Raw genomic sequence first — 72089 nt, 5'->3', positions numbered from 1 at the left:
CTCCTTTTGAAAAGTAAACTCATTGTCTCAGTTTTGGGTAGCAGTGCTATTATCTTGACTCCTGTACTGATAGGGAAGAAACTGAACCTCTAGTTTGGAACACTGCGCAAACCCAAGAACTATTTCACTGCATTAACTACTATTAATGCTTCTCGTTATCTGACATAAGGAAAAAAAATGGCCTTAAAGCGGAAATATTCATTTGAAGTTTATCCAACTTTAAGAAGACAAGGGAAGTTTCAGTCTTCTTCCATTTTTGTTAGATTTTCAGTTTTTAATTTCTTATTTCTCTTTTGCTATAGAGGAAAAATGAAATTATCCTATTTTCCATAGCAACACAGAACAGTGGAAAATTGTCTGTGGATACATTGGCGAAGGTTAAATAATAAAATTTTGAGATTAGTGAGAGAGAACTCTGAATAACTTCAGTATCAAAATTGTTTGGCATGACTGATGAAATAGATCACTTCCTATGGCAGCAGGCCTAAAAATGACAAAATGGGGCAGACCCTTACACCCAGGGAGAGGCCAAGGTCCCTGCTGATATCCGCATGTGAAAAGTAACCCCCCACTGGAAAAGAGGACAATGGAACATCTCCATACTTCTGGCTTCAATTTACATTCAGGTTTTTTTTTTTTCTGGTACAATTTCCTGACATCAGTTATATTTATATTTATACTTTTTAATGCATAAATTGCATTATTCTGCTAAATATTTAAGCAACTGTCATAGTACTAGTCACATTTTATGACTCTCAGTAACAGAGAGGAGTAAAACAGCATTTCATTTGCCTTCCATTAATAGTTCCCAATTTTTTTGCTTTAATTTTAGCTTCTCAGCTCTCTGTTCTCTTATTAGTTTTCAGGGAGCATACAGAATTTTAGTATCATTTTAGTTAGTAAATCCAGACACTGATTAGTAAAGCTAGTGCTTTCCTTACATTCATGAAGATTCAGTAGGATTATCAGCAAAATTTTTCCAAAATATGTTTATAGAGACAGCATATTCACAGCTCTATATTTTAAAGGTGTTAAGACATACATTTTACTGGCTGTAAGATTTATCAGAAGAATTTGTCTAGGTGTATATATCATGAAATCATGAATGGTTTGCTGCCTTCTATCTGTCTTCTCACATTCTTTGGATTTTAATGTTTCAGATGGCTTATGGAAGTAGGCTGTCATGAAATAGTTGTAAAAAAAGCAGTTGACACCTAATGAAAATAAATGAAAATGAAAACAAAATGAATCAAAAATTAATACAACAAAAAAATCCATTTTGCCTGCCTCTAATTGCCCAGAAAGCATGAATTAAGGTCTTAATTCTTCCCATACTTAGCTTGCACTTTACTGCCCTGTGAAGGGACACCAAAGAGTGTGGGATGGTGCCTCAGACCCCTGCCTGTGTCTGGTGCCACAAGTGACTGCCCACCCTCACAAATGCAGATGCAGCAGCTTTGCCTCCTCCACCTTCTGCAGATGCAGTCTCAGTTCAGGACACGCCAGGCAGCCCACAGGTGAATGCACCCCGTCATGTGCTGCAGAAGAAGTGTCCTGGCCCAGGGCATCCCCACTGCTCCTAGGAGCAGTCCCCAGTTTGACCTTGGACCAGACTTCTTCATTCACTTTTTTGCACAGCCAGGAAATCAATTTTTATGTTTTTCAGAAACCCCTGGCTTTCATCATTTTACCAAGACTTTGAAAGAAATGGGAAAAAAATTGTAATTGGCCAGATATTGTCAAAAATAAAATGTATTTAACAGTAAGATATACCTTGACAGTTCATATCTTTACCAGCAATACACAGCTGGAACATTTACATGTTGAAGACCTGGATGTAAATTTGATTCTTTACTCAGAGCACCATTCCCAAACTGTGATGGGCTCACAGTAGTCTGAAGAACAATTCACTAGCTCTTAGACAAAATAAAGACCTTCCATTCAGTGCTCTACTCATCTGTTAGGAAATCATCAGGAGAATACACTAATTATCAGATGCCAATAGGTTTCCATTGTGTGAAATAGTCAGGTTTACATAGGACTAACAACAGCACAAACACAGGACAGAATGCAAATGGTTTAGTACTGCAGAAAATTTCAGTATAAATCAGCTATATCATGCTACAGAACAAAAAGTGAAAAGAAAAAAAAAAAAGAGCCTGCAATGCATATTGTAAGCGGTATAAAATAATTTTTATAACCTAGAGATATAGTCAGCATTGGGACTGCATTGACTAGAGTCTAGTTCTGGGCACTGTAAAGGTATGGAGCCATGAAAAAAGCCAGAATAACATGCTGAGAAAGATCAGAGGACAGGAAAACATGATCTCTGAGGAAACACTGACAGAACTGAGTGCTAGAAAAGAAAAAACTGCACAGATCAAGGCCTACAAACTACTGAGATTATAAAATGGATCATCTTGTCTCCTGTTCAGTAGTGGTAGAAGAGGAAGTGATGGACCTTGCTGCAACAAGAAAGCTTTGGATTAGATTGTGGAAAAAAAAAATCCTTTCCAACTGCTAGGAAAAGTTGCCTCACTTGAGTGACCTGGGCTGAGTAAGGGTGTCTTGGAGGGATGTGGCTACAGCTCACCCTGTCCTCCAGGTTCAGGTGGGAATGTGTGTCTTTGCATCTCTCCTAGCTGCAGGTATCCTCATTAAAGAACAAGCTGCAGTCCTTACCTATAGGATAGGAATTATTACACAAAAGCATGGATGATTTGTAAGTGTTGATGTTTGTTTGTTTAGGAAATAACATCAGAGAGTCAAAAATAAATATTTTTTTCATATTTGGGAGTTCTTGGACAGGTTTTGATGCCTGGAATAGAAAGGTTTCATGTTACAGGCCCCTTAACTTCTTGTCCTCTTCTTTTTATTTACTGTTGGCTACTGCACTCTAGAAGCAGACTTCAAGAGTTTGTTCCAGCAGGTCTATTTAGTAATGAGCGAAACAGCACTCAGTTAAGAGTTCAGACAATATATCTCATAATAGGTGGTTTGCATTTTAACTGTCTTTTAATGGAGAAGAAAATGTTTCCCTTTTAACAATTTCAGTTCCATAGTGCATCCACAATTCTACAAGGAGTGTCAAGAAACACAAATGTGAATGTCAAGACCATGTTACCTATTACTATTATTATTAATATGTTAATTATTATTAATATGTTATATTGTTAATATTATTGATGTTAGCTAATATTTGCAGTTAGCGGGTTGACTAATATTTATGACTATCATATAAGGTATAAATTTAACACTGAAAAGATGTAATTTATCTGAAGGATCCTAGAGATTGCTTTCCTCCATGAATCATATCCAAAATCTCTAACATCTGTCACAATATTTAGAAAACATAAAGTTTGTCTTAAGAAAAGAGTCAGCACCTGTCTGGAGAAATCTCTCAACGAAAACACGTGAGCTGTAAATCTTGCACACTTACTGTAGGTAAAAAGTCTTTAAACTGGATTGGGTTTTGAGTTATCACCACATTTGCAGGGTGTATAAAGACAAAATATTTTAAAATATTCAAACAAGTTGTAAATTATTTTCCTTTCGGTTTCTGTTTTTGTTTTTACTGAATTTATACATATGTGGAAGTTTGTTCAAATGAATATATGAATGTTACCTCTACTAATTTCTCAGCCTTTTACTCAGCATAAATTAAATCATATGTCAATAGTTTTTTAACTTTACTGACAGTGAACAATTCAAAGGAAGTAATAATCCATGTTTGAAAGACAAGTAATTTGCCAAGAACATTACTGGGGGTTCAGTGATTTTTGTTTCTGCTAGTTGCTGCTTTTGTCAACACCCCTGTATTTCCATGAGCACTTGTAAGTGCAGACTAATGATATATTTCAAAAAGACTTCATGGATGGAACATAAAAATCATTCTTTCAAATGTCACTGAAATACATATCATTTTAATATTAAAGTTTATACCATAGATCCCAGATACCCGAAGTGACAGAGAAGTCTTATTTTCTCTTAACTATATAGATAACTGATAAGAAACACTGCCAGTCAAAGAGTCAAGAGCTTTACAACCTCAGACTTTCTATTGTTTCAATTTTTCAGTTGGCAGAAATATGTTTTCTAGCTTATAAACCTCTTCTACTTGATATTTATTAACAGAAGTACTCCTAGTATATTAAAAAGCTATAAATGATATTATTAGCAAGGAGGAATTTTGCCAAGAAGCCCATGCATTCTGTCTGGCTAATACATTGAACGTTAATTCACTGGCAGTGCCTGGTACTCTACCTACTTGATACTCTGTATGTATGGTAATAAAATAATACTCAACAGCAACCAACACGCGGATATATATTACATGCTATTTCTCAAATATTCCCTATGTGAAGAAGGTCAGATCAGTCCCTTTGCAAGGAAAGATAAAGTATTAGATACTGGATCTGGGAAATGGTAATTGGGTTCTTACCATTAGTGGAGAAAAACACAGACTGGATAAAGTCCATATTACTGAAATTAATGGTCCTTCTAAATGTGTTCTAGAGAAGTAAAATACAATTTTTTAATAAAGTGTATGTGACCCAACACTTTTCTTTTTTGATACATGAAATATCTGGTTACTCTTCCCATAATGTTTTATTCATACGTGATTTCACAGTAGTTTGAATTTTCTATTACAATTCCCAGAATACATACTTGTTTCCAGGTATCTCCTTTTAGAAGTGCTGAATTCCCACATCTCCCACTGAGCAAACACAACTGAGTTGATGCACAAAATTGAACTAGTTATTTATGGTCATATCCAACATCCCCTGAAATTATGAAGAGAAATAATTCCCTTGTGCGCAGTAAGTTGAAAGAGCTTTCTGAGTCCTTTAACTTTAGGCACCCACTCAAACAAGTTTGTCAATAGAATCTTCAAAATACAAACAGCAGAATTTTATAAAAAAGTTTAGGTTTGGAGGAAAATATTTATTTTATTATATATTTATATAATATATATTTATTTTTGATCATTGACACTTATTTTGGAAAATGTTTTTCTAAGCCTTTTCTACATAATGACTGTTGATAAAGAACACTGGTAAAAAAACCTATTCATTACAACATTTCTTATTCAGAATATCTCACAGAATTTTCCTTCCAGACTATTTGTCAGGTTAAAAAATCTTATTTTTCAGTATTCTACTCTAAGTCAAAAGAGGTGTACCTGGACGGTAATAAAAACATTGTTGAGCCAATGCACTTTAATAATATTATTCGAACTTTATTTATATCTCAGTATATTAATGCAGACAGTTTTCTCATGACCTTTCATGTAATCTATTTACACTGTGTCTATCTGAACAATATGTGACTGAGAATGGTATTTATTTTATTTTTACATCATACTGGGAAGCGTTCATTGCCCTATTTTAAATAAGCATTTAGAACTTCCTGTTTCTTGTGAAAAAAAATCTTTTAAATTATGTGCAAACTGAAAGGTTTTGAAGGAAAAAAGCCTTACTTACTGAATAACTTGCTCCAAAGAGCTGCATTATTTTTTAAAATTAAGCAAATAAAAATCTGCTAAATAAAGGAAAGAAATATTTGATTAACAACCGTTATGAAAAAAACACCAAACCACATAGTGGATATCTAGGGAACAAATTTGCTTATCTATGAATGCCCATGTTCCTTGTACTTCCCTCTGAGCCCATCCTAGATAAGTTACACAAGCTTTCCAACATGCCTGTGACTGCCTTTACGCTTCTGCCCATATCATATTCTGCATAACCCTAAAACTATACTAGAGTAGTAGGACTATACCAGCTGAAATATTCAGGTAAAGCCCTGTCTTGAAATAGTCAGTGAGATGCCAGGTAGCTGTCAGTGGCCTCTATGTGACACATAAGCTTGAAGGGAGTTTGGTGCTTAATGGTATTACTCTAGCATCCAATCCACTCTACCTGTCATTTAGAAATTTTAAAAAAGCCCACTTTTTAAATCAAGAAACTTTCAAGATAGAATTTGCCTTATAGCAATACAGGTTCCTTTTTCTAGAAGTGCCTGGAGAAATTTCTCATCGAGAAAGTAGAAGGAAGTATAACCCTGTGTAATTGCTCAAGATCACATATTTCTTGTCTCGCTAGTGAATAATGGGAAAAGATGTCAGAAAAATATATGTGCTAGGAGAGGAAAACTTTAAGTGATTCAGTGTGGCAAGCATTAGGCGTAGCTTGATTTTTATTCCTTCACCATCTAGCACTCTCTTGCCCTTCTTTCTGTCTTATGTTTCTGATTTCCCCCTTTATATTATTTAGTACGTATATTTATTCACATTCAATCTCATGTGAGTGACATTTTTTTTTTTCACAAGTGATACTCATTCCCAGATACCACTTACTAGTTATAGCAGTATCTGTTGGAGCTTACATTTTTCATATATTCAAGGGATACACATGTTTGCATACTGGAATGTCTTACATTTAGTGGCATTTAATACAAAATATAGTGAATATAACTACATTGTCCTTTCAGTATCCACCCTCCAAGAATGGCTTTCACAAGAAAATACCTAGTCTGCAAACCCACTCTTCAGCACCAGAAAAACTCTGCTGTCTCTATATGACTCTGTAGTCCTCTGGAACTGCAATTTTTAAGTTGCCTGGCTATTCTGCCATGTCTACAAAACACACAATTGTGTGTACCAGTGTTAATATGCCCCTTCAGTTACTGATTCAGTAAGCGTGAAAGGGATTGCTCTAAAATTTGCATTCACATTTTTATTTTACCAATGAAGAAGAAAACTTGGGCTCAAAAGCATTACAAATTTACTCCATAATTTCTAACTTCAGACACATTAAAAGATTGGAATCTTTTGTTTGGACCAAATTAAACAAACCACAAGACTTCTCTGAAACAATATTTATTTTCCATGAAATATTTACTAATGATCTCTGCAAAGGGAAAATGTACTCAATCAGTCCAATTTAAATGACTGCTGTAAACCAGTTACAGAAGGTTGAACAAAGCTTTATATTAAATTTTAATCAGCAATATTTACACTAGAAAAAAACTGAATAAATACTAGTTTGCAATTCCTCAAAGAAAACAATAATTTCAGTGTACGACATTTTTTTGTACAGTCTCAGAAAGATTTGCTACTCTAGATATTTGTGGTAGATGTCCAGTTTCGTTTGTTTTCTATTAAATGCGGAACAGTGTTTAGAAATAACATCCAGATTATATGTATATTTTTGTTGCTTATCTCTTACTTTGCCTCCAAGGCACAATGGCATTTGGTTCCAATCTGGTCAAAGCTGCTTTTGCTGGGTTCTGCTTGTGATAACTGATATGTGCATGCATCTGAACACAAAATTAAAAAAAGAGCAACTGAAATATGTTACTATCCCTAGTTATAGAATAATTTTCAGAGTTTTGGCACTGATATTCACTGTCAACCCTGAATAGGGTATTTAGACATTGGCCTTTCAATGGCTGAACTCATGTTTGTTGATTCAGACAATCCTGAGGTCTACAGAAAATCCAGGATTTCAGGGCAGTCACTTTTTACACTGCTTTAACCAGAAGATGATATATCAACTCTTTCTTCTTACTTGAGAATAAGTTGTCACCATTTTCTTTTTTAGAGAAGCTGTTCTTTTTGATTTGTGAGGTATTTTGTTGGAGTCTTAAGTAGGAGCATTATCGACTGGGTGTTGATCTTGTTTCATTACTGTAAGTCAGGTAGTTTAAGACTGTGAGGGAAGGACAGATGGTCAAATAACCCACCTCACAATTCTTTAAAATGCAATTATAAATCCACTAACATGTAGAAAACTTTGGCAAGCTCAAGAATACTTTTCACAGAAAGTCAGTGTTTTTGTTCTTCCACAAAAGGGGAAACAAAGGATATGATAAAGTCATCTGATATAATTTGTAATTTTCACATAGTAGGTGGTATAGTGCCTTTCCATTGGATATGAAGGTGGAGGTTGGCTCTTTTTTCATACATTTTAAGGACATGTAAGGGAACAGTGACAAAGATCCATTCAAAAGAAGGGCTGTTCATCAAAAAAATAGGTTTTCCTTTCAATTTGTTAAGGCTAAAAATTGGAAGAGATTTAATCACTTTCAAGGAAAAGGTAACTCGATTAAGACCCAATCCTTTTGAAAATTCTTTGCTGTCAATGAACATCTCCACAAAGACAAAAACACAAGACTTTCTAGTATAGCTGTCAAGACACAGAGGATGATTTTTCCACTCTTCTAGGCTCTGGTGAAACTCATATAAAGTGTTTGGTACCCCATTTTAAGATTTAATTAAAAGAATCTGTGGGAAAATAAATGAATCATGAGAGCACTGGGAAAACAGAAGTAACAAGAGAAATGGTTAGAGGATTAGGAGTTGCTTGAAGAAGTCAGGAAGGAAATTCTGATGCTCTTCAACTATGCAGAAGATTATGATGAAGACAACTGATGAATTGTCCCACAAAAAGTAGAACAAAGAGTAATTGGCTTAATTTGCAGCAGAGATTCGTATTTGATATAGGGAAAGCTTCAATAACCATTAGCAGGGCTGAGTAACAGGATCCAGTGCTGGGGAGTGGAGCCCTCCTAATTTGCTTGGACACAGGGAACAGAAGCAGCCATGGAGGTAGAATCAGCCTCTCTGAAAGGTGCTTTAGTTAATGCAACCTTACAGTAGGAAGACTGACTAAATGGTCTCCTTTGTTCTCCCCCCTACATTGCTATTGTTGGTGTGATTTTCATGCTGCACTTTTTCACAAGCTTGCAGTGAAATACCACTACTGAGAGAATGTGTACTGTACTATAAAGTGCTTGCTAGGTTATCAACCCAAAAGCATATCAGCATCAAAAGAGTGTTTGACACACTTGTGTCTACAATATAATTTTTACACAACCAGAACCCTTGATAAACCTTGTTAAGGTAAATAGGAATAAAATAAATATATTTTTGTAGAAATGGTTGAAATCTCTAGAGAATGATATTCTTTCAACAGAATTTTTACATGGAACAGGATGTAGAAAAATGCTTTTTAGTGGTGATGTAGTTTTCCATTTTTGTTTGATTGTGTTGGCTGCTGTAAAAAAAATACGCTAAACCAATTTAGTTTCCTGTTAAATACTTTTAGACTTTTTCCTGCACACTGTCATCCTATCTGATGACTTTGGGTCCTTTTTCTCTTCAATGAGCTAGATTATAAAGACTAGCAAGAGGATATTCTGAAAAAATAATTTAATTCTTAAGCTTGTAAATAAGAATACATGTGGTTATAAAGCAATTGATCAAGGTAACAGAGAATATCCTTGTATCCAGTTACTGCCTATATTGACTACAATGTTCTCCAAAAGCAAAAAGACTGGAAGAATTAAGAAACTGGTGCACAGTTTTCTGTGCCTTATGTGATCGTGAGTTGATGGGTCTTGAACTACCTCTTGGACTTCCACAAAACTAACACAGAAATCAAAACCAAATCTAAAGATTTAAACCAAAATCAAGCTCTTACACTTAAAATAAGCCTGAGAATTCTGGGCAAAGGGCACACTGTAGGTCAGAGATTGGTAAATACCGTTGCATTATGTCGCATCAGTGGCTTCTGTTCACCAGATTTATACAAACAAAATGTAACTAGGGAAATAGAGGGCAAAGTACTCACGATGTCTAGGAATGTCATACTTAATAAAGTCACATTTTGTACTAATTAGCTGTATAATTGCCAGCTGCCCTGACTCAAGAGTTTATAGTTATAGTAATCATAAGGTCAGTACAATATTTTTTATAGTCTTGCTTAGAAGACAGCTCAATGTTTATCTCTCCTGAGTATCAAACTGCAATTTGGTCTCCTTTAGGGTACAAAATCACAAATTTCTAAATACACATCACTTTTTAACTGGACAAGATGAAAATACAGACTTAAACTTTTTTTTGGCTGAAAAATGGGAATATGCAAAAAGCAAAATTCACATATTTTTCAGAACGGGCCGAGAAATTCTCAAACTGGTGAGGAAACTAAATGCAAGCTACATTAAATATTGGACAAATTTTGTTGTGAAGCAGTAATTTGACTCTGTTTTTCCTTGATGAAAGATATTTAACATTATTTTTAAAAACTTCAGACCTGGAACACAAGAATGTAAACATTCATTTTCAACAGCCACTGATCTTTTATTATAAACAGGTCATATTATGGTTTCATTCTTTAAAGTTAAAGTATCTTGAGGTGTAATTTTATAAGAGAAGCCATAAAAAATAATCTCAGACAGGCTGAACTTTATTTCGAGATTCAGAGAATATTTCTAAATCTACAAAACCAATTTTGCTGTCTGCAGTGTATTTGGCAGTTACATTTCATACATTGTCTACTTTTCTAGTGCCATCAGTTTTGTGCTCCTTTAATCTCAAATATACCTTAATAGATTATCAATTCATTATTTGAAAAAAAATATACATGAAGAAGCTGTTTGCTTTGGAAAATAGTACCAAACTGTCTAAATGAACACAAAATCTGTTAGGGATTTGCAGGAAAGGAGGGGTAATTTCCACAGGTGGTTGAAGCTCCTTAACTCAATACTAAATTCATGTAAAATGTCTGGCCAGTAAAGTTTGTGGAGAGGAATCAGAACATACTGAGAAATGAGGCTATGTAAAGTGGTGGCAAGAGATGAAGTACAGAGTTGCCCCCCCAAGTGTTGTGTTTTGTTGTCATTATAGTTGAATACTTGAACTCATCAGAATGGTCAGGACATTTTGTCTCTCAGACCAGCAATACCGTCTCCCACATGTCCTGGTATTGCTTATAACAGAGTATAAGAGATTCTGGTGACTTCAGGTGACTTCAAGTTTACTGCTTAAAGGTCAAAATAAACATGTATTAAATCAATCTTAAACCTGACTAACTCTAACTTGCCTCTCCATGCCTCCTGTAATCCATAATCCAGGTGTTTATTCTTCTGGAGCTGGGGGGATGCAACATTTTTGGGACCTGGAAGGAGAAGTGGGGTTGCAAAATGGAGGTTTTGTAAATCATATACTTTTTCATCTTGATTGTGCAATTGGCAAATAGATTATAATTATTAGATAGGCTTTTCAGACTAGACAGAAGTTGTCCTTTAGGCTAAAATATAACCTGAATTATAGCCACAGTTGGATAGGTGGAAAAAAAGCCCCACAGTAAAATATATTTTCAAAACCTGTTTTTCTCTCTTCTCTCCTATGATCTGAAAAGTAATTCTTTATTTTTGTGACTTAATTCCATTGGTCCTTTTGCCAAATGTTTCTTAATTTAAATTGACATAAAAATAGCAGTGAAGGCAGCGAATGGGTTACATACAGTGTGAACTCCTCCTCAGAGAGCTGAATTTTCTAATTGCGATTGAAAGATAGGTAATTCCTCTTGCAGAGCTGATTCAAAGAATTTGGAGGAGACACAGGATGACTGTTCCAACCTGTCCAAGACTCAAGACCAATTTGCAGTGGTTTTGGTTTTATAAATGAAGAACGGTCTCCGAATACATTTTTGCTTCCAAGCATATGTGTGGCTTCTTCAGAGAAAAGCTTTCCATCTTTATAAAATGCTGATATATTAACTTTGAAAAATACTACTTATTTTTTTCATGTAATTCAAAATCACTCCATCCTTAAGTATAGCTGGTAGATTAAAACTAGCACAATATACTGAGATTTTCAAAAGTGATCAGATGATGTGGATGTCTCATTGTTTTCTGTGTCCATATTCCAGTATATTATGCAATACCCAATTTTCAGAAACTTCTCTTTGAAAGCCTTTTATAAAATCACATCTATTAGAGATATTTTGAAAAAAAAATTAGTCACTTTTTAAAATCTTGGCTTAGATCTCTAGGGGTTTGTGTTCCTAATATATTATGATAGATGAAAATGAGTCAAGAAATTCAGTAGTTAAATTTTAAAAAGGGATAATTCACAAGATATTGCAATTTCAATAAGACAATATGATTTATGTCTCCTTTGTGTGTGTCCCAGAATTCTCATAAATTCATCTATTATGTACACAGATATAAACTAAACCCCTCAAACCCTAAAACTGCAACAAATAAATACAAAAAAAAATATTAATAATCAAAATATAGATTAAATTTTATTCAGATAAAACTCAGTGGACATGTGTTCTCCTCTAAATTAAAATACAGCTGATCTTTTTGGAACAGAAGGTTGCTCCAGGAACATGATATGGAATTGAAAAACATATTGTAAAGAAGGAAATAACACAACGAATAATGTAGAAAAAGGATAGTCTTCATTTTTTTCTGATCGATTACCAGTAGAATAAACATTCCACTGCAATTCAATAGCTGATGGATTGCTGGCACATTAAAAATCTTTACATGTAAAATTAAATTTTGGGGTTTTTTTTAGAAAACTTCACTATATTTTATCCAGCATGACTACAGCTTACTAAATATAAGAAGTCATGGACAGAACAATGCTTTGAAAAGCTTATTTATAAGAATAACAGTCGAATATGCTTTTAAAAGCCCATATTTGGTTAATGGCAAATTCAAGTGAATGACTTGTCATATGCTTAATGAAGCGTAATGGATGTTTTGAGGCCTGTTCCATGAACAGCTCTGTAACCTGGAAGCATTTGATGGCTCATGACCTTAATTCCAAGTGATCTTGGAAGTGGAAGAAATCTGATTCTATATCAATAGGAAAAGATTTTAAAAATATTCAAGACTTTTTTTTCTTTATATTATGAATGATGATAGTGTGAAAAAAGAATTGTAAAGCTTCCTATTGCCCTTTTTTATGGACTCCTATTTTGACTTTCTTGAAGACGATTGTATTCTAAATTTCCATGTCTTCAAATAGGGTAAAATTTGGGTACAGTGTATAGTCTCCTCACGATAACTTCTCCATCCTGAATGCTAGATATCGTCTATGCTGTTTGGACTCTGGTCCCACATAAGTATTTTTTCTTTATTATGTTTTTATGTTGTTTCAAATGCAGTAAATTATTTAAAAGGTTCAAGACTTACAGAAAGCATATCCTTTTCATTTGAAGCCCGGAGGGCACACCCTGATTAGACAGGGTTTGTTTTGATGTAATTCACCACCATCCACCTTAAGATTCTCAACAGTGCCTCTCTACAGTGAGGTCAGACAATCCAAACAAAGCTGGTAAGTTTTTTGATGTCTTTGCTTATATCTTCAGTGTCAGTGTTTCATGTGTTTAGCTGAAGCTAAAAATTATTTATTTCCTTAGCAGACCGCCAACATGCAAAAATGAGCATTTTAATAGAGATACATAGACACAAACCTACTGCAAAGGTCCTTTTTTTTCTATTTCACTTCTTTTTCAAGGACTTTCCTTGGTAATTTTGTCAATAGCTCCCCCTGAAAAAGATTACTCTCTGTGATGACTAAACTGGAAATCAAGCATGACCTGGCTATTCACATGGTTTTCATAATCTGGGAATAGGCTGTTTGGAGCTGCACAGGATGTGTCTCATTTTGAATGCTGGTTCATAACCCCTGACTAACAGAGGACATGCAAGAAGCGCAGTTCCAACATTTCCATGAATTACTGTCATCGTTTTCGAGAGCATTGTGTAATCCATCTGGGATGATGAGGCTTGTCCAGAGCATAATCTAAGGGCCGTCAAAATGAGAGCTAAAGTTGGGATTTTTCATCTGAACCCTGAGAAATGGTTGGACTCCAACTCAAGATACTGCAAAATATAAAGAAAGGCCAAAAGCTGATGAAATAGCTGCTCACTGAAATTTTCTCTTCTTCCCTAAACTAATCCTCTACTCTCCTTTCATGGCCTGTATTCCAAGACTGACACTCTTTACCTGGGGAGTTCTTTTCAACAGGGAGTTGTAGCCTTTTGGTAACTTTGGTGAGGTCCATCTGCCAGCACACTATTTTCTTCATCTAAGAGATTTTCTAAAGGGCAGGAGAATGTTGATACTTGCACAGAAGCCAGGAAGTACTGAAATACAGCAAATGGAGCACCTGAGTACTAATACAAATGTATATCAGTATGTATGATAGCAAATGTTTCTGCATACATTTTCTTCACCATTAATTAAAGGTGAAGAGGTAGACAAAGTGAAGTTCTGGGGTCTTTGGTCAATGATCACTTTTACTTTTCACTTTGTTTCTAAGACAACTAGGAGCTGGGAGGACTTATACAAAGTTTAGTTTCACCTGTTTGCTGCATTTTTGAGAGCAAGAGTTTACAGTGATCTTAAAATGTGTATCGACACTGCAACAGTGTGAGGTTTCCTCCTCAGGTGTGGAAGTTCAGATTCTTAAGTTAAGGTTAAGTTCTGAAACCTTAGTAATTAGTAAGGTTATATTAAAATGTACTTTGGCTCAGCAGCTGCTGGATATACATGGGGAAAATAATTTGATTTAGGAGAGAATAGAAATGCCAGTATCAAGTAGAAGAATGGACTGGCCTTTCTGAAGAAGAGATCAAAGTAAAGGACCTAATCACCTTTTGGATGTTTCAGCTGAGAGCAATTTGAACTTTTTTTCTTGTGTGACCTGTAGATTGCGCAGAGTCCCTTCAGAAGGCAGCAGGGAGATGAGTGAGGGGTACACAAGTACGTGCTCTTGCAGAGTGGGAAATGGAGAGAGGGGAAGACAGACAGTGATGGAAGAGACCATTTCTTCGAAGACAGGAATCTCTCTATTGAAGTTTAGTTGCATTTTGTTCAAACAGTTATACAAGAATTGCATTCAAAGCCACAGAAAAATAATGCTACTGGTAGCATGTGTCCAGTATCTGGTACTTTGGTCCTTTTGATCTGCAGAAAGATCAAGAAGTTCGGGACTATCATTTCTGAGGTCACAGAACACTGAAGGAAGCTTTGATACTCAGAATACCCAGAAATTACATTTCTGCCTCTTCAGCTACCTTGTCAGGCTGTGCTTGAGTCAATATTTACCTGGATCAATGTTTACTAAGCTTAGGTCAATGTTTGCTTTCATTTTTAGAAAAGGAACTCCATTGCTTTAGTAAGGAACAGTTTCCGATAGACTATTTGATGAAATTATTATGCATAGTACAGAAAGGAGAGGAGATCAGTATTGTATTTGGAATGTAGAGGATGCCATGCTGGAGAGCTAGTAAAGCCCTGGGGCGAGATATAAAGATAGAGCAAGCGAAGAGGGGCCCTGAGACACAACCAAACAGGGTTTCTAGTTTCATCACTTTTGGATGGGGATTGGCACTTACCTAGCTGGTTCATGAAGACTTTGAGGCAGATTTGTGTGCCCATTTTCCTTACCACAACAACCACAACAATGCTAACTAATCTTTGATCATCAAAGCTGGAATCTATTAGAAGGCAGCCCAAGAAAAAAAACTTTTTTTTTTTAAATGTAAACTTAGAATGAGGAAGAACCTGAACCTCTGGACCACCATGTTCCTTCAGGAGAGATCCTGTCCTCCTGCTTCGGATTTATTCCAGTAATATTCTGGATTGCAATAAAAGCTACCCTTTTTTTTCCCAGGCTCCCTAAAAAAAGTCTTCCTTTCCACCCCCAGGAATGGATTGTGTCAGGTCCCCATTTTTCTGAAGAGTCTGCAACCCATGCTGGCAGCACTGGGTGCCTGCTGGACATGCCTCTTGCCCAGCCTGGTGCTCCAGGAGCTCTTTCCCTATGGTATGTTTGCTTCTTACAGGGCAGCTGTTCATCTCCTTCCTGCAGAGACTTCTACTGGACCCACACAGAGAAGTCCACAGCAGGCAGGCAGGCTTCCTGTCTTCTCTTCCACCACTGCCCTTTCAAAGGTCCACAAAATAAGCTGTGAGCAAATGAAGCAGATGCTATCCATTAAAATTTAATAAAAAGAAAGTTATATAAATAACATTAACATGCAGTTGTCTGTAACTTTCTGGGAATCAGGATTTGAAGCAGCGTGTAACTGTATAAGCTTGTTAAATTGGAGTAATAAAATCATATAGATACCAAGATTGTTCTAAATATGACTTTTTCTACTTAGTGATCTGTAGTCAAAGCAGGTCGGACTAGGCTGGAGAGCTTACCAATGTTTGACCCTATATATGGTCGTGGGCCTTGAAATAACAATACTGAATTAATATTTTTGTTGTGTTGTTGATTTTCCAAGTTGTTTATCTTCTGAGTGACATATTAATAGATGGGTGCAAAACATGGGGTAAAAGGAATACTTGTATCAGAAAGGATCCGACATTGCCATAAAAGCACACAAATAACTCAAAACAATTAATATGGTACAGCACCAATATTCAGTATGGCATATGCCCTCCCTTTCAGTTGCTCAGTCCGTCACGTACTCCACTATTTGTTTCAGGAGGTCTCAGATGCCTAACACATACCCATTTTACCTCTGGGTACCAACAGGCAAAATAAGTGTTTTCATAATTCCTGAAGTTGGTAACTTCTTTTCCCCTCTGTTCTTCTTGGAATGGACTTCATTACAGAAAAAGGAGGAAAATTCTTTCTCTCTGTGTAGCAGTTCCTCTGCTAGGCCAACTGGGAGTCCCCAGCCCACCCTTCATGCACTCTGTCCTCCACTAATTCCCACCTCGATCTTTGTATTTTTGTTTGATTCTCCCTAATGCCTAGGACAAAAAAGAAGGAGAGGTGGCTGTCTATCCCCTCCTGTGCCTCCAAAGAGATGATCAGGCTATTAATTTATAACACCTTTCAACCCCATAACAGCTAAGAAGACAAATGTATCATGATTTTTTCTGGGAAAGGATATGAATGGGTTTTGTGAAGCAAACTGACAACAAGTTTACCCTGACTTCTTCCTCATCAAATCTTGCTTTGAAATGTTTTTAAACACCAGATGCAGCTGGTGACCAAGGTTCAAATAACTGACATTACTAAGATGCAGCCAAGATTTCAGCAAGCCTCATGGCGACAGTTCTGGACAAAGATAAGGGTTTGTTGTAAGTATGAAAGCTTGGAACAGCACTAATGACATGTAGAAAAATGTCACAACAAAAATCATTAGCAGTCTTGAATCCAGTGGAGAGATGGGAGAAAGAAGTTAGCTCAAGGACTAGGGGTAAATAAATGATCCATAACTTTTAAAGTGAACTATATAAAGAAGTTGTAATGTAAGATATCTGATTACATCTTTGTGCTACACTGACCCAAACCAGCAGTCAATTCATCTACCATGTTATCTTCCACCAGAGAAGAACAATTATAAAACCTGCTTTAATGGCTCTTAATTAAAACTAAAAAAGAATAGCTGAAGTTTCAAGAGTTTATTGTGTTTCTAGAAATTCATACTTCTTTTAAACAACATTTTACATGTTGCAGGCTTTAATTTCAGATTTGCACCTGGTCTGAGCCTAGGGGCAGAAATAAAAGGATACAAGTCAAAACAGAGACACAAACCTCCAGTATTTAGACAGGGCAGCTAACAGCACAGGGAAGATACACATGTTCACAATCTGTTTGGATTACTAAATAAATAGTAATTATTGTATTTGCTCTCCTTTCAGTTTGCTAGACTTCTAAAATTGCAGAGGAATAGAAAAACTGCATTTTAGCCTCCACTGATATTTGCATCAAAACAGAAATTACTGAAATAACATATAACTGAGGAATGAGTCAGATACATTTTTCCTTTCATCCTTTATAAAAGCTTCACTGTCTCTCAAAAAAACCCAAAACTATCCCTCAAAAAACTGACAACACAAAAAGCCACCCCAAAACCCCAGTTAAAGCTAATTTCCCCTTTGCTGTCCTGGTGAGAAAGCAGTAAAAATCCCTGAAGTTTGTATAAAGCAGTTTTAACCACAAATGTTAGAATTGTTCTACTAAAGAAAACATGGTTTTCATATGTGTCAAAAACATGCTGTAGTTTGAAGAAATACATAAAAACTCTATTATTAGACAGGATAAGAGTATATTACACTATATACTACTTGGTTTGACGATGATTATAACATAAGCAAAGGCAGGTTGATATCTGTTTAAATAGTTTTACCTAAAGCTACTCCTTTTTCCGATATTAATCTCAACCTAGACTAAATCCAAGATTAATTTTATATCATTTCCTTGAATTAAAAATAGTATAAACAAGAGGAACAGCCAAACATTTTTCTCAGTAATGAGTCAGAAGAAAAAACACAGTTAAAACCAATAAAACTTTCTTAAATTTGTGACTTAGGGACATAACTAAAATAAGTAAGATAAATTACAGCTAAGTGTCTGTCTTATACTATATAAGTAGTTTGGGATTCAAAACAGACAAAAAAAGAAATAAAGCAAATAAGAAAGAAAAGGAAGGAAAAGAAAGCAAAAGAGCTGATAAAGTTTCTGGCTACAATACAGGAGACATATCATTACCATATGATCTAATGTGGGTGTCAGCCTGGATTGTGTTCATTGAGAGAAACCTTATTTTTTAACTGTGCTATGGAATAGAAGCAGGAGGGTTTTCCACCAAGTGACAGTCACTGAGCTGAACTTACCCCCTCCTCCTTTCCACACCTGCAAAGCCTTTTGCCTGGGTTGAATATTTAGTTTAATTACATCTCAGCTTTGAGAGCTCCTGTTGCAAATCCCTGGATTAAAGGTACGGTTTTCAGTAATTCTCCTGAACTATGCTGTACTAATAAAATTTCAGGCAACTCTACGGCAAGAACTAGTTGAATTTTAAGAGAAGAAAGGAAAAAATCCTACTAAATGTTTAGCAAAGTTAAGTTTTGTATCCAGCACTTTTGTTTCTGGGGAACATGAGAATGCATTCTCCAGGACTGTGCACATTTCCTTCTGTTTATTTAACTGTTCTGTCTCTTGTTTTGATTTGTTTAAGCACCGCTATAGTCCTTTCTTTTTCCTTACTGTAAACTTTTGCAGCATATATTCTGTGTTTGCAATCCAGTACTTATAATCGGTGATGGAGTGAGTGTAAAAAATATGTGAGTTCTTGCATTTCTGCTTTAAATTCCACTCAGTGATTTCTTTCTTACTCGGATTTCTTCATATATATTTGAAACATTAATGAATATAGTTTCAATTTCAGAGAAAAAGATATGTAGTAGTTAGTTAAAAGGGCTCAGTATATGCCTTTGTAATGGTGGAAAGTGCTACATTGCAGTGTACAAACAAAAGAGTCATATTTATAGAAGGTTCCTAAGAATATAATAGTAGAAAAGAAAATTACTGTAGTTGAAACTCTTTTTAACAGAGTTTTAATGTCTTTAAAACTTCCAGCTTCTATGCTTGCAATCTAGACTTTATTACATAAAATGGGTAAAACATATAATATAGGAGATTTCTTTTAAAACTGCACATACTGTTTAACTTGTCTTTTGTTGCCTTTTGAGAGATTTGTGATAGTAGAGTAAGTATTTTAAACTTAATATTAAAGTAAACTGACAAGAAGACCACCAATACAGTGGTGACGTGAACTGATGAAGCATATTTCCAGTGGTATTTTAAACTGAAATGTGGCCAAGTGTATGGTATAGTTTCCTCTGTTTGTGGAAAAGTCTTCCTCATTGTAAACACATAATTAAAGCCAATTTAAACAGTTATATCCTGCAGACATAAGTATTGTGTGAGAGACCTTTAAGAATCCAGATTTTTTTCCCTTCTCTCTCATTTTTTGTATCAAAATGTAAACATTTCTTACTAGTAATGTTTTCTATATATTTTTCTAACTGCTTATGTTTGTTTACACATGCAAACAATAGGAACAGATATGAGTGCCTGCAGTAGGAACATGTATATGAATAAGGAAATGCATATACATATCTATTTCTAATTCCAGATTAATATGTTGTTTGAGTCTGCTACTTTCTCTGCTATGTACTCAGATTCCATCCTTATATCCTTTGCTGTCCTACAGGTTTTGTTTATAAACATCTCTTACTGATTTTAGTGCAGTTTTTGCAAAACAGGGACCAAAGGAAAAGGCCTTCTATGGGGTTTAATTCAGATAAGTGAAGTCATCAATACCAATGTGAACAAGAAGTGTAAAGACACTTCCAAAGTGCCTTTGAATTGTTTTTGTTTTGTTTTGGGGTTTTTTTGGTAGGGATAGTAATTTAACTCGAAGATAAGTTACTGACTGAATTCTTGGGATGGATGGTGCTTCAGCAGTGACTGGGGGGGGTGCTTGGGGTGGGGGGAGGGGAGGCAGAGTAGAAGCAGTTTTAAATATATAAAAATATTTTAAATATATACAAATATGACAAAAAGGCTGAGGTATCTCTTTAAAAAGTATTAACTGCCAGTGCCATACTAGAGTTTGTGAGCAGTACTCCCAATGTTTATTGATGTTAATGAACTTTCTGAAAAATAATCTGAACAAGCCTAATGTTTTATTGACCATTTACATAAGACAGCTTATGATGATGAATGGTATTGTTCTAGCAAATTTGTCTTCCTGTTTCAGACTATTAATAAAATTAATTATTTTACTGTCACGTGTACATCATAATGATTATTTCAAAAATCATGTTTTAGATTAAACCATGGCAATAACTCACCAACAGGTATTGACACCATCTGGCTGTGACATCCTTACTTTTCTGTGTGTACCCTGCATGTGCTATAGAGGTGTTGCTGGGGAAAGGACACAGCCCCAGTGTCAGTGGGGCGCCAGGGCAGGAGGAAGCACAAGAGGATGTCCTGCCCCTGCTACATGGCATAAGTTTGTACAGCACTGAGTGGTGCTAACAGGACATGCTAAGATGCTCTGACCCTCTGTTTGACACTGGGGTTTGCGATAGCCCTCAGTGCAGGCAGTAGCTAATACGTCTGCTTCAGGAACAGAAAGTATTGGTTGATAGGGACCTGAGAAATGCTATACCATGCCCCTAACTGTTAGATAACGTCTGCTAGAAAAGAATTGTTCCCAACTAGTGCCCAGACAGGGCATTTCAGAAGTTATTGACTTGAAGAAGCAAGTGGACATTTTTGCTTTAATTGCAAAGAGGAACATCTGTATTAAGGACTAAGCCATCCATTTTAAGAAAAGTCTCCTAAATAAATGACAAATTTGTCTTTCTGCCATTTGGCAACTTGAAGCCAGGTTTCAAAAATTTTTTTTTTTTTTGTAGATTTGTAGAAGATAAGATTCATTATACAAAATAAATAATGAAATAAAATAATTTTCAGAAAATTAGCTGATCTACACAGCCTTGATATAAAACCTGCGAAAAGCTGTCTCGTGATTTCTCGTTAGTCCACAGGAACACAGGTAGCACTATGTATAGTGTGTTGAAGTGCATTTAGGCCTAGGTCCCGAGAATGTGTGCTTAAGCAATTTTACTTGTTAATATCTATAGCCATACATACTTGCGTAAATTTGCTCCTGAGCATGAAAGTCTGCAGAATGAGACCCTGAAGTCTCATTGGAAAGTATGCTGACAATGCTACAAGATGCTTATGCAGTTCAAAGCAGAGGATTTTCAGGTTGCATTATTTATATCATAAAATCCCCTGGCCAAAAATATGGAAAGAAAGCCAAGACTATCTAATATAACACAACATTGTATTCCATTTTATTGTGCTGCTTAAACTGGGGAAGAAATATAGGTAATTTAAACAACTAAAGATCTTCCCCTTTCCATCCTTTCACTAGATCCTACCCATTCTCAATCAGTTTTACAAGGCTGTAGTTTAAAACACACAGCAAACTGGCACTTAAAAAAAAAAAAATATTTCACAGGACATGAAATACTGCACTACAGTGAGCTTAGGAACCTCAGGTTCATCCCCAGGGAACAAATTCATTGGTTTGAAACGAATGCTAATGAAATCAAATGGACTGTTACGTTGGCAGAAAACAGACACATGGAAAATGTGGCTTATTGTGTTGACTGTTTTGCATAACAAAGTTGACAGTGCTGCCTGTTCCTAATAAATATTACTCTAAATATGCAAACAGATGTGTTTATAGTTGCCTTTAAACTGTTCAGTCAAAAAAGAAAAAGCCTATTGACAAGCGGTTACCAGACTCCTATCACATAACTGCCCTATTTTCACAATTCAGTTTTCATTTATTCAAAGGAACAGTTATGCAATTGGTGGATATGCTGGACCTCCTTCAGGACTGTGCAGCTATGGGAAACTGCTACTTTTTGTTGTAAAACTCCTGCTTTGATTCTTAGGTTCTGCCCAGAGTCAATGAACTAAGCCATGAGGCTGGCTCTTCTCTTCGTCCTACTGCTGCCAGTATGCTTGGCCAAGCCATTCCACCAGCTGGGCCTTTTTGACTTTATGCTGGAGGATGAAGGGTCAGCTGATATGCCTCCAACGGACGACCCTGTCATATCTGGATTTGGACCAGTGTGCCCCTTCCGCTGCCAGTGCCATCTTCGCGTGGTGCAGTGCTCTGACCTAGGTAAGCCCAATAGTATCTTTGTAGGGCGTATACTTACATTCTAGCTATGGGTTTGCAGGTGAGATTGTGAGGCTGCTACGCCCTGGCACACCATAACTGGTTTTTTTTTGTCAAAGAAATATGCTACAATTACTGTTAACTAGAATGTATTACATGAAGTAGGCCATAAAGCCCTGACATGATAAACTTTTGTTGTGACCAAGAAGAATGTTTGATTTTTTTAATGTAAATTTTGTGCATGTAGATTCTGTTCTTTGAGAGGCCACAGATTTCTGTTGCACAGAAAATAACTTTTCCAGGCCATTCCTTCAAATGCATATTAAACAAATTTGGTGAGGTCAGATGTGGGGATGGAAACATTTTAAAAATTTCTAAATTGCAGAGTCCATGCTCCGACACCCTTAATCATACTGTCTAGTACCTCAGCATAGAAATCATCCCATTTCCATTGGAATACATGAGAATGGAATAACCAGCCCTGAATAATATGTGATGGAACCAGAGCTTTGGAAGAAAGAGCTTGGAAACACTCCAAAACAATGAACACGTGTTGGAGCTCCTTAGTAAATAACTTAGACACTGTTCAAGCTGAAACTATGAGAACCTTTCTCACAAGCTCCCCTTACTCCCTCACGTACAAGGGCTTGTCTGCACAGTCAGACCAGCAGGATGTGAATCTATGCCTGCCATTACTGTATTTGACTTTCCCATGCAGAAATCTCAAGTAATGAAGTTGACTTCAGTGAGACTGCTCTTGGTTTGAGCCAGCATTATTCAATCTAAATCAGTGTGCAGTGCAGAAAACCAAATAAAGTTGGATTCTCTCACAAGAAAATTAGGCAGTTTATTCAGTGGAGAGAAAAATAACTTCTCTTATGATTTTAAAGAGTTTATTTTAAAAAAAGTCTCCTCTATGCTGTTTAAATGTGTAGCTATGTGTTTCTATTTTCCTATTTCATAGCATTAGCTGTGATACTGTAAATCATGGCACACACCCACCAATTAGGACTTGGGTCTCATTGTGGTGGGTGTTGTATAACTACAGAAAGGAGGGGGAAACATTAGTTACATCCCTAGAAACTTCTGTGAATTTATTAAAGCAAGCCACATAATTATGCAATAGATATGTTTGGCAAAGACCCAGTGAACAATGCAAGCCAAGTTGCACAAATGAGCACGAACTAACCTAGCCATGCATTCATAAAGCTTTCACAGTACTGTCCCTGTTGAAAGATAATTTCTTTTTTACCATTTAGGTACCAGATAGCAGCAAACATGGGGTGGGGAGTGAGGAGGAGGTTGCCCCACATACCATGAAGGTCTTAAGTTTTATTGATGTTACACTAGCTAATGCTGATGGAATTTAAGTTATTTTGGGAACTTGTCCCCGGACTGCTTCATTTCTGCAGAATGCAAAGAGCTCTCACTTGGTAAAAAGGTAGAGATATTCACATAGGGACCCTTTGTTGCTGTACTTGCTCCTGTATTCTCCTTCACACACACGGTTTCCAAAGGGATACACTACAGTCCACTGCCTACAGATGATTCTGGGTTGAATCCCATAGTAACAAGAAGGCTCAGAAATACAGCAATTAAGGCCCCAGGTCTGTGTTTTCCAGATAATTTTGAGAAGGGTGATAAGAAAGATATATATATTGAGCTTGATTTAAACCCATATGCTGCAGATACTGCAATGAAAAAGATTATACTTTTGAGACATCTGGGCTCAAAACATCCAGCTCCAGGGCATGAAGGAAGAGAGATCTCCCTGGGCTAAAGTATGCAGCCCTGAAAAACAAGCAGCATTTCCCTGGCAGAGCTCAAGGAAGCAATAATAATTCGGTTCCCTAGCCTCGTCACTAAATTTCATCGATCTTTGTCACATGTGGCTACAACAGCCCCTGATGGGCCATGGCCAAGGTAGGAGGCTCACCAAGACAAAGGTCCAATGGCCGTGCATGTGAGCAAGGACAGGATAGCTGTGTGTGCTGCCTGCTTGCAGGCAAATCCAGTCTCCACTCTGCTTTCCTCTAGCCTTGAATCTGTTTCTGCGTGGCTCAGGCTCATACATGATCACATTTACCTAATGACATGACAAAAGTCAGGAGTTGGCCCCAAAATCTCAATTTTGTTGCAAACCGAGGAGTTCATGCCAGGTTGACCAAACACGCTCATGGGCTGTGGGATGAAGGGTCCTTGGGGTGCAGCAATCAGCAAGGCGATGTGCACATGAGAGCCATGAAATGAGCAATGACAGTTCTACCTCCCTGAAAACCACTGTTCCTGGCCTGCCTCTCCCTTCAGCTTTGGGTGTTTCCAACCCGACCAAATTAGCTACTTCCATCCCCCAAAATTATCAAATTTAGTCATCTAGGCTTGGACACTGATTGAAGGAAAACTACAGACAATAACAAGACTCCTCCTAGGGATATATTAAGAGCTTACTAAATTAAGTCCCACAAAAGAAAGTTGAAATCTGGATGAGGGTCCTTTCTACCACTCACTCTGGCATGGAAGGAGGGCTCTTTGCAGCTGCAAGCCTCTGGCTGTAGCGGGCATGTCAGATCAAGGTGGTTGGAGGACCCTGACGTGAGCTATTAATGGAGAGGTCTCCTCTTCCTTTTTGTGCCCAAAGGGACATTTGCTGTTTTTAAACTCTTAATTCATAAGGAAAAAGGCAACGGTCTGCCACAGTGTTATATGAATAAACCACAAGAAAAATATCACATCTATGGTCCAGAGACCAGGTTTGTCCCTTGTCTCATGACCACTGGATGGGAATAATTAAAAGAAAAATATTCAGATTTATTAAAAACAGTGAAAAAAATTCTCACTGTTCCAATTACACTCTTGTCAGCTGAATTTTTGCATTCCTGTACTTTTAAGCTTCAGTCACATCTTCTGAAGCACATACCTCTGAATTAATTTATTTTGCCTCCAAGCCAAGAGCTGAGTTAGCAGGAAGGAGAATGCTGCCTTCTCACACCCTAAAGAAGAATTCTCTCTGAGCTGCAGTTACTGACAGATTGAGAGCAGAACCCCATTTGCCTACCTTTTATGAGATATATTGCCTTTGTGCAACCAGCTCAAGAATCTCATCAAGAAAGACTGCCTCAGTATCTCTATAAAAGCACTACGTTTTCTGAATCTGCCTTCTGTTTCTAAAAAGAAGCCATAGGTTCACTTTTTAATTATACCTCAGTATAAGTCATTGCCATGCTATAGGCAGACTTGCCATAGAAATCATAAGCTTCTCATTTATTAGCACACTTTGCAGGTGGGGAGTAGTCAATATAGCTGGCTAGAGGTAGCTCTTCATGTTTTAAAATAATAAGTACAGGGAAGATGTGCAGTCAGTTGGCTAGGCAAACGTGCCTCATTAATGCCCAAGCAGAGATTAATCGTTCCATTTAAAGTCTCATTTTCCCAGGGGAAGTCTCAAGAAAAGGTTCCTTCCAGAGTGCCCTGGTAGGCAGGAGGATGCACGTGTGATTACTCAGCAGCAGATTGCAGAATGGTCCATAACTGCATTAAGGAGTGGTGTTCAGAGCTTTGTTTCAGTGTCAGATGAGTCTGGCAGCCCCTTAAAAAGTAAGCAGTTCCTGTATTCTGCAGGATATGATGAGATTGACTTCCATGGAGAATTCACAGTACGTAAGAGCTTCCCTCCAGCCCTCTTGCCATGTGCATCCATGGAGGTTTTATGGTCTCCAAAAGGTGTGAGAGATGGATGTTAGTAGTCAAAGTTCAAACAGTATTAAAGCTTAAACTGGAGATTTACTCACAGCTCAGGAATACAGGTTTTCTCCAGCTGTAAAGTAAAGACAGTTATGTTAGAGCCCAGCATGCGTGTTGGTGTGTGTGTATTTGAAAAGCACTTTGAGATCAGTGGGTGAAATGCTCACAAATATGTGAAGCATTATTCCAGTGATCTGGTAATGTGAGGCAGTTTGTCTGAACACATACCGTATCTACACTAACTGATGGTTCTTCTATATCTGAACCATAGTAATATGACAGCAACTAATTTATTTGTTGACAAAAGATGATTTATCTCCTTGTATGAAATCTTCCAGAAACATCTGAGCACCCATTTTCTGATCATGACTCCACCTTGAAACATCATCTGTTATAAAGGAAATTATCTTCTTTGGGACATACCTTGATTTGAACTTCTGTTGTCAACATAAAAACTTTTAAAAGAAAAATAGTATGTACATCATCGGTCATCTGTCTAAGTAATTTTATGACTTTAACCAAACAGACAGGATTACTTACTATTGTGTATATACCTTTAGAATCCTTGCCATTATTTGGATGTTCACCAACCTTTCAACCCACCATTTTTACAGCTAAATGGTTAGCTCAAAATCCTACAGGTTTCTAAAGATGTAATAAGAGAAAGCATGGATTCATAAAGCCTCTGCTTCACAATACCAGGACCTTAAAACTGAAGACTAAATGCTTTTTTGAACAACATTCTTGAGCCAAACGTAAATTATGCTTCCACCAAAAAGAAGTCATTGGGTTTTCCACATGCTAAGTGGGTGAACTGTAATATTCTGACAAGCTGGAGATCATGCAGGAGTGTCTACAGGAAGTATTACAAGTATTTGTAATACAGAAGAGATCTCAGGTGACGTTAGTTGTCAAAGAGTCAACTAGGCTCCTTTCACAGCCACAAGGAGAGTTAGGCAGTTGCTCCATGGGGCAGTTCATCCTCTCTAAGGTGAATGTCAGTGACAGAAGAGATACAGCACTCTTGGACAATTGAAATGCCAGCACAGAGCCTTAATGAACACTTGGGGCTATACAACTTACTTTTAGATTAACAAAGTGTTTTTTGATAAAATTCCAGCATGGAAAAAATAAAGTCAGGTTACCAGTATTCATTTGCAATAAATTTACCCTGGATTATTGGGGCTTTTTTATATATATTCTGCTTAGATATAATTTTATGTGATGTCTTGGAAATTAAAGAATGCATGAATTAAAGCCCTATGCTCAAGTACATCCTGAAAAAACATTAAGTCAAGGACGCAAAAATGAGAAAACACCCTTGAAAAGTTGTTAAGGAAAAAATTTTGTTGGCCTGGATGTAGGCTGCTTTATATTAACAAAAAGTCATTAACTTTTGCCAATGTAACAGTAAAGGGAGGCCTTTTTGCATCACAGCCTGAATTACTGATGTTCCAGTTCCAGTTGATAAACATGATTCTAGGTGAAAATTAGTCCACTCCAAATACATCATCCCTTCTTTATTAGCTGCTTACCCACTCTGTGTGTTTTTGTTTTTCTTTTTTTATTTTTTTTAGACTAGGAAATGCCATTTAAGAAAGCCTAGTGGCAGGAAGGGAAATCCTAAGTGCCAAGTTCAAGTGAATCAAAAAGTAACTGCTTTCAGGTTTCACTGTGACAAGCATTCATTTGTAAAATTTCCCAGTGCTCTAATAAATAGCTAATAGATGGCTCGTAAGCTGTGAGTCAATTATTATAAGTCATAGCAGGCAACTGCAGTGCTTAAAAACATACTAAATAATCACTGCTGACATCTGCTAGTTTTATGGACACTTATAGTATGTTTAGTATGTTCTTAATACCTTTATATGGTATGTTACTTGGTAACGCAGAACTGTTCAAAAAATATCTGTTTACACAACATAAAGCCTGTGCTATTCAACTGTGGCAGGTTCCCCGCCAAGTCTTAAGAAGAGCTAAAAAGTCCAAAGGTTCCTTCCCAGTGCTCACTGAGTTCACTGCCAACAAGGAGGAGACCTAGGAATTTGTGTCCTATGTGAAGCCACCAATGATAGCAGCAAGGATCTGTCAATACTAGTCTCCAGCTGCTCAGGAAAACTCTCCTTGCAGAGACCAATTTACCACTGTATTTAGAAAATATTCTAGTTTTAAACAGATTTTCAAAACATGTCTCTCTAACCCTGATTTTAGAGTGTCACCATTTTTTTTAACTGTGGACTCACTGGTCTGTATTTTGTTTTACTCATATCCTGGATCTGTCATGTGATTAAAAAGAGTGGGCCAAAGAAGATAATCAGGTTACAGAAAAAAAGAGTATTTTTTCTGAATATACTTTTATCTTTTCCTATATTTCAAATCTAAGAACATATACTCCAAAATGGATTGCAGTTTTAAAAAACAACAACTTATTTCTCCTTCTTTACCTACCTGACCTGACAAACAGTGCTGGAAAATGCTGGAATTCTAGGTCTCATCAATTGTGTTATATTTAAGGGCTTATTTCACACAGAGCACTATTGCCTTACTATATCCACTATGAAAGCCAATTAGGTAGATGGAGTAGAACTTGCTTATTTGTTTCTTACAAGCAAAGAGATGGAAATAATGAACACTGACACAAGGGACCTTAGGATCAAGGACCATGCCTTCATGGGTATGGGGGTAGGAGGAGGAGGAGTGGCAGACTGAGTTGGAGTTTTCAGCTTATGGGACTCAAATAGCTCTGTAAAAATGATCCTGTTGTTAGCAGGGTTGTATTTGTTATACAGGCAATTCTAGTGCAGACTTTTTAGACAGTCAATAGGGAATGAAAAAGATGAAAAGCAGTATTTAAAGAATTTTTGTGCTCTCTGCATGCATGCTCACAAGTGAGCATGCAGGAGAGCATCCTGTACCAGCTTAGTGTTTGTTTCCTGGGATCTGTTTGGAGTACTTTGAGTTGCTACAAAATCTGTTTAGGAGATGATGCTTACAGTGTTAATTTCAATAGAAAAAGAAATGCAATAAATACTCACATTTAAAAGAAAAACAAAAAAACCCCAACAAATAAACCAGTGAAAGCAAGAAATCTCCGTTCACCAAATTTCTTGGTAACTTTGGGGATTTAATGGCAAAACACCAAATGCAAAGATTATTTATGGGAATGTGAAAGCATTCAAAACATGTGCAAGTGTAAATGAGGCTACAGCCTAGTTCTGTAATACATCATTGGTACAATAGGAATGTGCAATAGGTCATCCCAGAATCAGTTTCTGCCTGCATTTCCTGTACCATCTGAAATGTGAAAGCCTAGGACAACTCAGTTTCTACACTGGAGTGCAAGTTTTCTCTTCTACCACCCCACGCCAGTGTGGGCCTCAGGAGCCTAAGACTCTCGATGTGTTCCATGTTTTAGGGTGACGTGGAAGGCAAGAGTTAATAGTGGTGCAATGACCAAAACTTTTGCCAAATGTCTTTACCTAAGAGGTGTAGGAACAAAGGTACCAGTAAGTTAGCCAAACAAGACTAAAAATCTATGTTTTCATTCAGCTCTGATGCCATTTCTCTCCATAAGTTCAACTTTTATTTTCACACAATTGGGAAGACTGTACTAATTCTTACCACTGGGAAGTGATAATGGGGAAGTAAAAGTGAATGGTGCTAATGAAGTCTGTATGGTAGCAGAAAACAGAAAGAGACAGATACTAAATACTGAGCAGATACTGAAGAAGAGAAAGCCAGGGGAAGAAGACCAGGAAGACAGAAACAATAGAAAGACTTTCAAGTAAAGAAGGGATAGTATAAACATGGGAAGGAAAATCTTGCTTTTTGAAGGGAAAGTATAACAAAAAGTGTTAGAAAATTACATGTACAGGAAGTTTCAGATACGGGAAGAACTTAAGATAATAGTTGAATGGAAGTCTTACTCTTTTTAGGGTTAGGAGACCTTTTTGTTTGTTTGATTGTTTTCTGTTCTCCATTCTGTTACTCTATGGCAGAGAGTTGACATCCTCTAGACTAGAGGCAATGACTGATACAGTTATAGCTGACCCGGGAGCTCTATCACGACATGACTAATAAAATAAGCAAGTAACAAAGCCAGAATATCTAAGAGTTACAAGGATATATACAACCTCATGCAGTACAAGGAGGGAACTAACAGGTGCGCAGACTTCCAGATTCAGAGGAAATTCTCTCTCTAATTTTATTTAAATGTTAATCATTATGTTCAGACACAGTCAGAGCGTCTCCTTCCATTGTTTGCTTGCATGCAAGTAGGTCGAAAACAATCCTACAATATTTATGAAAAATGGCCACGTTATGTTTAAAGTACTCAAAATAACCAGGAACATATCTCTGCCCTCAGGTCATAATAAAACTAGAGCTCTACGATGACTATGTGGTCAGAACAGGAAGGGATATGTTTACTTAAAACCAGAGAAAATTCCCCCCAAATGACTCCTGATGGCTACTCCATCATGTCAGTGCTAATTCTGGTAAATCCCAAAGTAAAATTGAGGGAGCTATCCTTAAATTGAGAAGTGTTGCCTGATGCTTAAACTGAAAGCCAGGCAAACATCAAACTGTATTACTCCAAAGGAGAATTAAAAATTCAGTATGTTAGATAATACTCAGTTTTCTGAGTCACTAAAATGCTCTTTTCTGACTACTGTAAATACTCATAAGAAATAAATATTTCACCTTAATTCATGAGTACTCATAGATAGTACACGTGCACTGCATCCGCTTTGACTAAAACCATTATGCACATAGTACTGGCAGATTGCATGAATCACACAAGACAGTTGCTGTACTCTGATGGGATATTTTGTGTCTGTAACCATGACAGTGGAAAATGTAAAGCTGGAAATTCTAGGAGTTCAGAAAACTTATTTTTGGTTTTGGTTTTTTTTTTTTACTTAATGTCTTAATCCTTGAAGTTTCCTGATTATTTTAGAGTATTTTTGTGCCTTTTTAAAATGCTTCTATGCTTCTTGAGAAGGCATGTACTTTCCAGACCTTTGAAATTAAAAGTCAGTTAGAAAGAACACAGAAATGGAAGTTGCTTGATTTTTCAGTTTCAAGAAGACATCATTACTCTTAGGTATTAGCTTTTGGAGTAGGAGGCTGAATCTATCTGTACCAAAAATGTGACTAGCTTTGAAAAATAATTCATAACATCTGTAGCCTGCAATATCCGTTATACTTTGAAATATGCATTCACTATGGAGAGTGGGTGGAGATTGAAATGAGCAGTTACAGTAATGCACTCATTTTTAAACTTTTGCTAGGATTTTAATAATTCTTAGTACCATCATAGTGGAGAAATATGCATTTTATCATAATTTTTGAATGTGTTTCTGGTTTCCTATGTTCCATATTCTGTTCTAGGAAAAAATGTTGTAAATGTTTGGAAAAAACTCAGAGTAGCAGCGTGTCAGTAGGTTTGGTTTGTGAGAGGCCACCTCAGCAAGGGGCTGGAGTTCAGTTTCCTGTTTTTTTCCTATGGGAAGGGTCAGAAATACACAAAAATAATAATCTGTGATAAAAAACAAGTCCAAAATGGATCTTAATGCAACATGACAGTTATGGATTGTAGAACAGAAAACAAGTCTGAAAAATGGTTATGAATAACCTTTGAAAATATGTATTTATAGTTTCCTGTATTACAATGGACCCTGGGTTTTTATCTTTTAGGAAAATCACTTGACAGAAATGATTCTCTAATTATTCATCTTTTAATATTTTTTAATTATTACTGTTTATTCTATAGCAAATGAAGGGAAGGTGGAGAAAAAACTTTCAAAGTGTGTGAGAGAGAAGGAGACTGTAAATATTTCTCTGTGAAGACAATTATTTCCTATTTTAAGGATGGTCAGATGCAAGTAATGAATTTACTCTTATTTGAAAATCCCACACAATAAAGAAGAAATTTCCAGTAAATACTGAAGTGAGTAGCCTGAGAAAGTGTCAGTGAATATTTCTAAGTCAAAGCATTCGAAGCTGGGTTAAGCTTCCTCCAGAAAGCAGTTCTTGATTTCTCTTATTTTCCATACTGAGTATCCTGACCCTGTAATCTTGCCATTCACCTCATTCATCCCAGCGTCCACTCAGGGCATTACTAAGGGCATTCACCCCCATGAGGGTTGCTACCCCTCAGTGAGATGCAGCAGATCTGGGTTTGGAGCAGAGGAGAGCACGCAGAGAAGAGAACACAGCAGCACAGGCAGCTGCTGGAGAGGCTGCCTCCACCAGGAGAGCAGCCACTGATATCGTGGTTGGGAATTATATGTAGCTCAGCCCAAATTCTTCATGAGGCAGTAGCTGTTTGAGGAAACTGAAGCAGACTTGAAAAGAGCCCGATTTTATGACCCCTGTGATAACAATAATGAGTGTTGCAATATAATAACACATGTATCTGAGCTACAGCATTCAGATGTCTCACTGCCTTTTGGCCCCTTCTTTCCAAATGGGGGAGGGTTTACTTAGAGGCAAAAGCCTCATCCCTGGTTGTTGTAAAATTGTTAGGTGAAAGAGAAAAACCATGAACAAATACACACACACACAAAAAAAAAACCACCAAAAAAAACAAGCCACAAACTCCATTGCGTTGTTAAAGTTTATAATTGGCACTGTTCACATATTCATTATTTTGACTATGTGGTCTCAGTGTTGCAAAGATGCCATTCTCAGGGAAGTGCCCTCATGTCTGGGCTACAGACTCAGGCACCCATTTGCTTAGTCTCCCTTGCTGGCCCCATAAATCTTACATTCCTTTTCTGCAAAGTCGTATGGCTTCAACAGAAACAAGGCTCCATGCCAAGCTGCAAAGTAACTTATGGCTCTCAGTTCTGAGCAACTGGAGTGGCAGACTTAAAGTCCTTCGTAACAAGGAGGGTTCAAAAGCCACCCGTCTCCTTTTGTGGGTTAAAAAGTTACACGTCTGCTTGATCACAGCTCCTGTAGCTAAGCAGGTTATTCCCTCAGCTGCAAAAGTATAGCAAACCCCCTAACCTCCCTTAGGCTCCACACTATTCCCAAATGCTTCTTACATCTCCTACACCTGTTTGGTTGGCTAAATGGCAGCATATGCTAGTTAGGCTGGTGCAAGGCTACACAGCAGGTGGCTAGGCACCGAATGCTGCCCTCTTGGGGACTGGATAAGGATAGAATTATACCAGCTTTGGCTCTTCTCTGCCTAATTTCTGATCTCATAGAATCTCCAGACCCATCAGTCTTCAATCCTCTCCAGGAGGTGAGGCAATCACAGCCACACAGCCAGACACTGTAATTCACTTAAAAAATCATGAGAAAAATCTACAGCCCACGTGGACAGAATCCAAGAACAAGCCTGATTTCTGCAGTTACCACCTTCCACATCCTTCCACTCAGGAGGGATTGTGGTTCTGTAAAACTCTCCCAACCAAACATTTTCTAGGTGAGCCTTTCAGTGCTTTTAAAAGGGAGTGTAAACTCTTCTTGTTTGCATGAAAGAAATTCATTGATGGTCCAGCTTTGCTGGATTTTGATGAATCCATTTTGATTCTGTTTGTTATTTCAAAAATCTGTGGTGTAGCGACTAGTATAAAAAAAAGTAAAGAAAACTTCTGCCAGAGGTAATAAATGTTCAGCTGATCCTGACTAACAAAAGGAAGTATTTCAGGCTTACTTGCACACTTCCCCCATCCCCCACATTTTGTGGTTTTACAACATGTTCTGCTCTTTCTGTGTTTTCATATGCATGCATTTTTACACACTTGCATGTACACTGTTGGGAAGTTGAGTTCTACAGTTTGATAACATAGAACAGAAGAAAATTTCTACTTATAGAAATCTGCAGAGAATACTACAGATCTGTCCTGTGCTGCAGGAACTGATGGCTTCTGTAAGAAATGGTTTCTCCCAAAGAAATATTTTAGTGCAAATTGAAGAGGTTTTTATGACTAAGGACACATGAATAGGTTTATTAAATCTCTTATATTTCCAGAATCTTTAGGCTCTTAATTTCAGGATCTTGAAATGGCAGAACTATACTAATAAGTAGAATATATACATAAATTTTTATATATATATATATAATTACCAACTTAAGTAATAACTGACTTAAATTTATTTATTTATACTTAATAAATAAAGACATAAGTATATCTGATATAATATACAGTCGGAAGGGCTGAAGAACCTAACTAGAAACTAACCCTTTAATCAGTTATAAGTTAATATTAGAAACTAGAGGCCTGAAATATTTCCAGGGAACTGAATACTGAACTGTGTAATACTGATTATTCATACAAAAAGTCAGACTGCTAAGAGAGATTTTCATATGGCTTTTTATAAAGCAAGACTTAATGTATAAAAGCCGAGAAATGAAATACTTATGTAAATTGTTCTTAAAGTGATTGAGAGGTGACTCAGTTGACATTTGTCTACACCAGTTCCCCTTTCAGTTGGTATTACATAAATATCACTGGAAGGCATTTGTGGGTGGATGTGCAGTCTTACTGTACAGCATGGCTTCAGAAATACATGGGCATCATTTGAGTTTCTCAGAAAAGAGTAATAAGGACAACCCACAGTTCCCCTCTAAACTTTTCGATCTCCCAGAGAGAGGAATCAAAAAATCCTCCTAGGAAATGGTCATTCTATGTCAGGAGCCAAGAAACATTTCGGCTTCTGGTGGGATTACGATTTTCTTGATTTGGTTTAAATTCTGTCATGCTGTTAGTTCAGGCTCTTCATTCATCTGAACTGACTGCCTATTGACCTGTCCTGACCAGAAAAGTTCGAAGATTTGCTCTCCAGGCATGTAATCTTCAGTCTGAGCTACATCAGTACTCCTCCTACCTGTATCTATCTAGATATACATTACCTTCACAGAGTCCTGGCCCTGCAAGCTTAAGCACTGCTCTTGAAGCCAATGTAGATGTGACAAGTGGTGAAACACTTGGATCCAGTCCACACCTCAGACACAGCTTATTCCTGAATTATTTAGTTGCTGATTTTACAAGGCGGTGTCCAGATCTCTTTATGAACTCTTTCTCCAGTGGAAAGCCCCAGTTGATGTAACTTTCATCCAGAGAATGTACTAAACTGCTTGATGACAATGCAATGTCTCTCCAGGACCTGGGGTGCATCCTGTAGTCTTCTGTGCTTTGTTCTTCAAAACTCAGACATAATTTCTATATTTTTGTTTGAAACATTTTTAAAAAGAGCTTCAGGAAGCGCATAATAATATAGATGAGAGAGGTAATAAAACAAGTTCTACACTTAAAGGGATGGCAATTATAATTGCAAGCAAAGCTAATTGTTGTATTGTACATTCTTCTAGTACAAGATTGGAAGCTTCTATAAATTACTTTTCACAAATGGATACCTGGTTATTAAGTTTGTCTTATCTTTATAATATGAAACATTTAAAGTTCGACTTCACTGCTCTGAGAAAATATTAGTTCTACTTTATTTAGTGATAAGACCTCAGCCTTTAAAATTGACATGTGAAGACTGGTATGTACAGTTGGAAATTTAGTTTGAAGTTTAGTCTCTGGCAAATTATCCCTTCGGTGACAATCCAAGATTTCTTACAATGTCCCAAGAACATCACATAAAGAACAGTTGTATAGCTCTCATGTCCCCTCCCATAAGGAGTTATTTACAGGTACCACTCTGCTAAGACAAATGTAGTGACAACCAGAGCATAGTAATATTGTATTGATTACAAATAATTAAGTCTCTTTTTTATTTGTCTGTGAAAAAATGTTATAAAAGTTGCTAGACTGTAAAAGCTTCTTATAAAAAAAAATTATGATCTTGACAAAGTAGTGCTTTTTGGGACAGAAATTTTAGTTGCTGACATCATTCCTGTCCACTGAGGACAGAAACTGTCCAAAGACAATCAACATACAAATTATATGGTATCACATTTTTATAGGGACTCTAGTCCTAAACTTATGAAAGCAATGAGAGTTTCGGAACTGCCTTCAGTAAAATGAAGTCCACGTCTGAATGAAGAAAGGTTGTTATAGTAACATGAAGAACCTTAATCTGTATCATATCTTCAAGTACTGAACATGAGTAAGATGAAAAGAATGACATGTGAACTTTAGCTTTTGTCATTTTATGTATAGTAGAAACCTTTACTAATTCATCCCAGCGTGTATAATAGGGCTTTTAAAAACTTGAGTGCTGGTGTGATTAAAACTCAGCCAGTTTAATCTGTATTATACTCAGTTTTGTTAAAATATCAGATCAAAATATTTTAATAATTTTTCCAGCTAATGTTAGAGAACTTATTGGTGGGAAAACAAATCAGAAAGTGCAGCTAGGTTATTTTTTAAATTCAGAAACCAAACTTTTTAATGGTAGGACCACAGAATACGTTCTATATGAACAAATATTATAAATTCAAAAGTAAGATCAGAAGACATAAACACTTTTCAAATGTTTGGACATCTTTTTGCCCTTATATAGATAACCAAAAAAATAGTCTTGTTTACAGAATTTGCTAAGCAAAGTGCTGAGCACAAAATAGCAGTAGCAGACACCAGTAGGATCTGTTGGAGTCTGAACACTTCAGAAGATTCAGACCAAGAACCTAAAGACAAATTGGAGGCCTGATCTTCATGCAGACATATTTAAGAACATAGCTAAATCTATAATGAATTCTTAGTGTGTCACTAATTGTAGTAAAAAGCTTCAGTACTTATCACTGTGATTTCTCTAAAGTTTATGGTAAAGTTTTATAGCAGAAACTATGGAATAGTGCTTTTTATGTAGGTTAAAAGCTTTAAATGTAGTACCAAACAAATACTACTTTTCATGATTTGCCATAATCTTTCCACATAAGAGCCAACCATTTTTTTACCATGCATATATATTCTGAAATAGATTGAAAGAGAACTTTTGCTTCACTTTGGATTTTAACACGGAAACTTACATTCCTAGTGTATACACATATTTTTTATGAACAATAAACATCACAGAATCATAGAATTTCTGAGTTTGGAGGTCACCTCTTGAGTTTGCCTGGTCCAGTCCTCTGCTAAAGCAAGCTCAGCTATATCAGGTTGCTTACAGCTGTGTCCAGTCAATTTTTAATAACTCCAAGGATAAATATTCCACAATCTTTATGGACAAAGCATACAGTATCTCTAGGCAAACATATCTCATTGTGTTTGCAATGCCATGCTTGAGATTAAAATAAGGTTTAAAAAGATGTTTAAAGAAGTTTAAGAAGATAACATATATAGATATGTATTTCATGTGAGAACAACATCATGCAGTTCACCATCATACTGGGAAGACACTGGCAATACTTGCAGACAGAACTTTCCCAAGAAAGTTCAACTATAGCTTCAGAAATATTTGTTAAAAACTTTACTGGTAAAAGGACTTGTTCTACCCAAAGAAGTGCACTGCTTTAAATGCCCATATAAAGACATTATTAGTATCTATAAGTTTTCTTACCAACCATTCATTTACCATTTCACATTCTGTTTTAAAAAAACTAGGTCTGGTTAGGAAAGAACGTTTTAATTTTGTGGTAAATCAGAATGGCTATAAAAGATTTGCTCTATTCCAAGTCACAGTATGAAAGGAAGGCTGGGTAAAGTAAGTGTTATTTAACACTAAATAATTTCATTTCCATGACTTCATTGGACTTACATATCAGCTATTCAGAAAATAGTCCCAAAGAGAGTCTTTAATTTAAACTGTCTGATGTTCTTTTGGCAGTTGTAGTGAAACCAAGAGATTTGTTCTCCAGAAAGCTTGGACATAGTTTCGGATTGAAGAAAAGGGGGGAGGTGAATTGTTGTTTTTTTTAAGGTGGACTTTACTGTAAGTTATTCAGTTACTCTCAAACAAACAGTATTTTTTCTGGAAATGATTATAATTAACTATCCTGCTTCTTTAAAAAAATGTCTACTACCTTTTAAATAGCAGGAAATGTTCTCTGTCCACAAAAGCTAACACACAGTGGAATTAATAAATACCATACCTCTTTCTGAAAGCAATTTTTATTCGCACAATTCAGAATTAAATATGCTAGAAGTAATTTTCTCAAACTCAATTCTTTTTCTCAAGCTGCAATGCAGATACATTCTCAGAAAAGGGCATAATGAAAATATGAATAAATAAATTCTGATTTCATGTAGGAAAATAAAACTCCTTTTGACTGGCTAGAGACAGGAGTACTTTCAGATAAATCTTCATAAGCTTCTTCAGGAAATGAGTTCTAGAAATGTTGTTTATTTAAAGGCAAATGCTGCTAAGAAAAGTACTGACCCCTATTAAAAGTTTCTTTCAAAGTGAATTGTTTATTCTTTTCACTGTCACTAGGTCTGGAAAAAGTGCCAAGGGACCTTCCTCCTGACACAACTCTCCTGGACTTACAGAATAACAAAATCACTGAAATTAAAGAAGGAGATTTCAAGAACTTGAAGAATCTTCATGTAAGTGTATAAATAAACTAGCATTTGCCAGAAAAAAACCCAAAAACAAACCGAAAAACAGGTTTTTAAGGAAAACTGATTAAATGCTGTGTTCTTCTTCCACCAGCTCAGCCTATTGATTTCCTTTCCCACTCCTCTACTGCAAAATCTCTTTTCCTACCACAGAAATTTTCCAGCTCTTTTCAGCTCTTCACACCTATCTCCTGTCTATTCAGTCTCCTAATCTTCATCACAGCTTCTCTCGCCTATTTATTTATGTTTTCAGTCTCTCTGGCACACTGACTTGGTTGTTTCTATTTAAAAAGAAAATCCATTTCAGCCCTGCCATCTCACTTACCCATTACTGTATTCCTTTCCCTCCCACCTCTGAGTTCACAGGGATCTGTATATATCATGTTTTTCAGCAATTATTCTGTACTAATTATACCTCAAGAACTTTTTCAAATCAATCTTCTGCTTCCAGCACTACAATGAAATTGTGTTTTTTTCAATAACCTCCTCCTAGCAAAACTGTCCTTTTCCCTGCTACTCTTTTCCAACACTGCTGTCTGCTTTCCTCTTTTCTGAAATATTTTCCTTCCCTGGTTTCTGTGACTGCCTTTTTTTTTCTAGTTCACTTTTTTCCAAGTTTCCATCAGACAACTACTTTCCTCTTTCTCTAAATTTTTGTGTCTGTCTGAGGTCCTTCTCCTTCACTTCTATACTTTTTAATCATCTTCTTAAAATTCATACCTCATTGTCTTGTCTAAATTTGGTTTAAATAGCTTTCTTTCCAAATTAGAAAAAGGCTAATACTTCTCTGCCTTTGAAAGTAATACTCCAACTCGGGCATATTTCTGAAAATGATTCCTCTAGCTTTTCATCAACTTAATTTGTTCTGTATATTATTTGATCCTTTTTGTTTATAAACAATATAAACTACTTGGCTTAGCTTTCCTGGTTCTTCTCAGCCTCCTTCTATTCTGTAATTTTCATTCACAATCAAGAAACCCACCCTCTTCTTTTATCTGTTCATGATGCCACTGACAGCACCCAAATAGGCATTGTTTCAAACAAGAATTTTCAGTCAGCCACTCATGCTTGGAAAAAAAATCCTATAAACATTTATTGCCTTAATTACATCCAAATTGCCTCTTAAATTCTTCTTTTAATGCAACATCAAGAAGAGAAATCTTAAAAAAAATCTAGGAATAGGCACAATGCCAGTCTGTCCATAGTGCATGGAGCTGCATGAGTAGATCATCTTGAGGTCACCTAATTTTAGCATAGGTGTATATACTTGAGTTAGTGACATAGATAACCTCAACAGTCAAGAAAAAGAAGTAGGTGTTTCTACATCACATGTCATCAGATTTCATTTTAGAATTAGGTAACTTGTATCTCAGAATTTTTTAAATCATTCTGCTTGACTGCTGTAGAGATTCAGCACCCTAATTCCTGCCCGCTTGCTTTGTTTGCTTCCACCATGTAAAGTCCTGTGATTTCAGTGAGGATTATTGACAAGGTGCTAAAAAAGAGACGTCTTGTTAATGAAATTATTATTTTCAAAATCCTTTTTCATGACACACCATTAAATGAATCAGAGCATGGTATTTTAGATGAAAAGCACTGCCCCCAGTGACTTCTGCATACTTGGCACTCAACTCAGGTGTCTGTTATACATCCTGCTGTGAATTAAGCTGTTGTGAACTATATAATCTCATTGATGTTCTCTATGGATTTTTTTTTTTTTAGTTGTGAATTAAATAGGTAACTCTTCAGGTTAGAGATTATTTATGTATCTTATTTGCAAAATTACCGAGCTTGTGAATCAGTAGAAATGGTTCAGGAAAGTGACAACAGGAATGCAAGTTTTAACAAATGACCTTCAAGACAATACTGTTTTCCTGGAGTTATTCAAGAACAAATAATTATCCTCTCATTTTCTCCCAAAATAATAATTTAGTCATGCATTACATGTATATAACTGGGCACCAACTCTACTTTCAGGAGACATCTTTCTTCTTGTGCAATATCACAAGATATCAGAGAGTTATTCCCATTTCCCACTTTGTGATTAAATAGTCTTCAAACTCAGAGTGAAAATGGATATTATTTTTAGATAAAAATAACTTAAAAAGTTTGTTGCTGACGGAGATCCATTGTCACTTGTGTTTTAAGGAGGTATGTGTGTGTGCATGTATTTAATGTATATGTTTTAAATTGTGTTCTCCGATAAATATGGAATGTTACACTGTTACACTTGACTGTGTGATGTACAAAAGTTTCTAGACTTCTTAGATTTTACTAAAATTTCTTATATTCTACTAAACCAGGAAGATTTACTTAAAATATTGGTATTATTGTTCCAAAATCTAAAATTTTCAGCAACTGCAGATAACGTAGAATCATATAATCACCAGATTGGAAAAGACCCATCAGATCATCGAGTCCAACCATTCCTACCATATACTAAACCATGCCCCTCAGCACCTTGTCCAGACGTGCCTTAAACACCTCCAGGGAAGGCGACTAAACCACCTCCCTGGGCAGCCTGTTCCAGTGCCCAATGACCCTTTCCATGAAAGATTTTTTCCTAATGTCCAGCCTGAACCTTCCCTGGTGGAGCTTGAGGCCATTCCCTCTTGTCCTGTCCCCTGTCACTTGGGAGAAGAAGAGGCCAGCACCCTCCTCTCCACAACCTCCTTTCAGGTAGTTGTAGAGAGCAATGAGGTCACCCCTCAGCCTCCTCTTCTCCAGGCTAAACAACCTCAGCTCTCTCAGCCGTTTCTCATAAGGCCTGTTCTCCAGCCCCTTCACCAGCTTCATTGCTCTTCTCTGGACTCACTCCAGAGCCTTAACATCCTTCTTGTGGTGAGGGGCCCAGAACTGAACACAGGATTCGAGGAACGGTCTCACCAGTGCTGAGTACAGAGGGAGAATAATCTCCCTGGACCTGCTGGTCACGCCGTTTCTGATACAAGCCAAGATGCCATTGGCCTTCTTGGCCACCTGGGCACACTGCTGGCTCATGTTCAGTCGGTTGTCAACCAACACCCCCAGGTCCCTCTCCTCCAGGCAGCTTTCCAGCCAGACGTCTCCTAGTCTGTAGGGTGGTTGTGCCCCAAGTGCAGGACTCAGCATTTGGTCTTGTTAAACGTCATGCCATTGGTCCCAGCCCGGTAGTCCAGCCTGTTCAGATCCCTTTGCAGAGCATCCCTACCCTCCAGCAGACCCACGCTTCCACCCACCTTAGTATTGTCTGTAAACTTGCTAAGGGTGCACTCAAAGCCTTCATCCAGGCCATGGATAAAGACATTGAACAGGGCTGGAACTAGCACCGAGCCCTGGAGAACACCACTTATAAATGGCCTCCAGCTGGATTTAACGCCATTTAACATCTTGCAGAAAGTAATTAAAGGAATAATTCCTATGTCTCAGTTTTCATAGATCTTGAAAAAAATATTGAACATTCAGTTCAATTCACTTTTTTTCTTTTTGAAAAGTCCCTTAAATTCTTTCCTGATTCCTATAGACATGACCAGCCCTAGTTGGAATAGTTTTATAAGATATTTTCATTAACAAGTTGAGCTGAACCTAAAGTTCCATTTCTACTAAAATGAAGATGAATAAGAAGAAAACAAAGGATCTACCTATTATTTGCCCATGGCTTCTTTTTCAGCAAAAATGTAACTGTACTCTAAGTGTACAACACCCAGATATGTAAATTAAATAGAAATTAGTATGTATAAAAACATTCTTTGTATCAGAAAATTTTCCTGAGAGGGTAAAAGTGTAGTTAAAATTTCCAGCTGTGGAAATATAGCAAGCCATTAGAAAAGTATGCAACTAAGGGAAAATTTATCTCCAAATAATAGATGCCTGCCAGAAGACACCAGAGTCAACAGTTTTGGTGGACTTGATATTTTTATAGTTTTAAATTTATCCAGGAAAAAGTGGCTAAACTATAAATGTTGTCCAATTAAAATTCAGTGAGACTTCACAGTATTCCATAATGAAAGATAAGATTTTTTTTTTTTTTTACAAGAACGCTTGGGAGAATAGGGAAAAAAATTGAAGATAAACTTTTTCTAGGGCCAAAGACTGAATTTTGCAGTTTCAGAAAACTGTCTGATACTATGTAAAAACTTGCTTATGATTTAGACCTATGGCAAAACAATCAGTGAAGTGCAATTGGCAAAGCTAGGAAAAAAAAATCTATGAAACTGTTAGCATTTTCCTGGCAGGCTGATTCTTCTGGATAGAGTACAGTGCTTTGACCCCATGGACACAATAAAGAATCCAAAATACTACATGAGTAAGCCCTCATGGAGAGTGAAGGAGGAGTCTGCAAAAACAGCACATGAAGTTTCATGCTGTGTGGCAAAGCCAAAGCAAACCAGCATAATGCCTGGCACTTGGAAAAAGAGGTAAAAGGGACTACTGTGTGTTAGATCACTATAAGAACATCACAAACAACAGATTAGTGACTTTATGCTTTTCCAATGTGAATTTTTCAGTGGCACAGAGCTAGTGCAGCAAAGGAAATCTAATGCACTATTGGTCAGAAATCAAATGGAACATTAGTTCATTTAAGATATGCAAAGCCATGATTGTGTGTACAACAGTGCTAAAACTAGTTGTATTTATATTGAAAGAGAAGACTTGCATGAAACAGATAAAGGATTTAAACTTGGACTTAAGATTATGACCATATCCACATATAAGGTTTAAGGAACACTAAATGTATGGGAAAATCAATGCAACATTCTTTGCAGTAATATCAGATGAAAAAAATATGTATTGCACTAGAAAATTGTCATGCACTTCTTTTTTTGGTTTTTATGTCCTTTCTTGTGGAAGGACAAGAGCCCAGATAAACTGAAGAGTTCTAAAAACACCTCCCAAGGATGCAGGAAAGATCTTAAGAGATCAGAAAATGTTTTAAAAATAACACAGTCTTCTGATGACTCATTACAGCTCCAATTCCCTTTTCACAGGGACAATTAAAAGAGAGGTTAAGTGACATAATGCTCTGCACATCACGGAATGAGGAATCAGTAACAACCGGCATACTGTAAAAAACCGAAGACAGATATGTCTGTCCAGTTTTTAGCTCTAACACAGTTCCCACTATCATCAATGACAAACATTCTTACCAGGACTGAGACATACCATTTTTCCTTTCCATTTGATGCAGCTGTAGGTTTCTCAAAAATATTCTGAGAAAAACCCAAATCTTAATCTTTCTTAAATGCAGCACTCCCTTAGAGAGCAGTCACAACTTCAGACTTTTCTTTGCATTGTGCTTAACACGTAATGAGATTTTTCACTGAACCAAGCAAAGTGCACCCACAACACAGAAAACATTTTTAATATGCAGAGGGTAGGGAAAACACCAGAAGAAAATACTCTGTTGTCCTTAAAATTCTAGAGAGAGTCAACATACTTAACTAATAAAAAAAAAAAGAAAATTTATAGACTACAGCAATAAAATAAACAAGTAAATAGGATAAAATTAATGACCAAAAAACTTGCCTCAGTAGACAAGGGCAGGGTTGAAAGTTTCTCTAGAACTCCAGAACATTAGAATTCAATTTTGTTGGAGCAGCAAAATGTAGAGCCACCTTCTTTCTGGTCATCTGTGCAAAACATGTTACATAACACTTACCAGTGAAAGCTCAAAGTATATGCAAACTAGATATGCCACAGGCTCTTTGGCTTTGTGATTATTCAACAAGGTGCTGTGGATGTGATCAAACTGCTTTCCATAGTCTTTTTTCATTTATACTGACAAGCTGTTGTTTCAATGCCTTACCATCTCCTTCTCTCACAGTTCATTAATCTCTTCCTTCTTGTACTTATGTCATTCCTTTTTCCTTGCCTTTCTTACTATATCTACTTGATGTTAGGTTTGGTAGGGTTTCTACCAAAACCTACCAAACACTGTAAGTAACAATAAATAAAGTATAATTGCACAATCATTTTTTTATACCTTTATCCTTTTCCTGCCTTAACTGTAGATCAGGGGCCTTTCAGGAGACATAACATCTGGATTTCTATTCAGAGACCTCCTTGGATTCAGGGGCTCTTGGTTCCTTCAAGTTTAGCAGTGTTCATATTTTGGTGTTCTTTGTTTTTTTTTTTCTTTTTCCTAAGCATACATACATGCCTAATAATTTGGCAGAAAAGCTAGGGGCAGACTCTTGAGCTTATGATTTTTAAGGCATTACTGTTCCTAACAGAACTGTAATAAAAAACAGGTAATAATGTAATACATAACCCAGGAAATGAAAGAAATTCCATCAGGGCAGCAGATTGACTTTTCAGTTTAAACCCTGAAGGACACATGTGTCGTTAAAGATCTGATGTTAGGTAAGAGTACCATCCCCAGCTGGCAAAACAGATGTATCACCATGTATTATGTCTGATAACAATTTGCTGGTCGCTTTACAGTTCACTTCTGATTTTGGCAGGCCTTTTACCATAACCTACTCTAGACTAAGAAGAACAGAAGTAGGGATGAACAATCCCCTGAGATTCTCAGATAATGAAATTAAAGAAGCAAACAAAAAAAAAAAAAAACAACAAAAAACCCTAGAATCCTTTGTTCCTCAGTCCCAGAATGGGCAAAAATTGTAAGTTTTGGTAACCTCAAGAGCAACCCTATGCTAGTTCCTACGTGATTGCCACACACTCCATCTAGTTTGTCAGGGTGTATTTTGACAAAAGTCTTCCAACAAGCGTTCCAAAAGTTTCCTGAATTATGAATTCTCTTTATTGTTTTGGGAATAAATATTTGAGGTCCAAACCAGGGTAGAGGGAGCTAAATGGCCAGACTCCCACTGACTTCAACTAAGCCAGCATCTATTCCTGTCATACAGTGATTTTTCTTTCTTACTACAGTAATTTCAGAGTTTTTTCAGTAAAAAGTAAGCCACCTTTGGAGGAAAGGTTGGATATTTTTTCTTCTTAAAACTTTGCTTAAACTCCTGGTCATGATAAGGTGGTCTGCAGGTATTACCATAGTGCCATATTATAACACAGTCAATGCCTACAGTGCAGTATTGCATATTATATATGACAAGGGAAAAAGGACTTATTTCAGGAGAATCAGGATGGAACCTAATTTTTCACTTATCCTAAGGAAATTACTGTGAACCCTCTAAGCTGACTAAGTGATAACTTTAACAGCTGATTTATTTGTGCCTCTTTATTTTCTATTTATTTATTTATTTATTTATTTATTTCCTCTTTTCATACCTATGGCTAAATACCTTAGCAGCCATATCAAGTTCTGCTGAAAGCTATACACGTGTATGCTCATCCTTTTGTATTGGGATCTGATGATGTGCTTCAGGGTTGTTTGTTTGTTTGTTTGTTTGTTTTTTGGAGGGTTACATTTATTTTAAAAGAAATATCTTTTTCTCAAAAAAAAATGGAAGTGTAGAAGAAGATAGAAGTTCCTGTGTCTCTCTTCTAGGCTGTCATGTTTCTTCAGCCTGCCAAATCATTTCATACCAGCAATGGTGCAAGTGCTATCCTTGACCAGGGGCTCCAGCACTTCCAGCACTTTGATGTTGGCACTTATTTCTCACTGAGTGTACTTCTTGTCCTGTACAAAAAATTTATACCTCCTTTGACAAGGTGAATATAGTGCCCCATCATGCCATCTGGGCTTTATTCAGGATAGTTGGTCCATGTGGCATGTTTCTGACTAACATCCCTTCTTCAATAACACTGCCTGCAGATGTTTTCCCTAGGTTTTTCTCCACTAAGTTCCTGTTTTCACTGACCTCTAAATTCCTCTGAGTTTTCATTTTATTTTGTTTTGTTTTAATTTTTGTTACATGCAAACCATACGGGGCACGTTCTGAGGAAAGTAAACAACACTGCTCCAAGGCTAATAACATCATTCTTTAAGTCTTGCATATAATAGAGTTATTGTGAAGTAGGAAAGGAACCCAGGGTTATGGCTTGCCAGGTGCTATGCTGGTGTGTTATCCTCATTATTTGCTGGTGCTCTGGGAGACAGTAAAACTTCTCTTGCAAATTCTGATGTGTGGGTTTATTTTTTCTTCTTTACAGCTGCACAACAGTATGGAAAAATAAGGCAGATTTAAAATAACAGGAGCAGAGATTTGCACAGCATGGTATAAGTGCGAAATGATATTCTGATACAAAAAAGTTGAAAACTACAGGCTTGTTATACCTTCCCACCTTACATCAATCAACATTTTTAAATATAACTTCGATAGGTACCATCATTTCTAAGTGAGAGACTTTCTGAATATTTGTGTAAAAAAACATTTCTCTGTTTCCCCAAAAATAACATGATCATATTCAGGAGAAAGCATTGGCAAAGCAAAACAGATTAATCCTAGATACCTAGATAAATTCTGATTTTGGTAAGGAATAACACTTCTGCTCTGAAGAGCTGTAACAACCCTCTTAACTTCAGAGAATTTTTAGATTGCAGGGCCTAGCTGAATGTATATTTATCTATTTCCAGCAAGAAATATTTCAAATCTGGTCATCAGCTGTGATAGTCATAGCCCAAGCATTTTTTAATCTAAAAGGCAACAAAGTTAAAGTAAATCAAATAAAAAAGACAAAAAGATAAAGCAGGTTTTTAGCTGAAATACATGGCCAACTAGCACAAAGTAGGAATGAGGATAAAAATTTCAAGTGCTGATGAGTCTCAATATATTGAATGTTATCTTAGGTATCTATGGAAAAGAAATCCATGGTAAAATTATTTCTTTTCCTAAGTAACTTGCAGTAGCACATTCAGTTATTAAGTTATTGTGATAAAAACAATGAAAGAGACTCATCTTCATAATTCAGACTGTGCACCTCATAATAACTGGATTGTTTCCCCTGTCCTAATATTGTGTGGCACTTGTATCACACTATGGGCAGAATCTACATCTGTATCACAATTCTGATAATGTTAACTCTCAGGAAATCATACTCCCATGTGTACCCCGTGTATTCTCATGGTAGTTCTTATAACCCAGGCTCCGACAGGAGAGCTGGGGCCATGACTTCCTCTAACCAATATATTTGTTTTGGGAAAAGTTTATTGTTAGGGAAGTATTCTGCTGAACTGTGAGTGACCTTTTCTACGTTCTCTTGCAAATATGTTATTGCTAGCTAGCATACAAAATTAAAACCAGATACGCTCAGGTTTATGTATACTCAGTGAAACCATGTAGAGAACACACTGCTTGCCTTACTCAGGATGATCTGCAAGTCCATTAGGGAAAAAACACACATCCAATATAATTTTAAACTACCTTCTCACCTCTCTTTCAGTTTGCGTGACAGAGGTCCTGTAACAGATACTGATATAACTCTTGGCACTGTTTTAATACTGAGCTGAGTGTGGAAAGAGCTGAATGCTCAATTTTTCCTTCAAGAAATAGACTGAAGTGTAATTCTGAATGTACTAAAAGTATATTACAATACACTGGATGTTAGCTATAGTATATACAAAATAAAAATTTGTGGATTAGGAGCAACTGTTGCTTTCTGTTTCTGAAAAGAGCATAATGAATTTAATGAACAAAGATATTTTATAGCTATCCTCTAGTAATGTATAAAGAAATAGAAATAGAAATAGAAATAGAAATAGAAATAGAAATAGAAATAGAAATAGAAATAGAAATAGAAATAGAAATAGAAATAGAAATAGAAATAGAAATAGAAATAGAAATACACATTGATATCTATATTTAAGCAAACCATTCTACCTAATTCACTGCACAAATATGAAGCATTTTAAGTCTGATAAGTTCATGGTGAACAGATAGAATGCTAAGATTCATTCTCAAACGTATCATATCTAAAATAATTTCGATTAGCTACATTACTGTTCTGGCAGTAATGGGACTTTCTTCTCCCTTTTTATGTTACAATTGGTTAATCAAAAAGAGAGTTAGCAATGATGTAAAATTTCAAAGGAATGTGGAGGCCGCCTAGTACATGTACCAGAACTTTTATGGAGGTCTAATTTGGTTAGAGATACTTTAAGTCTATACATCACAATTGTGAGAATTAGATTAGGAACCTATATATTAGGCAGAATGAATATGGTCCATGATCCCTAACTGCAAGACTTAGAGTATGACAATTCGGATTTCTCCTCTTCCATGCCAAGTTATTCTTACAAAAATAAGAAAAAAATAAAGACTTTATTATCCAACATAAATCTGATTAGTGCAGTCTATAAGACTAACAACAGAGAGGTGATGATATAAATATTTTTATTAAACTAGACTATGCCTTCACTTGTATTGAGTCACAGGATTTTCTCTTCAGGAAACACTGGTTGGGATGGTTGTGTAAAGATGGGTAAGGTATAACAAGTATCAGAATAAACAAAAACAGAAACAAATATCAAAGAGAACTGATAACAACAGTTTAATGTTAATGACTTGTTCTTCACACCTTTCAAATGGAAGAGATTTGCTTACTCTTAGATATAAATTATGGAGGTTAACAGAAGCTGCATATACCACAACAATGAGATAGCACTTGTATTTGTAATGTAGGCCTTATATGTTGTTCACTGCTTTCAGAAGTTCTTAATCTATTTGTTTTGGTACTGCACTGCATTTTCTTCAACTCATTAGATTGATCATTAAAAGACATCAAAAGACACTAGAAAGAGAACACTATTTTTTAATGTTTCATTCCTTAAAATAATTTCTGTAGTGGTCACTTGAGATCTCCTTCATTATTATTCCACAGGCATTGATCCTTGTCAACAATAAAATCAGCAAAATTAGCCCGTTAGCTTTTGCTCCTCTGAAGAAACTGGAAAGACTTTACCTGTCCAAGAACAACCTGAAGGAACTCCCAGAAAACATGCCAAAGTCTCTTCAGGAGATACGGGCTCATGAGAATGATATCTCCAAACTGAGGAAAGCTGTCTTTAATGGACTGAATCAAGTGATTGTCTTAGGTATGAGCATGAGAAATTATTAAAAAAATCAACTCTGTTTTTTCAATATGTTGGTTTTTGTTCAATTGCTGATTTTATGTAGAAAGTCAAGAAATATCCCAATAGATTATACCTCCAAAATAGCTTTTACCTGAGGGATATAGGTATCTGCACTGCAGCACAGCTCATGACCATGTTTTGTTGACAGAGCTAGGCACCAATCCAATCAAGAGTTCAGGAATTGAAAATGGAGCTTTTCAGGGGATGAAGAGGCTTTCCTACATCCGTATTGCAGACACCAACATTACTAGCATCCCCAAAGGTAAGAAATTCAATTACGATTTCAAAGATTTCTGCAGGTGTAATGTGGTGATTTTTAGACAGCTGGGAAAAATTTGATGATGGAAGCCTTTTGAGTCAGTCTTTAAAGCATCCAATAATTGACTACTTAATTTTTTTGTCTGTTGACTTTTCTTGTTTGGAAAATCTTATTTTTCTGTTATGAGAAGCTCCATAAGAGTTGCACCATCAAAACCAAGTCATTTTATGTTATTTTTTTTTCTTGTCTCATAGCTGAAGTATAAAGAGGAAGAATGCTTTCTTCCTCCAAGTCTGGTTTGTGAGCCTGATCAACATTACACAGATGTAAACTCATGTAGAACTAACAGAAGTTCTAGAAGCGTAAAATCAGCTCTTCACAAGTGTGGGTTTGAAGCCAAAAATACTATTCCTATACAAAACAGAAATGGTTGCTATTTTTAAAGTACTTCATTGAAAATTGCTACAAAATGAGAACAACTTTAATACAACCTATTAAAAACAAACGAAACCAGAATGGTTTCAATGCAGAGGAAATTATATTCGATTTATTCAAACTTCAGCCAGCAAATTGTTTTGAAATAGCTGAAAGGTTTTTGAAAGTTAATATTAGTTGTTATTGCTTTCTTCTTAGATTTCCTGTTTTGGATGTCCCTTTGAAGGACCTCAGATAGTTAAAATATTTGGTTCCAGTTTTGTTTTTTTTTCCTGACAAGCAGAATTTGCAAACTAGTATGTGCCCTACCTAAAATTACATTAAAATTATTTTACACTGTATTTATAATCTTATTTTCTACTGCTATTATTTCATAAATATCTAGGTGTCAAATGTTTGTTGATGTATGTATATAGATGGTCCAGTTAAAATGAAGGGTTTATTTTCTCATATAATGAATAATGAAGGCTAGAATTCATATCTGGGAAGAATATAATTTGGCTGCTTTTTAAGAATTAACTGGAGCTTGGATGTATTTGATGTCAAATAAGTTGTTCCTAGCTTTTTTCAGTTTCTTTGTTTCTGAAAGTTTCTTGTATCCTTCCATGAATTGTTCTTGGTCATGTCTAGTAAAAATATTTTTGTTACTGTAAAAGAGCCTCAGTGTAACACTATTCCTTTGAAAAAAGATAATTCAGTTTTATCAAAGGCAATTTGATGATGTTCTCTCTTTCAGGCCTTCCGCCATCCCTCACTGAACTTCACCTTGATGGCAACAAAATCAGCAAAATTGATGCTGATTCTCTGTCTGGACTTACCAACTTGGCAAAGTAAGAATTAAGTACCTTTTTCCACATAAAGAATTAGCTGAAATTATAACCACTACATGCACAATTAGAAAAGATCATTCAGAGCTTCATGAGTGTTATTGTCATTGAAGAAGCACATAATTTAGCAGGAAAAGCTTCTAGGGACTTGTGCAATAGCTTAAGAGGAAAAAAACCTTTTTTTTTTCCTAACAACACATTTGAGCTGGGTTTAATTATGAATGTTTTATACTCAGGATAACTATTTCTTTGATTAAAAAAGATAGAAAGAAAGATAAAGAGAGCAATTAGATTTTAATTATCTCATGCTTCTTTCATTGTATTTCCATCATTGGTTTCTTTGGTTTATGCAGTTTTTGGGGGACACTGCATTGCTCATGCAATTTCCTCCGGAAAGTGAGAAAAAAAAACACATGGGAATCAAAACTGTTTGTAACAGTTTCCTCTGTTTCTGGAGAAAGGCAAATCTGCAATAAGCCCAAAAAAGTGACAATAAAAAAAAAAAAATCATACAATGTAAATGAGAAAGTGTCATTTTTTTCAGAGTGATTGTACCTTGGTAATCTGTGAATATGTTGTTGAGTAAGTTTCTCTAACTTTAGAGAAATGTGAGGAGAATTCCTGAATAGAAATGATTGATGCATAGAATTAACTGTGAATTAGCTCACATAAGGTAAATGCTAAAATAGTAAAATGGGCCTTTAATATGAGTTATTTCAATACTATGATGCTTTAAGATTTTTCCATGAAAATGTATGTGTCATCTAAAAGACTGTTAATAAGATTACTGGATCCAATTCCTGGATCATCATCTTAAGCATTCTGCTTGTCATAATGAAGGCAGAAAACAAAAATCAAAGGAAGATTACTGAGTAAAAAGAGTTAAATCTACCACTGTTTAGAGTATCTTAGACAGCAGTTTAGTACAATGAACTATGTACTAACTTAATATGTAATTCAAATCTGGTAATTCCAAGTGATAAGGCTTAGAACGGTCTTCTCATACTTGTAAAAATATGTTATTTCAATTAATGTTTGATGTTCATATTTGATCACAGATTCATTCTTGCTGAAAAGAAACTGCTTCTGGATTTTAATGAAAAAATATAAATCCCATAATTATGTCTTAGGGAACTATGAAGCAATAATTGTTAAAGATAGAGGCTTAGTATAAGATGTAACATCCTCCAGAGAGATGGCAAAAAATACTTTCAAAATCAAAATAAGATCGTAACTATTCAGGTAGAGAGTAATTTACTTTACTGGAAGAGGGAGGTGTGGATGAGTCACTTGTCCTGCAGTTGACCCAATTTTTCTGGGTTTTTTACATTCATGCTTGGAAAACAATACAGACAACATCACATGGACAATATTGTTGGAAGTCCTTCTTAAGACATAAAGTTTTATGCAGCAAGTGCAAACGGACTACTAAAAATATCTAACCTTGGTCTGCTTCCATTGTGGCTGTACTCTACAGAGAAACAAGATACTCTTGATCATGGTGTGGAAATGTGGAACCGCTCAAAGCAGGCATGAACTTTTAAACTGTTCTCTGGCCTGTGCTTAAGCAGGCAACATAAGCATAGAAATAAGTCCTCTTTTGCAAAGTTGAGAAGTAAGACAGAACACAGAGGTGGCAAAAATGGACAGGGCACTGCATACAATGGCGCAGACATGAAGAAAGGAGGGAGCTACAGGAAAGTTCCAGGATAGCATATGGGATAAATCTAAGAGGCAGCATGCCGCAGAAAGAAGCTACCAAAAAAAAGGGCTTTTATTTACAAATTAAGATTTCAGGAACACCAGTATGGGGTCAGATCACTGTCTTCCTGGATCATGTAAACACATGCTCAACAGTCCAATAGTTGCCCTAAAGCACAGTTAAGCTTTGAGAAACAGCTCATTTTTATGACTGTGTTAAGGTGTCTTGAACTGTAAATGAGTTCTATTTATATCTACTGCTCATTATTTTTTGAATTCTTGTGTTCTAGCAGACTGTCAGTATTTGTCCTTTTAATTTGTTTTCCTTGTAAAATTACTCTTAAGTCTTCTGAAAATCTTCATATAGTGTTGCAGTGGAAATAAAAAAAAAGTCTTACTAATGAAAACTCAACAAAGACTGCTGGGTTTGTGCAGGAATAAGGTCCACAGGAGGTATACACATTGCACAGCTGATGTTACTAAAGTCTAGTGCCTATTAAAGTTTACTGAAAAAAGTCTACTTCCATACAGTGGAAGTTGCATGAAGGTGTGAATAACAATGTTGAGCAGCATGAGGTTTATCAAATACATATAACAAAAATGTGGGAATGGGCAAGTAGGGATATTGGAGGCAAAAAGTGAAAAAATATTCGAGAATTTCTGAAGTTTTTAGATATGTTTTTAATGATGCACTTCAGTGATTTAGAACATTGTGATTTATCAGCTAAAACACTGTAGATTTGTTACCTATTCACTAATAAAAAAGGAAAAGTTATGTCAATATATTAGGCAAGGGTGATTTTTCAAATTCTTCTCTTTTTGTTCCCATGGGAAAAAGAAGAGAGATGAAGATCATATCCTTTCCAACACTCTTAATCGCCCTGTATTTTGCACACTAATATTGCCTTATTTCATTTGTAAACACAGGCCTGGGGAATTTGTTTGTATAACCTTTATGTGAGATGTAATGTCATGTAATTTCACTACTTGTGGGAGTTAGAGACTCTTTTCAACAGACTCTTCTGATTTTACTTTTTCCCTAAAAGAGTTTCTCTTCATGAGCTAATTATGAGTTGGATCTTTTCCTTCCTTATGATGTATAAAGGGGTTACTTTTGCTTCAACAGATCAATATGTGTCAGACCTGCTTTATTCATGCTTGTCTAACTAAGTGTGACACATTTGCTTCTAGACCTGCTTATGTAGGAGCATATATTCAGATATGTGTCAACCAAGAATTTATAGCCTTCTGTCAAAATGTTGTGGAGTTTTTCCCCCAATCCTTTTAAACACATTCATTATAAACATCCATTAGTAAAACCTTTAGTCTATTCTGCAGATGTTCAGAACAAGTTGCTCTGTAGGATGAAATCCCCCAACCTTTACTGAATATTGATGTACTCTTTTTAAAATGACTTTAATTCTAATAGCTATTAAATGAAAATTCTCCCTGACCAAATTCTAGCAAAGATATAGGACACTGTAAACTTGTGTCTGAGTGAGACAAATGTCTGTTGATGGCAGTGGGAGATCTCATTAAGCTCTGTTTTCTCATTGTTTGACAACATAGCCATGTTTAAATGAGTATGATTGTAACTATTCTTGTTATATAAAATACTAGTTAGCAAGATCTTTATTTTTTAAAGGAAAATTATAAATTTTTCTTCCATTTTTGAACATCATTATTTCTGGAAACATTTCTGCCATAAAGATCAAATAAGAATTACCGGATCTGTGATTTTATACTAAGTCCAGATTATTCCTTTTGAACCTAGCACAAGTCTCAAACTATTACAGATAGATTACTGTGAATCAGTCTTTCTTTAAAATTACTCATTCACAGCAAATTATTTTATGACAAGGATTCTGATTACCTGGATGAAATTCTGTAATTGATTCAGTTTTTAATAAATATCAGAGCACTTTTCACTCAGAAATAAAGTAAAAATTTCTTAAAGAAAAAAATAAAGGAAACTAAATTAACTAAGTTTAGCTTTTATATAAATATTTTTCAAAGGACAACACTCCTGATGTTGACAAGTCGTGCAGATTTACTACTGAATTCCTTGCTGGGACACAGGGTATTGTAATTTATAAGAGTCTTGAAAAAATTCTGTAGTTTGGTAATTGCAGACTGAAATAGTATTAACACAGAAATACACAGATAGGATTACATTTTCCAAATCAGGCATAAATTGCGCTAGTAAACCCCGAATGTGGATGTTAAAGCAGGAAGGATGATTCTGTGGGGAAAGTTCTGGACTGAATACCAGAAGGAATGTGTATGTCTCACCTCTGTGAGATTATTATATATGACTCCTGTTTCCAGTCTATAATGTGTCTCTAACTACGTAAGTGTCTTAGAAGGGTATGGTGAAGATTTAAACTTAACAGTTCTGGTCACCCTGGGTTATGTAGTTTGACAAAACGTTACCAGTGCTCCTAAAGTCGTGCAAGAAATTCTTATGCAGCTTTTAAAGAAATACTGGTGTCTATGAAAGTACAGAGCATGTATTTATAGTGGAATTAATCATATAGCTCATAAAAGTATGCAGTACCATGGGCACAAGGTGAATATTATGATAATTATTATAATTCATATCAAACGTCAAATTTATTTAAATATGTGTATCCAAACTAGTTCTTCCTGGTGACTGTAGCTCACACACAATTCTGAAAATTAGCCTGGTCTGTTTTACAATAATAATGTATAGAAGTAATCAACAGAAAGAAGACAGTTACGTGAGTAATTTTAACATATTTTTGAGTTGATTTCTTTTTTGTTTCAGATTGGGTCTCAGCTTCAACACCATTTCTTCAGTGGAGAATGGCTCTCTTAACAATGTACCTCATCTGAGAGAGCTCCACTTGAACAACAATGAACTTGTCAGAGTACCTGGTGGGCTGGGTGATCACAAATACATCCAGGTAAAGTTTATCATACTGCCTCAGAAGTAAGGTTCTGAGTGGTATTTATGTGGTTATTCAGTCTTGAACATAAACATATACAGTGTCTGTGCAAAAGGTAATGATGCAAATTTCATAAACCCTTGAATAGGCATGGAAAATTTGCAAACAACAGAAAGACCCTTATCCTGGTGTTTGAGTGAGTGTGGCTATGGAGGTGTCTAGATCTGGAGTTATGATTTCATGTATCTGTGCGTCTGAGGGGACGCAAAAAATATGGAATTATTTGTGTACTTTGATTTCCTCTTTACTCAAAATATGCTTTCAAAGAAGATTTCTTCTGGTTTTTTTTCCAATTCCACTCAGTGACATTTTGCAAACTTTTCCAAGAACCTTCTCTTTGGTATCTCACAAAGGTATGACTTCAGAAGGGCAAAGATACACAATATGCACCTCATATCAGCAGTATTAATGAGGCCTATGTGGCACAATAATTAGAAATATGGCCTCTTGGGATCAATTAAAATCTGTCCTTCTTCAGATGAAGATTTTATGGGCAAGAATGAAGATACCCAGATATAAATCACCACTCAGGTGTAGCTTGGGAAATTTCATCAGAGGTGGTGACTCTGGATCAAAGTAATATTCATTAGCTATTTTAAATCATCATTAGTGTTTACTTTGGCTGCAAGTCATGTACAATTGCACTCATGAGAGTGAAAGCAATAGAGCTCAAGAGAAACCAGTTAGCACCAAATTTTATATTTATATATAGAATATGCTTTGAACCACAGCACTGTATTAATAATTCCACATCTTGGACTCCTTTTTTTGTTACACTATGATTAAATGATGATAATTTTATTAGATTGCCTTGCACTGTTTCTGCTCTTTCTGTAAAAATTATTTCTAATTTGGCATACTAAGTATTTGAAAAAGTAAAAAGAACCAAGATTTTTTTTGGAAAAAAAGGATATATTGTTAGTCTGTATAACATTGCACAATATATACCAAGTATCTGACATTAAGTCATTTATCTTGTTTGCCACAGTAACTATTTCTAACTTTTGTAATTCTATGCTTTTCAGGTGGTCTATCTTCATAACAACAAAATTGCATCAGTTGGTATCAACGATTTTTGCCCTCGTGGCTACAACACCAAAAAGGCTAGTTATTCTGGTGTGAGTCTCTTCAGCAACCCTGTGCAGTACTGGGAAATCCAGCCCTCTGCTTTCCGATGTATCCATGAACGCTCTGCAGTACAGATTGGAAATTATAAATAGATGTCTAAAGATGGGTTTTGGTTGTGTTTCAGCTAAAGTACCTGTTGTAATAGGCCTGTTCAAAAAAATTGTTGCTAACAATTAATGCGAAATACCAGACATTTCATTTTAAAATGGAGTTGATCCATTAATGTAGAGTAAATAAATCATTACAGATGTACAAGATCAAGTATACCATCAAAAAGAATTGCCAACTGTGCTTTAAACTGACTTATTTCAATCTTCTTTTCCAGCATGCTTTCTGTGGTATTTTTCAGTTTACTGAATGCTACAGGTTTCCAGATCCACTGTATATGAGATTCGGAGTAAATATTTGTCAAGCTAAGATATTAAAAAAAAAAAAAGAAGGTAATGATTGAGGTTATTTTTATAGCCACGTTAAAAAAAATAGTAGAGGGAAAAAGAACTCTCAAATCACCTTGAGACTTGGGAAGATCCCTTACATTTATTTTTAGCCCTGGAGGTTTAAAAATATCCACTATAACACTAACCTAATTCTGAATGTATCTATTTAGCAGAGCAAAATAAAGTTGTTTCTAATGTCATTATTTTGGGAAAAATAAATTCATATTGTACAAATAGGTCTTTTAAGTTTGCCATTCTTCTATAGTAAAGCTATTCAGAATTAGACTAACATAATCCTATTGAACAAAATAATGAGTAGTCTGCAGTAAAAAACATATAACCTGCACCTGGAGCTCAATGACTAAATTTCTCTAGGGCAAATCACTCTCACCTTAGCCACAAGAGCAGTTTTAATGACTTCAATGAGACTGCTTTGTGGAGTATGGCATTAGGGCTTAGTCATTGGTATCAATCCATGTGTATATCTAAACCAACAATAATAGCAGTTCACTGTTTACTTGTTCTGCATTGTACATTTGCCAGCATCCTTTACTGTTTTGTTTTTTAAACAATATGTATTTAATTGTCAAGTAGAGATATACAGGCTCCCCATCTGATTAATTTGTGGAATTTAGATTATAAACAAAGTCATAAGAATAGTAAAATATGATGTGAAATAACTCCAAGGCCTAGCTGGACATTGCTGGGACATCATTTGTAGAAGTATCACCTTAGAGTGATTTGAAGCCCTCTGCAGGTTGGGATTCTTCAACCCATACCAGTGGGTAGCAAGCACATCAACAGTAGGCTGCACATTTCTACTGTCAATCTACAAAGCTAAACATATAATCAATAAAAATCTCACCTTAAAAGAATCTTCTGCAGCCTCTTAACACTCCAAGGTCAATCTTTCTAATTTGTAAAACTTCTATGTCATTTATATTAAAGAATAATGTAATACAGGCAAACTCCAAGGTGTTTGTCTTTATTTTCTGTTTTGATAGAATAACTCAGTGTGTCAGAACTTTAATTATGATTAAGTCTTGCAAACTGAACATCTTTGAGATGGCAATAGCTACAGTAAGAGTAAGCTGTGTGAAATTCATTTCCTCAAGAGATTTTTTCATGCCTAATGCTTATAGTATTTTTTCTAAGAAATGAATATATTCTCTTTATAGCTGTAATTTATTCAGGTAGTAAATAACTGAAAATTATTAACAATCACTAAAGCTATTCCACTCTTCTTAGGTATCTTCTTCATACAGCAGCCAACAATTACTCCTATTTGCAATTGTTATTTTCTTCTGGATTTCACATTTTCTGAGCATTATTTTTAAATAAAATGAACAGTACAGTATACCCTTCTGTCACTGGAGGGAAACCCTCCAGAAAATCAGCAGTTAGATTTTTTTCCGTTTGGTTCTTGGTTCATTTGGTTCTTGTTCTTATTCAGAGAGAGACTTCATGTAGAAAGATAAGCAGTGACATTTCAGTAGAGAACAAAGTCATTGTCTTAACTTGAACAACTCCACAGTGTTTGCTTGTACATGGTTCAAATTAGCAGATAAAAACACAACTTGCAGGAAGAAATTTATAGAATAAATAATAATATTTGCTTTTTACATATAACTTTGTATAAACATATATACAAACTTCCAGTTTCTGTCTTCATGGCTTTAAAATTTCTCCATACTAAGGCTTTTCTTTCAAACTAGCAGCAACTTTAATTCCAGAAGGAAACAGCTGAACCTGGTCCTCCTCTGTAATATCTATTGCATGTCCCATGCTTTCTTGCTGCTCTCTGTACTAAAGCACAAGCTATTCTGCATGAAATACGTTCCTGGCTAATAACCAGGGGATGCGAAGATAAATGGGCTCTTTCCAAGTCCTGTGCAATAAAACAGAATAAAGAAGTCATGATATAGCAAACATTATGACAAAGGAGAGGAGAGGAGAAGGAAAGGAGAGGAGAAGGAGAGGAGAGGAGAGGAGAAGGAGAGGAGAGGAGAAGGAGAGGAGAGGAGAAGGAGAGGAGAGGAGAGGAGAAGGAGAGGAGAGGAGAAGGAGAGGAGAGGAGAGGAGAGGAGAGGAGAGGAGAGGAGAGGAGAGGAGAGGAGAGGAGAGGAGAGGAGAGGAGAGGAGAGGAGAGGAGAGGAGAAGGAGAGGAGAGGAGAAGGAGAGGAGAGGAGAGGAGAAGGAGAGGAGAGGAGAAGGAGAGGAGAGGAGAAGGAGAGGAGAGGAGAAGGAGAGGAGAGGAGAGGAGAGGAGAGGAGAGGAGAGGAGAGGAGAGGAGAGGAGAGGAGAGGAGAGGAGAGGAGAGGAGAGGAGAGGAGAGGAGAGGAGAGGAGAGGAGAGGAGAGGAGAGGAGAGGAGAGGAGAGGAGAGGAGAGGAGAGGAGAGGAGAGGAGAGGAGAGGAGAGGAGAGGAGAGGAGAGGAGAGGAGAGGACAGATGTTCCAACCCCACTGCCATGGGCAGGGACACTTCCTACTAGGTCAGGTTGCTCGTAGCCTCATCCAGCCTGATCTTGAACAGCTTCAGGGATGGGGCACCCAGAACTTCTCTGGGCAACATGTGCCAGTGGCTCATCACCCTCAGAGTAAAAAATTTCTTCCTAATATCTAATGTAAATCTATCCCTTTCCAACTCATTCCTTTCTTTTTCTTTTAATTAATGTGGTGTCCCTCAGGCTTAGGCTTTCCAAAAGTAAATACTTATTTTTTAATTAGAAAAATCATATATTGCTGAAGAATATTGTTTTTCAAAACTTGTCTACAAATAACTACTTCATATATGCTTCTCTTTTGATGTCAAAAGGGAGCTAGCTAGTTCCTCCTAAAGTGCACCAAGTTATGGACAGTCACCATATAATTGATTGGTGATATAAAAATGGCAACATATCTAATTTCCTTTCTTGAAAAGGATCATCTCTGAAATCTCTGGCAACAACACATTTCTCTGATTTCCAAGCCTATAGTTTTATTTTTTATGACTCTCTTCTTAGATTGCTTCCCAAATCCTCTGAATACAGCAATTTGGTCCATAATCTGGCTTTTCTTACCTAGCAGTGAACTATTTTTGTTATAATTTCTTTCTGCTTATGTTTGCTATTTCTTTTAGACAGACAGTATTGTCTACTTCAGAGTCATATATACAAATTAGCAAAAAGCTGAGAAATATCTTTTGTTTAATGCTGACATTATGCCTCTATAATATTATATGCAAAATGACTAGAAAAGACTTTCTGATCCCACCACTACTCTGAAGTGCCATCTAGTGTCAGTGAGGGACAATAACAAAGTTACTGTTCACTAATTGTGAAAACCAGGAGGAAAGATGAGACTTCATGAAAAGTGGTTGCACAAATGAACATATTTACTCTGCTGGTTTTTTTTAAGTCAGAGCGCATAGCTGTGAAATCAATAGCCTTTTTGAATGCCCACAGTCAAACGTTCTTGCTTTGCTCATGGATGTGTTTTTGCTCATGCTCTCTGAGAGTATACATTGCTCTGAAGGCAGTTTCACTACAGGGACTGGCCTACATCTCTTTAAATTGTTTTCAAAAGAAGTGGCCTTGTTTTCCATGGTTATTGCCAAGCTATTGCCAGGTGGTTGGTGTTTTTCCATTCCAAATTCTAAACCACTGAAGGGCTTTAATTGGATGGAGCTAATTTAGTTGGAAGTAGTTTATTCAATAAAAAGAAAAAGAAATTAAGGGTCATGAGAGTGACAAATTTGCACAGCATGGAGGAGGGAACATGAGCTCTGAGATATTCAATAGTAAGTGCATCAACTTCAGACTGGAATAAGGGAACTAAAAACTGTTGATACGTTTTAGCATAGAACATTAACCTAGAAGTGCTCCAGCAGCTCCAGCTGCAATAGAACAAAGTATATGTCTCCTGAAAAGTCACAAAACTTGTTTTAGTGCTTGAATTAAACTCAACACGTACAATGAAACAGCTAGACTCAGCAATGTGTACATCTAAAGTGACACAAAACAACATTTCTTCTCCTGCACTGCTTCCTGCTCTAGAAGTTTGGGTCTGTTAATGTACCATAAGTGCCTGAGGACCAATCTGAATGCAGGTGCTGTAGAAGGCTGCTTACCCTGCCTGTTAACACACTTCCTTTTCTTTTCTGAGATACAAAGCCATGGTTTCTTCAAAACTGCTTTGTCAGGCTCTTATTTTACTCAGTGTATAGAGTATGCTGCTTGAAAGCTCAGTTGATTAGCTCTATGTGGGTGTCTTAAATCATCAGACCAGAAGAATGTTAACGCTCTGTAACCACCTGCTTAAACTGGGACTTAACTTCCATCTGTGGGAGAAAGACTGGACAAAACTATGAAAAAAGAGTATTATTTTAATTATATATGTATGCACATATGTTTTAGATTATAACAATATTAAAAATGAAAGAAAGGCAACTAATAAAAATCAGAGGATCTGCAGCATGATAAGGAACAGCAATAGTCATGTCTCTGAATCCACGTATACGGCTGCAGCAAGCAACAATGAGGAAGTTTCTTTTAAGATAATAAACATTGTAGGCCTTGCATCTGCAAACGTTACCACATGAATAGTTCCAGTGTTTTCAGTCAAAGGAACTGAAAGCTACAGATGGGCACTCAATTTTGAAGGAAAATTAAAAAAAAAATCTATCTAAACCACCTCCACCCAGAAACGTTTCATCCAAAGAATCATCATAATTACTGTCCTTGGCTCACACCCAAATGGAAAGAAGACAAATACTTGCAAGTGATGATTTCTGGGTATGAAAGGCATCATATTTTGCTTATATGCACAAATATTAATTGATAATCTTTTTTGCTGCTAGCATTTGCCAGAATGGACAGCAGAATATGTACTGGTTTATCCTGTATAAATGGTTACAATTTACAAAACTTTCTCTTTTCATATATAACATGAAATCAAGCAAAATTTCAGAGTTCTCCTCCCAAAGCTCTTTATGCTATTATCTCAATAGCACTGAAGTATATAATTTATGATAAATCATACTTACACCTTTTATTAGTTTTCAACTAATATATTAAACTATATATTATATTTGAATGAAAACAGCTTAAGGCTTTTGCTACTATTTTTGCAGGCTTCAGGTTTGGAGAAATTACATTATTGCTTCCAGATGAAGACTTTAATTGAGATGAATTATGCCAGTGCTTCTCGTCATGGCAACTTTTTGAATGTGTTTAAATCCCAATATAAAGCTAAGGAAAATGGGGACCATATGTTTGCTAGTAAATGCACGTTAGAAAGTCCTTTCAACAGGAAAACTCAGAACCAGCTAAGCCAGTCATGTAGTATTCTACTGATTAATTCTTTCATCTTTTAATTTCAAGGTATTTAATCTTTGCAGGAATAAAAGGATTATAGAGAATAAATCAAATTCCAAAGTGCGGGGGGGGGTGGTGGAGGGAAGGAATTTCAAAATGCATGAAATAATTTTGATCTGAAAGACTCATTCTAAATACTTATGAGCTGTGTCAGAAACTCTAGACAACTGAAATGCTTCAAAAGGCTTTTTAACTTCTAAGAATAATCCTTCAGAGGTCTGTCCATACACATCATTCTCATGTGGAAGGAGAAAGTAGAATTGTTGCAATAAAGTCTTGAAACAAAACATTATCTTTGAAATGTTGGCTAACAGAGAGTGAGAAATCCCAAACCTCAGGCAATTTTGTTTTTAATCATGCTATCACCAAAATTAAACAAAAAGACTTACCTTTTGGATATATTTGTTCTCTTCTATACCTTACTGATCATCTCCAGCACTAAGTTCTTCAGAGACATGCCAATCATGTTTTGTACATATTAGGAATCACTGCTTGTGTAGGTTACAGAGAATTAGAGAATATTGTGAGAATTTCTGTTCCACAGATACAGATAACCGGATTGCTATGGGAAAAGTTAAGTAGATAGGCTCCTTACTGCTGTCAAAGGATGAAAGTACTGTGAAACAGGAATATTTCCTTTGAACTTCTTTGTCAGAATTCTGACCCACAGGATTGTTGTGTTCTCTACATTTTAGGCAGGAGGAATGTGCTTGTGCTATGCTTCTGTTGAGAGCAGCCCTATAAAGAAGGACTTGGGGATACAGGTGAAGGAAAAACTGAATACGAGCCAGCAATGTACACTTGTAGCCCAGAAAGCCAGTTGTATCCTGCACAGAAAGAAGCATGGCCACTGGCTGAGGGATGTGATTCTCTCCTTCTACTCAGCTTTTTTGTGAGACCCTCACCTAGAGTAGTGCATGCAGTTCTGGGTTCCCCAGCATAAGAACAACATGGGACTCTTGTCCTATAAAGAAATGCTGCTGGTGTGCTTAAGGTCCTGTGTGTTGTCACATACAGAGCTCGCACAAGTCCACAGTCACTCTAACAGCCTTGTTGACAGGCTCGAAATGTGGGAAATAAATAAGTTCTTCCTTAGGGACACTCTTGGCTTCAAGCTTAGCAGACTGCTCAGACATAGACAACATGAACTTTAGTAGGCACAGAGGCACACAGTTATGGCACAGAATATTCAACGTTGAGTGAATTAGGAACCCAAACCTTGTTTTTCAAAACCTTGGAAGACCTGCTTCTGAAAATGTTTTGACATCAATGTTTGAGAAGTCATTAGTGGTGGCTTTTAGGAGAAGGATATCATGCTCATTGGTAAAGCAAACACCTTCTTCCCTTCACCATGCATTAAGTCAAAATGTCATGGGCTATCGCTTCCGCATCTATTCCCCACTTGCCTGAAATATTGACCCTTGTGGGTTTCCTAGAAAATTCACAAGTTTGACACTATACAAATCTCTGAAAGGTCTGGATGCAGGGGACATAAGCATGCAGGTACATGCATGTACTCAGAACCAGTCTTGCTCATTCATCGACATCTACATGCTTCCAAAAACTCTCTTACTAAGCCCCAGAAAGGAGAAAGAGTAAACCTCAGTAGGATAGGTGAAAAACAGGAAAACCTCACCAAGACTCTTTTACAGATTTCAGTCTTTCTGATGTCATTACCCTGTTCATATTGTTTTCTAACACAAAGTACTCTTATTGAAGTTACCTATGGGGTAGGAACACGGCCTAAATTATAGTGTCACTCACTGGTACTTGTGTAGCTAAGTTTGTGTCAGCAGTTTTATGCAAAACCAGCTTTTTCATTTAAAAATTATTACTCTGCTAAGGCTTAGAATCAGGTCTCATTTCTGGTACATATTTGTTACTCTTGAAAATTAGAAATAATGCTTGTATCTTCTTTATCTTCTTCAAATTATCTCTGTGAAATGAGAGTGGCATATGCACACACCCACATACACATATGGAAACATATAAATGTTGAGAAAGTAGTGAAAATAATGAAAACATAATTTGAGAAAAATCAAGTTGTGATTCAGCTAATGTTAACAGACCTTAGGACCCATATGTCTGTTTTCTTATTGATAGCCCAAGCTATATTCCAGAGTCTAAAGCTGCATCTATATTGGATGAAATTATGCCATTTTCCAACTCTGGACTAACTAGCATGACTTAGACCCATCTCTGCTGTAAGGCGATCTTACTCTACAAAACATGATGGCTTCATTTAAACTCTCTGTTAAGAGTGGCAAGTCCCAAACCATGGCTAGGAGTTGTAGAGCTCAGGCTAGAATAATAGACAAGCCTATTCTAATAAAATAATACTACAAAAATTTACTTGCCAGTGTCAAAGGCACTATACGATTTACTAGCATACAAAGAGCCTAAAGGAGAGGTAAGTCATCTATTTGCTTATAAAGAATAAATTTAAGTGTGGTAACGTTAATATCTTGCATTGATCTATACCCAAATATGAACAATACTCTTAACTGCTTGCTATCTCAAAGCTTTTCTATTTTTTCTTCTCAGTCATTTATACTGCTTTCTTCAGTCCTCTGTAGAGAAGTTTGTCTGCCTTTTCATTTCTTTAAACAGTTAATAGCATGGAGTTTTGATGTGACTGGGAGTTTGGAGGAGTTAAAATATTTGATTGCAATGTTTTATTTTCCATACCTACAAACCAAAAGAAATCACAACCCAACTTTCAAAGAGTGAAGGGAAGAAATTCCCTCTAGATCAGCTACATACTGTTACTCCAAAAATACACAGCATCTTTGAAAATGCTGTTTATTCTATTTTATAGCCTAATGTATCTACATAAGCAAAAGTCATTTGTTAAGAAAACGTCAAAGACTACAGGGAAACTAAAGGGTTAGATATTGATTCCAGTTTTTGGTCAAGTTTGCTATTTAACAGACATACACATGTATGAATATATAGACATATAATTATCCAAGTACAATTGTTAAGTGTATACTGAAGTTCAAAAAATAAAAAGAGATAGAGAAAAAAGTCAGCCTGAGTAGACAGAGGTCTAAAATGTATAGGATGTGAATGAGAATACTTGGAAAGTGTTATATGCTCCGTGATCACACAGGATGAGGGAAACGGTTCAGCTTGTCTCTTCTTGGGTTGGATGGAGAGCAAATAAAACCTTAAGTACTCATGTGTCAATTCAAAATACACCCATGAAAGCTTGTGATGCAAAATGTCTTAAATGGTTTCTGTCCTTTCCAAGGGATATAACTTATGTGACTATATATGAAATCTATTGAAAAGTTTGTCTTGACAAAAACAAAAGAAAACTCTTCAGTGACCAGTCAGGTGATAATCTAATGGAGGCAGAGGATTGTCTTCTAAATCTTTAGTTGACCTTTCAAAAATTCCCTGTTTTAGCTTTTTTATTATGTTTTCTAGAGGTGGTAAGAAAATGGAAAATACCTGTGGGGGAATATATTATGACTGTCTCCAGACTTGTACATCTCATTTTGCTTGGCTCTACTTCTGTGACACTTACTTGTGATGAATACTGTGACATTGTGCTGAATACTCAACTATGAGAGGTTGTTAGAGAAAATACCATTCAGACAGTTTACACAAAATGAGCATATTACCTCACTGAGGAGGCTGGCTTTCTCCTGGACTGGAGCTCCAAAGACATGATTCAAGTACCAAAACCTAAATGTTTATCATCATTCCAGATTACTAAGATATTCCTGGCCTCCTGTCACTACTTCAGGACAGGTCTCCTCAAGAACCTGCCTTAGAGCAATTTAAAGGTATTCCCATTATGATCTCCACTCCTGGTCCCTTTGGACCAGACCATAGGTTCTAACATAGCAAAGAATTGCTCTTGTCCCTGCTCTGGCTTGGACTTATCCACAGATGGCTGCGCCTTAGGAATGCAGCTGCTCTAAGTGCAGCCTTATCTATGAGCTACAGTTTCTTCAGGGGTGTGTCTGTTGTAGCATAGACTTATCCACAACTACAGGTGCTTTGAGGAGTACCTGTTCCAGCACAGCCTTATCCATGGATCATGATGCCTTCAGAGATATACCTGCTCCAACACAGCCTTACCCATGGCTACAGTCCCTACAGGGGTTTTCTTGCTGTGTCACAAGCTTATCCATGGCCACACACATAAAGATGCTCCAGCATGACCACACGAGCAGCCGCTAAATATTTCAAGGTGTACCTGCTGCAGTATGGACTTACCCACAGCCACAGATGCTTTGATATGTGCCTCCTGCATGGACTTATACTTGGGTCACAATCCTTTCAGAGGTAAACCTGCTGTGGCAGAGACACAACTGTGACCACAGACACTTCAAGATGTACCTGCTCAGGTGTGGAATTATTCATAGCCATAAATGCCTCGGGGTGTCTTGCTCCCATGTGGACTCATCCACAGCTCACAATCCCTTTGACTCAAGTTCACACTGGAGTTCCACCTTGTCCAGTACAGCAGCACAGAAACAACAGTGATGCCTTGGTCATCTGCAAGCCCAGGCACATGGCATTGCTGTTATCAAAATGTTCCCAGGTACAACAGAGTAGGATGACAGCAGTACAGCAGTACAGAAAGCAGTGAAGGCAAAAAGCTGCCACTAATAAAATCTGGGCTAATATATAGTAAGGATAGAAAATCCCATAATAAACGCAGAAGCCTGTCAATTAACAGGTAAACAGCAATAATGTAAATTTGATCTACGACATTCCAATTAGATTTGTCATTATCTCAAACCCTCTGAGCCCTATGTTGGTTAACAAAAATGGCTGTTGTGGTTAAACCCCACACAACAACAAAGAACCACACAGACAGCCACTCACTCACTTTCCCACAGTGAGATGTGGGAGAGGATCAAAAGAGTAAAAGTGAGAAAACTTGAAGACTGAGATAAAGACAGTTTCATAGATAAAGCAAAAGCCATGCACACAAGCAAAGGAAAATAAGGAATATATTTACTACTTCCCATCAGCAGACAAGTGTTCAGCCATCTCCAGGAAAGCATGATGCCATCACACATATCCTTTACTTGGGAAGACAAACATCATCACTCTGAATGTCCCTTCCTTCCTTCTTCCTCCAGATTTATATTGCTGAGCAAGACATCATATAGTATGGGATATCCTTTTGGCCAGTTGGGGTCAGCTGTCCCAGCTGTGTCCCCTCCCAACTTCTTGTTGGAGATGCAGAAAAGACCTTGACCCTGTGTAAGCACTGATCAGCAGTAACTAGAACACCCGTGTATTATCAACACTGTTTCAGCACAAATGCAAAACATAGCCCCCTAACTAGTCCGAACCAGTGAATGGTACCAAACTATATGTGGCCTAATACCATTCTAGATTGCTTAGATATGTCCAGCCTCCTGCCACTACCTCAGGACAAGATAGATCTTCTCAAGATCATGTGTTGTAGCAATCAGCTCCACTTGGATGTGCTAGACAGTCCAGGGCATGTCAGAGAGTAGTAGGTATCTTTTCACCACCATCTGACCAAAGCCTCTATTGCCTAAATGTGGGTGCTTTGTTATTCAGGCACTGTGGAGTACCCTGCTTTATTATTAAGTTCCATTTGAAAAGGAGACAAAGACTTTAAGTCCTTTTTCATAACTTATGCTGGTAAACTGGATACCTCAGAACATCTTGAATGATACTAGATGCCTACATTTAGGTAAATGAAAGCTATTATACTATCTGTGTTAGAAAGGTGAATCTCTCACTAGACTCCATAAGTTCTATTTTTCTAGATTCCCATTGACCATGAGGAGTGCTTGGACTCCTAGCACTCATGTAGACACCTCTGTTTGTTGTCTTTGGACTCCTAGCTCTCACGTAGACACCTCTGCTGTCTTTGGACTCTTAGCACTCATGTAGACACCTCTGTTTGCTGTCTCTCAAGACTAAAATGTGAGATACACACTTTTTTAAAAAAAGTGGTCTGCATCTCACAGATAAGTGGAGTTAATGAGATATAAGTAGAATAACTTACGAAATAAATAGCTTTTCTAATGATAAATTTTATTTTGTGAGATGTTGCTAGCAGTATGTTGTATACCATAATAAAGCATTAGTAGAGTTTTTCAAAAATATGCAATTCTAACGCAAAAGATATTGCACAAAACATGAAGTAAATCCACTCTGGATCTCCTCATGATGAATAAGAACAAGTTAATCACTGGATTGGAATCTAGTGGTTACCGGTGCTGACCATTTAATACGGTCGAAAGCATATTTCCAGACAATATTACAGAAGAGCTCAATGTCCCCAAACAGGAAAAACATGAGCAAATTTGTCTGGGAGGAAAAATTAGAAGAAAAATAAGAATACCTATACTTAGAAAGAATTTAGGAGATTGTCCTAAAATACCTTTTCTCCACCAATTTTACAACTAAAAAGGTCAGTTTTAGCCATAAGCTTCTTTATTTCAGTAAAAAAATGAAACGTATTTAGAAGTGGGGCAAATAAAGAACGAGACATTAAGAATGAGGAAATATGAAGTATATCTAATAGTGTCTCTCTACCTGTTAGTTATAAGGGAATAATTATTTGCACTGAAGATATCAGTAACAGATCTCCAGACAGTATTGCTGAACATAACCAGAAGAAGCTGAATTTTATGATGAGGAAAATAAACTCTAGTAATGTTACAGAACCACAACTAAACAGACACAGGATAATGGATAGAAATTAAATACATATAAAAAAATAGTAAACACTGTTTCTCTGCATTTGGTGAGGAGTGAGTTGATGTACTTTCATCAGACTGATGTAGTTTTACCATATGAAGATTACTGTGTTCTTTCTGATGGGAAAAATGTAAATATTTATTAGTGATAAATAGTTTTAAGTTAGGTTGTCATAAAAAAAATGTTCCTAATTATCTTAGGAAGCCATATAGGAGAACTTTGTCTCATTTACAGTCCGTTTTCATGAGCCTAGGAGTAGCAGAGCACCATTGCATTGTTAGTCTTCATGGACTACAAGCAAGTAGAAGGTATCCCATACCTCAAGGTTATTAACCTGCTGCCAGTCACACGAAAAACAATATGACAATCTGATAGTACATTCAGTTGGTAATGAATTAATTGACAAATAGTGCCAGAGTAGGTACTAATAGATAAGTGATGATGTAATAGCAAGACTTCATGTTTCATTTTAAAAATAACAATGAGTGGTACTTCAAAAAATCTGCACATTCAGTGGCTCCCAAACTGTCCTATCTTATTGGCAAAGACAATTTATTATGAAGAGGTTGTGTCTCAGTTTAGGATCACATCAACTGTGCTCGAAGTGTCTGGACACCACATTCAAAGCTTGTATAGCTGCACACTGGACAGCTGCTTTCTGCATAGAATCATATAATATCTAACTATACACACTGGAAGCTGGAAGCTGCTGTTCCTCTGCCAGTTGGCAAACCTTTTGAGTTCATAAACCTAAAATTTCCTGGTGTTCGTGTTTCAAGGAGAACTGGAAGAAGATTATTCAACTGAGCAGGGAAGCCCTGGGTCTGTGTTAACTGAGCAGGCACTCCTTCCTACCAGCCTGGGAAACAGCTTTCTACTTCTAGGTGCTGCCTGTGAGTACTTCTTACCAGATACAAGGATGAAAACAGTGATAAATAAGCCTTACTAAAATGGCAGTCTAAATTAAGTTGTCTGCTACTCTAAGATGTAACCCTCTGCTCACAAATGGGAAAGAGCTAAGCACCTATCATAACCTACCAGATCCTGAAACCGGCCTGGGCAAGAGTTGACAGATTTCTGCATCAGACTAGAGAAGTCCCAAACTTTTCATGTATAAGATCATTTTTATACATTGTCTAGGACATATGTAAACACATGCATTTTGTTTAACTCAGCACAGCAGTAACAGGGCAAAATTTATTGGTTTGTGTTATACAGCAGGTCAGGGTAGATAATGCAACATCCCTGCAGACCTTAAGCAGTAGTGATCTGAAAGAAGACAGGAGGCTAACAGTGCTAGAATACAGATACTGTCGAATTTGAAGGGAAACAGTGAGCAATTTTTCAGAATGACAGAAACAAAGATCCATGCTCAACTAAATTATCTGTTGTGGTCTGCTAATATGTTGTACCACTGTTACCATTTTTGTAAACTTCCAAAGTTGTTATTTCCTTTTTAGGAGAAAGGAAAAGAAAAATTTGGATCGCCACAAATTTTGTAATGCTTCTAGTATGCGCTCTAACACTTTCCATTTAACGTGTAAGTACAGTGAACAAATAAAATTTCAATTTGGAGGAATGGAATTTTTCAGATGAAGAAATAATAAGCACCTACGGCCTTCAGAATCTGGAACTGAATTGTTTTTAATGGAACCCATTTTATATGAGTCAGCCTTAACTAATATTTTCAAAATGCTGCAGGACTTCACAAAAATATGTAACTAATTATTACTCAAGATTTGAGCTATCGTTGTGTTGTTTATTATAGGTTTTATTTATATTATATATTTATAGTATATTTTATTTATATTATAGTTTTATTATATTTTATATTTGTTACAGTGATGTACAGGCTAACAGGCTGTATATTCACTATGTAAAGAGACAGAATATATCATGCATAAATTGCCTCTTTATAATAAAGTGGCTTGCTGTACAGTGCCATTTGAATGGCCTTTTCCCTTAATGGAGATTTCTTTACCTTCTGCTGCAGGTAGTGAATTCAAATGAAATAGCCTTCATTTAAACTTGAGAATAATATTTAACATAAATTATGAGAGATCAGTGCGAAAACTCCATACTTGTTTTATAGAGCTACGTGAAAACATTCACAAGCACCTCTTCTGGGGCTGTATGTTCCTATGACTTAGATATCTGACTTATAAATTTGGGCACCTAAATCTCCTGGTTCTTAGGATACACATCTGTGTACCAGATGTGCACACAGGTTTAAGACTAAAAGGAAGCAGTTGGCTTAGATTATATCTCTTTGGTTTTAGTAATTTGAGTCTTTTTGGGAAAAGTGGATTAAAATCACAGATTGGGAGGAGTTTCAGTTTACGCAGAAGTGCACAGAAGTTATAAGGATGATAATTTCACAGGAGACAAAAGGTAGAAAGAATATCACTGCTGAAAAAAGAGCAGTGGCATTGTAACTCAACGATATTTGAAAGCTACACCTCATCCACTGCAAAGTGATGTATTTGCAGTGAGCTCTGTTATCAGATTTTCACTACAGACTAACAGACTCCTTAGACATCTCCAACCTCAGAAATCTGAATTAACAATAAAGTGGATTTGAATAAAATAAAAGGAATATTTCTGTTCATGCATCACAACTGGAAGAAAACTAGATGAGAATATGTTTTGATCACATTTCCCATTAATAAAAAATTAATAACTAAAGAGTAAGAGAGAAAATTAATTTTGAAGAAAACAAACTGAGACAGTTTAATTAGGAACTCTGTTGCTGTAAAGGTGA

The 72089-nt window shown here is 36.4% G+C and overlaps 1 protein-coding gene across 1 annotated transcript; it reads left to right on the top strand.

Annotated features, from left to right (window-relative positions):
- The first annotated feature begins 18347 nt into the window (after positions 1–18347).
- On the top strand, positions 18348–57267 carry DCN (decorin). Its single transcript, XM_069858606.1, has 8 exons — positions 18348–18555; positions 22103–22335; positions 38410–38522; positions 49257–49470; positions 49658–49771; positions 50940–51033; positions 55520–55658; positions 56726–57267. Exons 2-8 carry the CDS (start codon positions 22131–22133, stop codon positions 56918–56920), a joined length of 1074 nt encoding a protein of 357 aa, XP_069714707.1. The 5' UTR covers positions 18348–18555; positions 22103–22130; the 3' UTR covers positions 56921–57267.
- Positions 57268–72089: the final 14822 nt, after the last annotated feature.

This window comes from Phaenicophaeus curvirostris, chromosome 1 (genome assembly GCF_032191515.1).
Source record: "Phaenicophaeus curvirostris isolate KB17595 chromosome 1, BPBGC_Pcur_1.0, whole genome shotgun sequence".
NCBI lineage: Eukaryota > Metazoa > Chordata > Aves > Cuculiformes > Cuculidae > Phaenicophaeus > Phaenicophaeus curvirostris.
Note: the sequence above shows the minus strand (reverse complement) of the source record. Positions and strands in the feature narration are given on the sequence as shown.

Bases quoted from the DNA above. Each gene is read 5' to 3' on its own strand.
- DCN (XM_069858606.1), top strand. From the start codon at position 22,131: ATGAGGCTGGCTCTTCTCTTCGTCCTACTGCTGCCAGTATGCTTGGCC. The intron at 49,471-49,657 runs GTATGAGCATGA...TTTTGTTGACAG, and splicing joins GAATCAAGTGATTGTCTTAG to AGCTAGGCACCAATCCAATC. The intron at 55,659-56,725 runs GTAAAGTTTATC...TATGCTTTTCAG, and splicing joins GTGATCACAAATACATCCAG to GTGGTCTATCTTCATAACAA.